The 72,089-nt window shown below is 47.5% G+C and overlaps 1 protein-coding gene across 6 annotated transcripts; it reads left to right on the forward strand.

The window, feature by feature from the left end:
- Window positions 1-6,122: 6,122 nt before the first annotated feature.
- LOC148513796 (pleckstrin homology domain-containing family S member 1-like) lies at window positions 6,123-59,076 on the forward strand. Of its 6 annotated transcripts, none has more exons than XM_088481346.1 (17): window positions 6,123-6,168; window positions 37,253-37,303; window positions 38,356-38,420; window positions 40,139-40,260; window positions 42,333-42,470; window positions 45,516-45,582; window positions 45,853-45,909; window positions 47,427-47,492; window positions 48,728-48,832; window positions 49,138-49,254; window positions 50,662-50,751; window positions 50,873-50,970; window positions 51,152-51,280; window positions 52,570-52,671; window positions 54,809-54,944; window positions 56,851-56,944; window positions 57,871-59,076. In XM_088481346.1, exons 2-16 carry the CDS (start codon window positions 37,273-37,275, stop codon window positions 56,932-56,934), a joined length of 1,407 nt encoding a protein of 468 aa, XP_088337472.1. In that variant the 5' UTR covers window positions 6,123-6,168; window positions 37,253-37,272; the 3' UTR covers window positions 56,935-56,944; window positions 57,871-59,076. The 6 variants fall into 6 exon arrangements, with proteins under 6 accessions (XP_088337472.1, XP_088337471.1, XP_088337470.1 ...); XM_088481345.1 differs by lacking the exon at window positions 6,123-6,168 and adding an exon at window positions 31,287-31,362; XM_088481344.1 differs by lacking the exon at window positions 6,123-6,168 and adding an exon at window positions 31,435-31,479 and having other exon boundaries at window positions 50,876-50,970.
- Window positions 59,077-72,089: the final 13,013 nt, after the last annotated feature.

A 72,089-nucleotide genomic window follows, 5' to 3' on the forward strand; every position in this document is an offset into this window, starting at 1 on the left:
AGGGTTAGGCACTAGTAGGGGGGTTAGGCTAAGGGCCGGTAGGGTTAGGCACTAGTAGGGGGGTTAGGCTGTGGGAGCGGAGGGTTAGGGCTAGGCACTAGTAGGGGGGTTAGGCTAAGGGCCGGTAGGGTTAGGCAGTAGTAGGGGGGTTAGGGTCAGGCTGCGGAATGGAAGGTTAGGCTATGGCAGGTGGGTGGTTAGTCACTAGTAGGGAGTTAGAGTTAGGCTATGGGACGGGGGAGAGGTTAGGCACTAGTAGGGGGATTAGGGTTAGGCTGCGAAAGAGGAGGGCTAGAGTTAGGCTGTAGGACAAGGGGGGGGCAGTCACTAGTATGGGGGTTAGGGTTAGGCTAGGAGCCAGGCAGGAGGGTTAGGCACCCGTGGTGGTGTTAGGGTTAGGTTGCGGGAGAGGAGGGCTAGAGGTAGGCTTTGCAATGGGGGACGGCAGTTACTAGTATTGGGGTTAGGGTTAGGCTAAGAGCCAGGAGGGTAATGCACTTGTAGGGGGGTTAGGGTTAGTCTATAGAATGGGAGGATTAGAGTTAGGCTGAGGGAAGGGGAAGGGAGGGCTAGGCACTAGTAGGGGGATTAGAGTTAGGTTGCGGGGGATGAGGGCTAGAGTTAGGCTTTGGGACGGGGAAGGCAGGCACTAGTATGGGGATAGGGTTAGGCTAAGAGCTGGGAGGGTTAGACATTAGTAGGGGTGTTAGGGTTAGGCTGCAGAACGGGAGGGTTAGAGTAAAGCTGGCCACACACTAGACCAACTTTCATCCAACTATCCAATTTGTTAATTGGTTGGAATGAAAATCTGGTACGGAATGAAAGCAAATGACAATCAGCAATTTGCTCTGAAATGCCGGAAAATGGACAAAAACTGTTGTTTGAACAAATTGTTTAGATCAAACATTTAATAAACTTGTCTGACGACCATTTTCATCTGTTTTCTGGCATTTAGGAGCAAATTGCTGATCATCATTTACTCCCATACCTTACCGGAGTTTCATTCCAACCAATCAACAAGTTGGATGGTTGGATGCAAGTTGGTCTAGTGTGTGGCCAGCTTTAGGCTATGGGATGGGGGAGGGAGGGCTAAGCACTAGTAGGTGGATTAGGGTTAGGTTGCGGGAGATGAGGGCTAGAGTTAGGCTTTGGGATGGGGAAGGCAGGCACTAGTATGTTGATTGGTTGGAATGAAAATCTGGTAAGGAATGAAAGCAAATCACAATCAGCAATTTGCTCCGAAATGCCGGAAAATGGACAAAAACTATTGTTTGAACAAATTGTTTAGATCAAACATTTAATAAACTTGTCTGACGGCCATTTTCATCTGTTTTCTGGCATTTAGGAGCAAATTGCTGATCATCATTTAGGAGCATTCCTTACCAGATTTTCATTCCAGCCAATCAACTAGTTGGATGGTTGGAAGAAAGTTGGTCTAGTGTGTTGCCAGCTTCAGGCTAGGAGCCAGGAGGGTTAGGCACTAGGGTTAGGCTGCGGGAGAGAAGGGTTAGAGTTAGGCATTGGGACAGGGGAGTGCAGTCACTAGCATGGGGGTTAGGGTTAGGCTAGGAGCCAGGAGGGTTAAGCACTAGGGTTAAGGTTAGGCTGCGGGAGAGGAGGGTTAGAGTTAGGCTTTGGGATGGGGGCGAGCAGTCACTAGCATGGGGGTTAGGGTTAGGCTAGGAGACAGGAGGGTTAGGCACTATTGGGTGGGTTAGGGTTAAGCTGCAGAAAGGGAGGGTTACAGTTAGGCTATGGGATTGAGTGGGGTGGCTAGGCACTTGTAGGGGGATATCAGGGTTAGGCTGTGGGAGAGCAGGGTTAGGGTTAAGCTACGGGAGGGGAGGGTTAGAGTTAAGAGTTATTTACCACCAAAACTGCTCCGTAACATCCGTAAGTCACAATCACCAGACCCAGAAGACACCGCCAGAGCCGCCGGAGATCCGCTACCAGGGAAGTTACGTCGCTGCACTAGGACACATTGTTTAGTCAACATTCTAATCATGTAGACATTTAATCAGTGTTGCCAAATGGAACATGTCGACATTGCGGCCATGTTGACATTATAAATGTTGAATATGATGAATGTCGACAAAACATACTTAACCCATCCAGAAGTAATCTTTCACGATTTCCATTCTGTATTAAACACCTTCAAGCTGCATGTAATAAAATAACACGATAAAGGTCATATTTTATCTTTACGAGGGCACCAAATACAGACACCCTTTCCTCTTCTATACTGTATTTAGTCCTCTATAGGAGACAATGGCCATGATTCAGAACCGGACGCTCTGACCAAAGCGCTCGCTCTGAATCAGGGCCCACCTCCATAAATATGGAGCGTCCTCCTGGACGCTCGTATAGCTATGGGTCACCACCCACAGCCTATACGAGCATGCAGGATGATGGTCGCGATGGTCTTGACCATCACGACCATCGCCAGTGCGACCAGAAGCCTGCGGTTGAGTTTCTCAACCGCAAGGCCAGGAGTGATTTTGGCTCTATCTAGTGATGTCAGTGGGGCCGGCTTCTGACGGTAGGCGTTCCCTTGGGAACGCCTCCGTCTGGCTGGCACGCCCCCGGCACGCCCACCAAAGGGGGCGTGCTGTCAATCAACATCGACAGCACGCCCCCTTTGATCAGACACAACGAGCGAAGGAAAGCCCTTCGCTCGTCGCGTCTCGCGCATGCGCACGACGGAGGTCCCTCCGTCGTGCGCATGCGCAGTGCACACCATCGACCCACTTGCGAGCGGACAGGTGCTCGCAAGTGGGTCTGAATCAGGACCAATGTACATATTCTACTATTAGCAAGCGGATATTACACATAGCGATGTACAGGAATAGCTGTCCATAAACTGGATGTTATTGCTCATTACAGGATTAGTTATTAATCAGAAAACCCTGTGAAGAGAAGAGTCTCATTGGCAGCAATGAGGAAGCATCACGGGAATGGAATGTATAGGACTTTGCAGTGTTGCGTCATTCGGCCGGACTTTCGCCCAGGTATCAGCACACACGTCCAGGCTGCTGGGAATATCAGCTCATGGGGTCACCAGCTCACATCTATTTGTATAAGTGTTTCCTCTGCTTCACACCACAGTAGTAGCATGGGGAGCTAGGGCCAGCACGGATGGCATAGTGGTCAGCATTAATGCCTCACAGCCCTGAGGTCATGGGTTCCATTCCTGATTAATGAATTATCAGTGTGGAGTTTGTATGTTCTGCCCATGTTTCAGTGGGTTTCTTCCAGGCACACAGGTTTCCGTCCACACCACAAAAAAAAATATATATGATGGTAGCTTAATTGGTTTCTGACAATAAATCCTGGGGGCATAACCAATTGAGTGCAGGATTTTGCCCGCAAAAAATGACATGGACCTGGCAAATAATTTTAGATTACTGCGGGTATGCGCACTCCCTATACCTACGTTATACAATAAAAAAAAATTGGTTGTGAGTTTTTTTGCAGGCAAAGTCACGTGGGGGAGGAAAATAAGAGATGCTGCATGGAACACCGGGCACTTATCAATGTATTCCGGCTGGGCTAGTGTAGGGGTGCAGGGTTAGCGGCAGTAATGTAGTATGTGCAGGATTAGGGGTAGTACCTGTCCTGTAACCATCACATCAAAAGAATTTGATGGTAAAAACTATTTAAATGACTGGTGGCAGGGGGCGGAATCCATTGTGAATGGGGGCGGAGCCATGCAACTCCCCGCCCACATCATTTTTGGGGCGTGCCCAGCACACTCTGAGATGCTAGGCTGAACCCGGGCTTCCCCATCACAGAGAACAGAGGCCCTGATTCAGACCCGGACGCTCTGACAGAGCGCTCGCTCTGAATCAGGGCCGGCCTTCTGATTTTTTAGAGCGGCCTCCTGGCTGCTCGCATAGCTGTGGGTGACCACCCACAGCTATAGCGAGCGGCCAAGAAGATGGTCGTGATCTTCAAGACCATCGGGCTTGCGACGAGACCCTTGTGGTAGGGTCTTGTTGCCCAAGCCCCAGAGTGCTTATGGCTCTAACAGAGCCAAAAGCACTCCCACTGACATCACTTGTGATATCAGTGGGGCCGGCCCCAGACGGTAGGCGTTCCCATGGGAACACCTCCATCTGGGCAGCCACGCCCCCGGCCCGCTACCAAAGGGGGCGTGCTGTAACTCGACATCGACAGCACGCCCCCTTTGTTGCGAACCCGGAGCGACGGTTTGCCTGTCGCTATCCAAGTCTCCGCATGCGCACGATGGAGCCGGCTCCGTCTTGCGCATGTGCACTGGGCCACCATCGACCTGCTTGCGAGCGCATAGCGCTCGCTAGCGGGTCTGAATCAGGCCCAGATGCCGTGTGTGCTTTACCCCCGTAGCCAGCCATCAGATGGGCATCGGAAAGCTGCATCCGATGGCTGGCAACCATCGATTTCCCGGTATTCAATGAAAAAAAAAATAGTTCCTCCACATCGGAAACATCGATGGTTGCTAACCATCAGTTCGGGATGTCCATCCCTAGATTGCATTACTATCCGTCCCTGAATTAAGGGCCTGATTCAGAGCTGAACGCTCTGACCAGAGCGCTCGCTCTGAATCAGGGCCCTCCTACCTGTTTTTAGAGCGTCCTCATGGACGCTCACATAGCTGTGGGTTACCACCCACAGCTTATGCGAGCGTCCTTGATGATGGTCGCGATGGTCAAAGACCATCGTGACCATCGGGCTTGCGACGAGACCCTGCGGTAGGGTCTCGCTGCCGCAAGCCCAGGAGTGATTTTGGCTCTATCAGAGCCAAAGTCACTCCCACTGACATCATTACTGATGTCAGTGGGGCCGGACTCAGACGGTAGGCGTTCCCGCCGTGGGAACGCCTCTGTCTGGCCGCCACGCCCCCAGCACGCCCATCCAAATGGGGCGTGCTGTCAGTCACCATCGACAGCACGCCCCCTTTGGTGCGAGACCCCGAGCGACGTATTTCTCGTCGCTCGCCGGGTCTCGCGCATGCGCACAACATCGACAAGCTAGCGAGCGAACTTTGCTCGCGAGCATGTATGAATGACCCCCTAAGTCCATTGTTCGTGTTAACATACCATACATATCCCAGAAGACCAGACCTTAGCCATCTTACTGGCATCTACAGTACACCTATAATTAGTCATACGGTTGTGGCTAATTGCCATTACAGGGATAAGAGGGAAACATTCGCACCTGTGAAGTTATATTATCAGGCGCATCTTCTGAGGTTTTGTTTTTTTCCCTCTGATTTATTACATCTAGTACTGTGAAGGAACTTACCCTGACAGACCCGTCTCTCTCAGCCCTGCTATGTATATTAAGGAAAAGAGTTACTCACATACCAAGTACCTCTTATGCTAGTATGCAAATGTTTACTGAAGTGCCCATTATGCCTATAATTCTTTACTGAGTACCCTCTTATGTGTGTAAATGTTTTCCCATATATTCCCTTACCCTCATGCCCGCAAATGGCTTCCAGGATTTCCTCTTATGTCTGTAAATGTTTAATAAATACCAATGTACATCTCTGCGTGCTTTATTAACACAAAGGGGCCCATTTATTAATGAACAGGCTTTAGGCACGATAATTTTAGGCACGATAATAATTTTCTTTACATTTTGCTTCTTGATCGCATCACAGACACAACGAAACACCACCCATGTGTACTAGAATCGCAGATGAAGAACACCAGGACTTATCGTGAGAAAAAGCCGTGGCCTCTGCATCTTAGCGCTTCGTATACAGATTCAGACTTAGTCGCACACAGATATACAAGTGTCGCATATCAAATTGATCAGTGCAAACAGGGACGGTTTTACAGATATACTGGATGCGCAGCGGAGGAGGGTGCCAAATACAGGAGGCCCGGCTGCAGTCAGTGAAATGTAAATCTATGCTCTGGCAGGCTGCGGGCGTGTGGGTGGCAGTCAGAGTGAGTCACTATGACCCAGCTGCCTGCACCGCGCCATTACAAGGGGTGATCTTGGCTCCTTTGGTTTGTAATGGGCTGGGCGAGTCATGACGTCATGTCGCAGTGCGCAGAGAAGGCTGGGGCTGCCCGCTGGCTTTACCCTGCGGCGGGTGTTGGAGTCCCGAGCCGGACCTGTGGAGACTGCTAGCCGCAGCGGGCGGCAGCCATCAGCATGCTCCGGACCATGAGAAAAGTAAGTTTTTCCTCTAAAAGAAAAAAAAAAAGCGGTCAGAGGCGCGATCCCTGTGTACGTCCATGAATTAGCCAGCCTTCTGCTACAGGTCAGCTTGTTCTGTTATATGTTTTAGTGTTGGATTTAATGCATACATGACGACTATCTGGCTGCCCCTTCCGGGAGGGAGCAGCCAGGTCGGCATTACTGGGGGGGCGTGGCCAGCAGACGGGGCGGGGCTGGCAAGATGAGAAGTTTTTGCGGGCGGGGGCGGAGCCACGCGAGCGCGTCATTTTGGCCCCGCCCCCGCTACACATGGCTGAGTCGTCCTGGGACTTGGCACACTAAGGGGGGGGCTGTTTGGCCCGACTGAAGCCACAGTCTATGACGGCACATCAGTAGCTGCCTCATTTCAGCCCTGCACAAATGTAATGCCACTGGCTGCCATCCTGCCCCTTTTTAACCACTTAACTAATGGATTATTTTTCAAAAAACGCTCAGAAATGTTAATTTTTTTTTTAATGATTGAATTAGGTCAAGAAAATCTTTTTAAAACTTTTCCAACACAATTTTTTTTGTTTTTAAATATTTTTTTAAACACCGTGGGCAGGATGCATGACGCATCGCACTCGCGATGCATTCCATTGGTCATCGCCTGCATGTCGGCATTGGTAGCGCTGGTATGTATGATGATCTCCGCAAAGGACCGCTCTGTCGGCAAGAGTGTCCCTTTGCGGTCGAGGGACTCTCGGATCTATGACCCAGAAACCCGTCCAGCATCCTTCTGCGCGAATGTGCTGCGCGGGGTGCTGGGAGGGATCCGTTTGGCTTCTTTGGGTAACGCGTTCAGGAAGATGGCGTTACCCACCGCAATGACGTCCCTGTGTCCCTGGTACTCCCCGCGAGAAAGGGGTGGACCAGGGACACAGCAGCAGGCAGCCGTGCTGGGAGCAGATGATGCAGTGCCAGCTGCCTGGGGGGGAACAGCGGGAGCCGTGGCTACCAGGAGCCACGGCTCCTGCTTACAACTACTAGGAAGGAGGGTCATGCTGACCACAGTGATCGGGATACACTGGAGCCTGCAGCCGCACCGGGAGTGGGGTGCCACCGGATGCCCCATCACTGTGGCCAACAGTGATCGGGACACGCTGGAGGGGAAGCCACGGTTGCAGCTGTGGGAAGATTAGTTTCCCGCAGCCGCCTAGGGGGGCACATCTGACCGGTTGCATCAGATGCGGCCATGTCAGGGAAAGCCTAGCCTGGTGTGGTCGCATCTGATGCGACCATGCCAGGCAAGTGGTTAATAGGGATGGACATGATTTGCCCCCTCTTCTGTAGCTGGGTCCAGGTAAGCTGCACCCCGGAGGTAATCATTTCAAATATAACCTCATTGTGCACAGTTGTATTACAGCCAATGCCAGCAGCCTGGAAGAGACACTGGCCGACTGCCAAGCTCAGCCACAGCGACCTGAGGAGAACCCAGTGCCAACAAGCTGGCAATCTTTATGACCATCAATAGAGATAACACAATGCTACATAATCATCATAATAAAATCATAACATGAAAATTGTTTTGGTAAATCTTCCTATAAGAATGTCAGACAAGCGACTTATAAAGTGGTGTCTGCGATGTTTGTACTCATAAAAAATCACTCGACATTCTGTATGAACATAGAAACCGAGGGGGTGATCCAGCTTAGGACGGAACTGCAAAGCGCGAATGCAGGCAGCTTCGCAATTCCGTCCTTGCTGATATGCAAATGCAAAAGGAGGTGTATGACACGACAGCTGCATTTGCGATCTCAGCAGTGCGACCAAGGTCGCAGGCTGGGATCACCATCATGACCATCGGTCGCGATGGAGGACGACGCCCCAGCCACCTGCCAGCTGAGTAATCATACGATGTCCGGAAACTGCGTCTGAGGATGCAGCCCCTGGCCTCTACACTCCTAGAAAACGGGGCCAACACACCCTGTTTCCGGGAATGCCGGTGTACACGCTCCCGCACTACTCCTTAATTACCTTTGCCTGTCAATCAGACAGACATAGGCCTGTCTGGATTTGTTGTTGGAAGCCCGGGCTTCCGATGTCCATCCCTACCGCCAAATGAATGTAGAGACTGGTTAGAAAATGAGAAGCCTCCGCCACCAGCACATCCTGCTACTCCTCCTCGCCGGACGTCACGCCTGTTCCCCTTACCCTTTATCACAGGCTGGTGACCAGCCACCCAGAGTCCGTGCAGAGCCACTGTATGGTTCCCCTTCAAGAGTTCCAGCAAGAGGAGCTGTATGGGGGGTGCCACCCTCCGCCTGACTATGTGGCCGCAAGTCACCACCTTGCCCGTAGCTGCAGACTTTGACACTATGCTGTGGGCAGCTGTGTTACATGGGGTGTGATTGCCCTCCCCCCTGGATCTGCCTCTGGAATGATGCTGAGTGGAGCATTTATTCCCATGCACGCAATGCGGCACCATATACAGACATACACATTTATTCCCATGCACGCAATGTGGCACCATATACAGACATACACATTTATTCCCATGCACGCAATGCGGCAGCATATACAGACATACGCATTTATTCCCATGCACGCAATGCGGCAGCATATACAGACATACAAATTTATTCCCATGCACGCAATGCGGCACCATATACAGACATACACATTTATTCCCATGCACGCAATGTGGCAGCATATACAGATATACACATTTATTCCCATGCACGCAATGCGGAAGCATATACTGACATATACATTTATTCCCATGCACGCAATGCGGCAGCATACACAGACATACGTATTTATAACCATGCACGCAATGCGGCAGCATATACAGACATACACATTTATTCCCATGCACGCAATGCGGCAGCATATACAGACATACACATTTATTCCCATGCACGCAATGCGGCAGCATATACAGACATACACATTTATTCCCATGCACGCAATGCGGCAGCATATACAGACATACACATTTATTCCCATGCACACAATGCGGCAGCATATACAGACATACACATTTATTCCCATGCATGCAATGCGGCAGCATATACAGACATACACATTTATTCCCATGCACGCAATGCGGCAGCATATACAGACATACACATTTATTCCCATGCACGCAATGCGGTACCATATACAGACATACACATTTATTCCCATGCACGCAATGCGGCACCATATACAGACATACACATTTATTCCCATGCACGCAATGCGGCACCATATACAGACATACACATTTATTCCCATGCACGCAATGCGGCACCATATACAGACATACACATTTATTCCCATGCACGCAATGCGGCAGCATATACAGACATACACATTTATTTCCATGCACGCAATGCGGCAGCATATACAGACATACACATTTATTCCCATGCACGCAATGCGGCAGCATATACAGACATACACATTTATTCCCATGCACGCAATGCGGTACCATATACAGACATACACATTTATTCCCATGCACGCAATGCGGCACCATATACAGACATACACATTTATTCCCATGCACGCAATGCGGCACCATATACAGACATACGCATTTATTCCCATGCACGCAATGCGGCAGCAAATACAGGCATATGCATTTATTCCCATGCACGCAATGCGGCAGCATATACAGACATATGCATTTATTCTAGGGGTGTGCACCGGCCACTTTTCGTGTTTTGTGTTTTGGTTTTGGATCTGGATCTTTCTTCGTGTTTTGGATCTGGATTGGTTTTGCCAAAACCACCCTTCCGTGTTTTGGGTTCTGGGTTTTGTGTTTTGGATCTGTATTTTTTTGAAAAAAAGCATAAAAACAGCTAAAATCACAGAATTTGTAGCTTTTTCTGCTCCTATGCTATTATTAACCTCAATAACCTTAATTTCCACTCATTTCCAGTCTATTCTGAATACCTCACACCTCATAATAGTGTTTTTATGTCCAAAAGGTTGCACCGAGGTAGCTGGATGACTATGCTAAGCGACACGAGTGGGCGGCACAACCACGTGACCCATCTAGGCGTGAAACTGCAGTGGCAGACAGGATGGCATTGAAAAACTAGGCCCCAAACTGTACATAATGCAAAGAAAAAAAAGAGGTGCAAGATGGAATTGTCCTTGGGCCCTCCCACCCACCCTTGTGTTGTATAAACAGGACATGCACACTTTAACAAACCAATCATTTCAGCGCCAGGGTCTGCCACACAACTGTGGCTGAAATGATTGCTTCGTTTGGGCCCCCACAAAACAAGCTGGCAATTAATCTGTCCCTGCACAAACTGGCTCTACGGAGGCAAGATGTCATCCTCATCCTCCTCATCCACCGATTCCTCACCCTCTTCAGTGTGTACATCCTCATCCTCACAGAGTATTAATTCGTCCCTGCTGGAACCACAGGTCCCTCTGTACGTTCTGGAGGCTGGTCTCCCTGGAAGAGTTGATAATTCATTTTATGAACATCATCTTCTCCACATTTTGTGGAAGCAACCTCCTACGCCTTTCGCTGACAAGGTTCCCGGCTGCACTAAACACTCTTTCGGAGTACACACTGGAGGGGGGGCAACTCAGGTAAAATAGAGCCAGTTTGTACAGGGACCTCCAAATTGCTTCTTTTTCCTGCCAGTACAGGTACGGACTGTCTGACATGCCTACTTGGATGCTGTCACCGATGTAATCCTTTAACAGACAGACGCACGCTTGTCGCTGCTGCTTTGAGGATTCAAGTGCGGCTACAGCCCACACAATTCACAAAGACAGAAAAAAGAAGAATATTTTTATTGTTTGTGTAGCACACTTTGAGGGTGTCACCACCCTTTAACAGACAGACGCACGCTTGTCGCTGCTGCTTTAAGGATGCAGGTGCGGCTACAGCCCACACAATTCACAAAGACAGAAAAAAGAAGAAGAATATTTTTATTGTTTGTGTAGCACACTTTGAGGGTGTCACCACCCTTTAACAGACAGACGCACGCTTGTCGCTGCTGCTTTGAGGATGCAAGTGCAGCTACAGCCCACACAATTCACAAAGACAGAAAAAAGAAGAATATTTTTATTGTTTGTGTAGCACACTTTGAGGGTGTCACCACCCTTTAACAGACAGACGCACGCTTGTCGCTGCTGCTTTGAGGATGCAAGTGTGGCTACATCGCACACAAGTCACAAACACATTAAAAAAATTTTTTTGATTTTTTGGAGCACTTTGAGAGTTACAACACCCTTTAACAGACAGACGCACGCTTGTCGCTGCTGCTTTGAGGATGCAAGTGCGGCTACAGCCCACACAATTCACAAAGACAGAAAAAAAAAGAACAATATTTTAATTGTTTGTGTAGCACACTTTGAGGGTGTCACCACCCTTTAACAGACAGACGCACGCTTGTCGCTGCTGCTTTAAGGATGCAGGTGCGGCTACAGCCCACACATTTCACAAAGACAGAAAAAAAAAGAACAATATTTTAATTGTTTGTGTAGCACACTTTGAGGGTGTCACCACCCTTTAACAGACAGACGCACGCTTGTCGCTGCTGCTTTGAGGATGCAAGTGTGGCTACATCGCACACAAGTCACAAACACATTAAAAAAATTTTTTTGATTTTTTGGAGCACTTTGAGTTACAACACCCTTTAACAGACAGACGCACGCTTGTCGCTGCTGCTTTGAGGATGCAAGTGCGGCTACAGCCCACACAATTCACAAAGACAGAAAAAAAAAGAACAATATTTTAATTGTTTGTGTAGCACACTTTGAGGGTGTCACCACCCTTTAACAGACAGACGCACGCTTGTCGCTGCTGCTTTAAGGATGCAGGTGCGGCTACAGCCCACACATTTCACAAAGACAGAAAAAAAAAGAACAATATTTTAATTGTTTGTGTAGCACACTTTGAGGGTGTCACCACCCTTTAACAGACAGACGCACGCTTGTCGCTGCTGCTTTGAGGATGCAAGTGTGGCTACATCGCACACAAGTCACAAACACATTAAAAAAAATGTTTTGATTTTTTGGAGCACTTTGAGAGTTACAACACCCTTTAACAGACAGACGCACGCTTGTCGCTGCTGCTTTGAGGATGCAAGTGCGGCTACAGCCCACACAATTCACAAAGACAGAAAAAAAAAGAACAATATTTTAATTGTTTGTGTAGCACACTTTGAGGGTGTCACCACCCTTTAACAGACAGACGCACGCTTGTCGCTGCTGCTTTGAGGATGCAGGTGGAATCTAGACGGGATTTGGAACCGAGGACACACTACCTCCATCAATTGTCTAAATCCCACTGCACTAATGTCGGATACCGGACGCACGTCTAACACCAACATAGCAGTCAAGGCCTCAGTTATACGTTTTGCTTCAGGATGACTGCTGTCGTACTTCATCCTCATCGCTAGGGACTGTTGGAGGGTCAATTGTTTAGTAAAAGTAGTGATGTTCCTACTTCCTCTCTGGGATGATGAACAACTCCCAGCAGCAGCAACAGCACTAGTAGGAAGTGGTTCTTGATCTTTCCCTATTTTATTTTTATCAGAGAAAGTTTGGTCCTCCATTTATGTTATATTGATATATATACGTGCGGCTAAAGCGCACACAAACACAGAAAATATTTTTTTATTTTTGCTGGAGAGTAGTACACTTTGTGGGTTACACCACCCTTTAAGAAATGAGCCAGCCGGCTCTTTACTTATGGGACACAGGCGCACGCTTGGCGCTGCTCCTTTGTTGATGCACGTGCAGCCACAGTGCACACAAGTCACAAACACAGAAAATATATATTTTATTGGTTTGGAGTGTACTTTGGGGGTTACAGAACCCTTTAACGGTCAAGCCAGCCGGCCCTTTACTTATGACACAGGCGCACGCTTGGCACTACTTTGTTGATGCATGTGCGGCTACTGCGCACACAATTCACAAACACAGAAAATAATTTTTTTTTTGGTTTGGACTGGAGTGTACTTTCGGGGGTTACAGCACCCTTAACGGTCAAGCCAGCCAGCCCTTTACTTATGACACAGGCGCACGCTTGGCACTACTTTGTTGATGCACATGCGGCTACTGCGCACACAATTCACAAACACAGAAAATAATTTTTTTTTTGGTTTGGACTGGAGTGTACTTTCGGGGGTTACAGCACCCTTAACGGTCAAGCCAGCCGGCCCTTTACTTATGACACAGGCGCACGCTTGGCACTACTTTGTTGATGCACGTGCGGCTACTGCGCACACAATTCACAAACACAGAAAATAATTTTTTTTTTGGTTTGGACTGGAGTGTACTTTCGGGGGTTACAGCACCCTTAACGGTCAAGCCAGCCGGCCCTTTACTTATGACACAGGCGCACGCTTGGCACTACTTTGTTGATGCACGTGCGGCTACTGCGCACACAATTCACAAACACAGAAAATAATTTTTTTTTTGGTTTGGACTGGAGTGTACTTTGGGGGTTACAGCACCCTTTAACGGTCAAGCCAGCCGGCCCTTTACTTATGACACAGGCGCACGCTTGGCACTACTTTGTTGATGCACGTGCGGCTACTGCGCACACAATTCACAAACACAGAAAATATATTATTTTTTTAGCACTTGGGGGGAGCACCCCTGATGGACAGAGCACCCCCTGGACAACACTACAGCACCTCTTTAGGACTGGGACACTGCACAGGACTTTGGAGTGGACACAGCCCCTATGGAGAACTGACTGCACAACACAGTCCAGCCAGCCCCTATGGACTTTGAAGTAGTGGACACAGCCCCTATTAACAACAGCAGCACAGCACAACACAGCCAGCCCCTATGGACTTTGAAGTAGTGGACAACAGCAGCACTACACTACACTACACTACACAGCCCTAACTCCCACCCTCCCTCTTCACTGTCCACAGCCGAGTGAGAAAATGGCGCCGACGTGGGTACCTTATATAGGATCCAAAACCCGCGAGACTCGGAAGGCGGGAAGATGACGTTTTGCCTCGATTTCAGAATCCGAGTCAGGCGGGAAAAGTCGAGCCTGACTCGGATCGGACTCGGATCGGGGGGGCTCGGGGGGGTTCGGATTTCAGAAATCCGAACCCGCTCACCCCTAATTTATTCCCATGCACGCGATGCGGCACCATATACAGACATACGCATTTATTCCCATGCATGCAATGCGGCAGCAAATACAGGCATATGCATTTATTCCCATGCACGCAATGCGGCAGCATATACAGACATATGCATTTATTCCCGTGCACCCAATGCGGCACCATATGCAGACATACACATTTATTCCCATGCACGCAATGCGGCAGCATATGCAGACATACACATTTATTCCCATGCATGCAATGCGGCAGCATATACAGACATACACATTTATTCCCATGCACGCAATGCGGCACCATATGCAGACATACACATTTATTCCCATGCACGCAATGCGGCACCATATACAGACATACACATTTATTCCCATGCATGCAATGCGGCAGCATATACAGACTAGGGGTGTGCACCGGCCACTTTTCGTGTTTTGTGTTTTGGTTTTGGATCTGGATCTTTCTTCGTGTTTTGGATCTGGATTGGTTTTGCCAAAACCACCCTTCCGTGTTTTGGGTTCTGGGTTTTGTGTTTTGGATCTGTATTTTTTTGAAAAAAAGCATAAAAACAGCTAAAATCACAGAATTTGTAGGTTTTTCTGCTCCTATGCTATTATTAACCTCAATAACCTTAATTTCCACTCATTTCCAGTCTATTCTGAATACCTCACACCTCACAATAGTGTTTTTATGTCCAAAAGGTTGCACCGAGGTAGCTGGATGACTATGCTAAGCGACACGAGTGGGCGGCACAAACACGTGACCCATCTAGGCGTGAAACTGCAGTGGCAGACAGGATGGCATTGAAAAACTAGGCCCCAAACTGTACATAATGCAAAGAAAAAAAAGAGGTGCAAGATGGAATTGTCCTTGGGCCCTCCCACCCACCCTTATGTTGTATAAACAGGACATGCACACTTTAACAAACCAATCATTTCAGCGCCAGGGTCTGCCACACAACTGTGGCTGAAATGATTGGTTCGTTTGGGCCCCCACAAAACAAGCTGGCAATTAATCTGTCCCTGCACAAACTGGCTCTACGGAGGCAAGAAGTCGTCCTCATCCTCCTCATCCACAGATTCCTCACCCTCTTCAGTGTTATGTACATCCTCATCCTCACAGAGTATTAATTCGTCCCTGCTGGAACCACAGGTCCCTCTGTACGTTCTGGAGGCTGGTCTCCCTGGAAGAGTTGATCATTCATTTTATGAACATCATCTTCTCCACATCTTGTGGAAGCAACCTCCTATGCCTTTCGCTAACAAGGTTCCCGGCTGCACTAAACACTCTTTCGGAGTACACACTGGAGGGGGGGCAACTCAGGTAAAATAGAGCCAGTTTGTACAGGGACCTCCAAATTGCTTCTTTTTCCTGCCAGTACAGGTACGGACTGTCTGACATGCCTACTTGGATGCTGTCACCGATGTAATCCTTTAACAGACAGACGCACGCTTGTCGCTGCTGCTTTGAGGATTCAAGTGCGGCTACAGCCCACACAATTCACAAAGACAGAAAAAAAAAAAGAATATTTTTATTGTTTGTGGAGCACACTTTGAGGGTTACACCACCCTCTAACAGACAGACGCACGCTTGTCGCTGCTGCTTTGAGGATGCAAGTGCGGCTACAGCCCACACAATTCACAAAGACAGAAAAAAGAAGAAGAATATTTTTATTCTTTGTGTAGCACACTTTGAGGGTGTCACCACCCTTTAACAGACAGACGCACGCTTGTCGCTGCTGCTTTAAGGATGCAGGTGCGGCTACAGCCCACACATTTCACAAAGACCGAAAAAAAAAGAACAATATTTTAATTGTTTGTGTAGCACACTTTGAGGGTGTCACCACCCTTTAACAGACAGACGCACGCTTGTCGCTGCTGCTTTAAGGATGCAGGTGCGGCTACAGCCCACACAATTCACAAAGACAGAAAAAAGAAGAATATTTTTATTGTTTGTGTAGCACACTTTGAGGGTGTCACCACCCTTTAACAGACAGACGCACGCTTGTCGCTGCTGCTTTGAGGATGCAAGTGCGGCTACATCGCACACAAGTCACAAACACATAAAAAAAATAGTTTTTTATTTTTTGGAGCACTTCGTGAGTTACACCACCCTTTAACAGACAGACGCACGCTTGTCGCTGCTGATTTAAGGATGCAGGTGCGGCTACAGCCCACACAATTCACAAAGACAGAAAAAAGAAGAAGAATATTTTTATTGTTTGTGTAGCACACTTTGAGGGTGTCACCACCCTTTAACAGACAGACGCACGCTTGTCGCTGCTGCTTTGAGGATGCAAGTGTGGCTACATCGCACACAAGTCACAAACACATTAAAAAAATTTTTTTGATTTTTTTGGAGCACTTTGAGAGTTACAACACCCTTTAACAGACAGACGCACGCTTGTCGCTGCTGCTTTGAGGATGCAAGTGCGGCTACAGCCCACACAATTCACAAAGACAGAAAAAAAAAGAACAATATTTTAATTGTTTGTGTAGCACACTTTGAGGGTGTCACCACCCTTTAACAGACAGACGCACGCTTGTCGCTGCTGCTTTAAGGATGCAGGTGCGGCTACAGCCCACACATTTCACAAAGACAGAAAAAAAAAGAACAATATTTTAATTGTTTGTGTAGCACACTTTGAGGGTGTCACCACCCTTTAACAGACAGACGCACGCTTGTCGCTGCTGCTTTGAGGATGCAGGTGGAATCTAGACGGGATTTGGAACCGAGGACACACTACCTCCATCAATTGTCTAAATCCCACTGCACTAATGTCGGATACCGGACGCACGTCTAACACCAACATAGCAGTCAAGGCCTCAGTTATACGTTTTGCTTCAGGATGACTGCTGTCGTACTTCATCCTCATCGCTAGGGACTGTTGGAGGGTCAATTGTTTAGTAAAAGTAGTGATGTTCCTACTTCCTCTCTGGGATGATGAACAACTCCCAGCAGCAGCAACAGCACTAGTAGGAAGTGGTTCTTGATCTTTCCCTATTTTATTTTTATCAGAGAAAGTTTGGTCCTCCATTTAAGTTATATTGATATATATACGTGCGGCTAAAGCGCACACAAACACAGAAAATATTTTTTTATTTTTGCTGGAGAGTAGTGCACTTTGTGGGTTACACCACCCTTTAAGAAATGAGCCAGCCGGCTCTTTACTTATGGGACACAGGCGCACGCTTGGCGCTGCTCCTTTGTTGATGCACGTGCAGCCACAGTGCACACAAGTCACAAACACAGAAAATATATATTTTTTTGGTTTGGAGTGTACTTTGGGGGTTACAGAACCCTTTAACGGTCAAGCCAGCTGGCCCTTTACTTATGACACAGGCGCACGCTTGGCACTACTTTGTTGATGCAGGTGCGGCTACTGCGCACACAATTCACAAACACAGAAAATAATTTTTTTTTTGGTTTGGACTGGAGTGTACTTTGGGGGTTACAGCACCCTTTAACGGTCAAGCCAGCCGGCCCTTTACTTATGACACAGGCGCACGCTTGGCACTACTTTGTTGATGCACGTGCGGCTACTGCGCACACAATTCACAAACACAGAAAATAATTTTTTTTTTGGTTTGGACTGGAGTGTACTTTGGGGGTTACAGCACCCTTTAACGGTCAAGCCAGCCGGCCCTTTACTTATGACACAGGCGCACGCTTGGCACTACTTTGTTGATGCACGTGCGGCTACTGCGCACACAATTCACAAACACAGAAAATAATTTTTTTTTTGGTTTGGACTGGAGTGTACTTTCGGGGGTTACAGCACCCTTTAACGGTCAAGCCAGCTGGCCCTTTACTTATGACACAGGCGCACGCTTGGCACTACTTTGTTGATGCACGTGCGGCTACTGCGCACACAATTCACAAACACAGAAAATAAATTTTTTTTTGGTTTGGACTGGAGTGTACTTTGGGGGTTACAGCACCCTTTAACGGTCAAGCCAGCCGGCCCTTTACTTATGACACAGGCGCACGCTTGGCACTACTTTGTTGATGCACGTGCGGCTACTGCGCACACAATTCACAAACACAGAAAATAAATTTTTTTTTGGTTTGGACTGGAGTGTACTTTGGGGGTTACAGCACCCTTTAACGGTCAAGCCAGCCGGCCCTTTACTTATGACACAGGCGCACGCTTGGCACTACTTTGTTGATGCACGTGCGGCTACTGCGCACACAATTCACAAACACAGAAAATAAATTTTTTTTTGGTTTGGACTGGAGTGTACTTTGGGGGTTACAGCACCCTTTAACGGTCAAGCCAGCCGGCCCTTTACTTATGACACAGGCGCACGCTTGGCACTACTTTGTTGATGCACGTGCGGCTACTGCGCACACAATTCACAAACACAGAAAATAATGTTTTTTTTGGTTTGGACTGGAGTGTACTTTCGGGGGTTACAGCACCCTTTAATGGTCAAGCCAGCCGGCCCTTTACTTATGACACAGGCGCACGCTTGGCACTACTTTGTTGATGCACGTGCGGCTACTGCGCACACAATTCACAAACACAGAAAATAAATTTTTTTTTGGTTTGGACTGGAGTGTACTTTGGGGGTTACAGCACCCTTTAACGGTCAAGCCAGCCGGCCCTTTACTTATGACACAGGCGCACGCTTGGCACTACTTTGTTGATGCACGTGCGGCTACTGCGCACACAATTCACAAACACAGAAAATAAATTTTTTTTTGGTTTGGACTGGAGTGTACTTTGGGGGTTACAGCACCCTTTAACGGTCAAGCCAGCCGGCCCTTTACTTATGACACAGGCGCACGCTTGGCACTACTTTGTTGATGCACGTGCGGCTACTGCGCACACAATTCACAAACACAGAAAATAATTTTTTTTTTGGTTTGGACTGGAGTGTACTTTCGGGGGTTACAGCACCCTTAACGGTCAAGCCAGCCGGCCCTTTACTTATGACACAGGCGCACGCTTGGCACTACTTTGTTGATGCACGTGCGGCTACTGCGCACACAATTCACAAACACAGAAAATAATTTTTTTTTTGGTTTGGACTGGAGTGTACTTTCGGGGGTTACAGCACCCTTAACGGTCAAGCCAGCCGGCCCTTTACTTATGACACAGGCGCACGCTTGGCACTACTTTGTTGATGCACGTGCGGCTACTGCGCACACAATTCACAAACACAGAAAATAATTTTTTTTTGGTTTGGACTGGAGTGTACTTTCGGGGGTTACAGCACCCTTTAATGGTCAAGCCAGCCGGCCCTTTACTTATGACACAGGCGCACGCTTGGCACTACTTTGTTGATGCACGTGCGGCTACTGCACACACAATTCACAAACAGAAAATATATTATTTTTTTAGCACTTGGGGGGAGCACCCCTGATGGACAGAGCACCCCCTGGACAACACTACAGCACCTCTTTAGGACTGGGACACTGCACAGGACTTTGGAGTGGACACAGCCCCTATGGAGAACTGACTGCACAACACAGTCCAGCCAGCCCCTATGGACTTTGAAGTAGTGGACACAGCCCCTATTAACAACAGCAGCACAGCACAACACAGCCAGCCCCTATGGACTTTGAAGTAGTGGACAACAGCAGCACTACACTACACTACACTACACAGCCCTAACTCCCACCCTCCCTCTTCACTGTCCACAGCCGAGTGAGAAAATGGCGCCGACGTGGGTACCTTATATAGGATCCAAAACCCGCGAGACTCGGAAGGCGGGAAGATGACGTTTTGCCTCGATTTCAGAATCCGAGTCAGGCGGGAAAAGTCGAGCCTGACTCGGATCGGACTCGGATCGGGGGGGCTCGGGGGGGTTCGGATTTCAGAAATCCGAACCCGCTCACCCCTAATACAGACATACACATTTATTCCCATGCACGCAATGCGGCAGCATATACAGACATACACATTTATTCCCATGCACGCAATGCGGCAGCATATACAGACATACACATTTATTCCCATGCACGCAATGCGGCAGCATATGCAGACATACACATTTATTCCCATGCATGCAATGCGGCAGCATATACAGACATACACATTTATTCCCATGCATGCAATGCGGCACCATATACAGACATACACATTTATTCCCATGCATGCAATGCAGCAGCATATACAGACATACACATTTATTCCCATGCACGCAATGCGGCAGCATATACAGACATACACATTTATTCCCATGCACGCAATGCGGCACCATATACAGACATACACATTTATTCCCATGCACGCAATGCGGTACCATATACAGACATACACATTTATTCCCATGCACGCAATGCGGCACCATATACAGACATACGCATTTATTCCCATGCACGCAATGCGGCACCATATACAGACATACACATTTATTCCCATGCACGCAATGCGGCAGCATATGCAGACATACACATTTATTCGTGTGTAGCGCTGACCGGACGGAGTTCTGTCAGCGCTACACTGACAAACACACAGCCGCCGGCTCCGGCAGCTGTGTGCTTGTTGTAAGCAGCAGCCAATGAGAGTCTGTCAGACTCTCATTAGCTGCTGCTGCGCCCACTGCTCCATCTTCCAGCTCCCGCAGTGGGCAATGGGAGAGACGTCATGATGTCATATGACGTCTCTCCCATAATGCAAAGCGGCCCGGCCTGGGAGGACAGACAGAGGAGTAGATGGTGGCGGGAGCGGGGATTCATGTAAGTGTTTTGTTTATTTTGTTTTTTATATTACGTGTGTCTACTGGGGGGGGGGGTGTCTGGCACTACTGGGGGCACTACAAAGTTGGGACTACTACTACTGGGGGCATTACAAGGGGGGTGGGGGACTACAACTACTGGGGGCACTACAAGGGGGGGACTACTACTGGTGGCACGACAAGTGGGGACTACTGCTGGGGGCACTACAAGGGGGAGGGGACTACTACTACTGGGAACTACTACTACTGGGGGCACTATAAGGGGACTACTACTACTGGGGGCACTACAAGGGGGGTGGGGGACTACTACTACTGGGGACACTACAAGGGGGGGACTACTACTACTGGGGACACTACAAGGGGGTTCTACTACTGGGGGCACTACAGGGGGGACTACTACTACTGGGGACACTACAAGGGGGGTTCTACTACTGGGGGCACTACAGGGGGGACTACTACTACTGGGGGCACTACAAGGTGGGGACTACTACTAATGGAGGCACTACAAAGGGGGGACCACTACTACTGGGGGCACTACAAAGGGGGGAACTACTACTACTGGGGGCACTACAAGGGGGGGACTACTACTGGGGGCACTACTGGAGGCCTGCATAAGGGTGTTCTCTCCTGTGGCACACGGGGGCACTGCATATGGGCACTACGACAGGGGGCTGCCCCTAATCTTTATTTTTACCTTACATTAATCCCATATGGACCCACCTCCTCCCTGGAACACTGGAGGGGGGGGGGGGCGCCGTAGCACGCATATTCTTCTTACACACACGCTACTCCTCTGCCAGGGCCGTCTGCATGCATTTGCCCCCCAGGCTAAAAGTTGCCAGCCAGCCCCTGGTTAGGGGGTAAAATTAGGTTAGGAAATACTTACCTAGGATGATCAGGATTTTCACCCCTGCCGGGCTCACGCTGTCGGGATTTGAACAGCCGGCCATGTGGTTGGCAGTAAATCGTATGTATTCCCTACTCTACACTAAATAGTGACTACTATGGCTACACCAAGACCACATTTATCCTGTTATGAGAAACACCACAGCTTTTATGTTTTTCCATGTTGTCATGTCCAGGAGTGTGGAAAACGTGTAGGGTATGGGTTCCCGGGAGTTGGGAATGCCAGCTGTCTGAATACGGACAGCGGCATCCCGACAGTGACAATCCTGACACCTTAAGGTAAGTTCCCTAACGCTAACCCTTACCCCCACCTCTCCCTCCTATCCCCGGTGCCTGAACCTAATCTCCCTCCTTAGTGCTAACCCTAACCGTCCCCCTAGTGCCTAACCCTAAACAACCCTCCCCTAAGCCCCAACACTTACCTTCGGGATGCCGGCAGTCAGGATTCTGGAGCCGGTTTTTTGACCGTCGGCATCTCGTGGAGAACAAGGCAGGTCTCATTTGCCAAGCCTGTACGTGGTGTCAGGGCCGCCATCAGGGGGGGACTGCCGGGCCCGGAGAGAGAGAGGGCCCGGTGGTCAGCACTAATGGAGAAGACGTGGCGCAGGCAGCATTCCAAATAAGTTGCTAGCCGTGAGCCAATTAGAGCTCGCGGAACAGCAGCCAATCAGGCTCCTGATTGGTTGTCCCGCGAGCAGCCAATCAGCATTGGCCGCTCCTGATTGGCTGCAAGTCCACGAGCTGTGATTGGCTCGCGGCCAGTGCCTTATTTGAAGTGCCACCGACGCTTTCTTGCAGGCTGCCGGTGCATAACGGCACTGCCGCGGCCCTGAAACCTGGGCCCCTGCTCTCTCCGGACCAGCTGAGGTAAGTACATAGGTCCTCCTAATGCAGGCAGCCTTTCACTGCGCGTCCGTCCCCCCCCAAGTCCAGACAGCCTCCTCTGCCCTGTGCCTCTCCCCTACTCCTAACAGCCCTCCCTCCCATGTGCATCCCCCTTCTCCGGCCTTTCCTAACCTGCCCCCCCATAAGGTTCAGCCTTTCCTGCCCTATGCTCTTCCCCAGGAGGGCCCTGCCTATTTTATTAGTACCGGGCCCCACAATTTCTGGTAGCAGCCCTGCCTGGTGTCTCCTGAAACAAGAAATCCATTCAAATAAGAGAACGTTATAGGAGCATTTCTGCAGCGTCCAATCACTACAACGATGCGGGCACAGGACTGTCTGGAAGAACACGTAGAAAACTCTAAAATGGATCTATTTTCTTTTGAATGGGATTCTATAATAGAAATCCTCTTACATGTCCATGGTAAAGATTTGGGAAATAATTATAATTATAACATGTAGAAAATAAAATAAAAATAAATAATTTCCTGAATGTGGTTTGGGTATACACTACAGTAACGGGTATATTTACTAAAGTGAGAGTTTTTAGAAGTGGAGATGTTGCCCATAGCAACCAATCAGATTCTAGCTATTATCTTCTAGAAGGTGCTAGTTAAAATAGAATCTGATTGGTTGCTATGGGCAACATCTCCACTTGTAAAAACTCTCACTTTAGTAAATATATACCTCTATGGGCCACATTCAATTTGAGGTGAAAAGTTCGTTTGCCGGACTTTTCGGCGTCATTGGAGGTTTTGGAAGTGAAAACTTATCGTGCTCGTCCCCGCGATTCCCCGTATTCAATTTCGTTTTGGCGAAAACGGGACCCGGCGAAAAGGAAATCGTCGAAAAGTCCTGTCATTTTAGGGGAAATCTGCTTGGCACCCCCAAAAGATGCTCTGACATGGGGAATCACTATGGGTACCCCCGAATAGCCCTGCTAAAGGTATGTGGGGTATTTAAACGATCTCAATAGTTGCTGTATAGCGTCTTTGGGAGAGTGGTGAAGAATAGCATTTAGCAACTGTTTTTAAAAAAAAATAAGGTGTCCCGTCAAGTTTGGGGTACATGAAAATGGGTACTAGCATATTTTAAAGTGGCTAATGTGAAGTTTTAAAAATCGTGAAAAATCCACCTGTCGCAACCACCTGTATTAAAAAAAAACACCTGCCGCATACTTGGGGACCCCCTAAGTTTATTTCACTAGTTTAGAAGTTTGACCCCCAGTTTTTTTTTGCCCCCAAAATGAAAGTACCTTTTTAGGGTGTCCTGTGGTCCTTTTTGAATTTTTTTTGACACACAATAGCTTTGGGGGACTGTCCAAGGGGTGCAGGGTGGTTTTTGAAAGTCTGCACTCCAAAAACCCAATTCTGTACTTGTTCTCGCCACCTATTCAATGGTGATACTTTTTCGCAGGTCCCAATGCATAGACTTTCTGCTCCGGCGAAAAGTCGGGAAAATTGAATACGGGGATAAGTCAAACCTGCGATAATGATGTAATCGGCGATAAAGTATCACCGATAATGGATTTTCACAGCCTAATTGGATACGGCCCTAAGTGTGTATTCCTGTAGGTGGAGGGTTTCTGAAGTACTGTATTCACCTTCTACTTATAGTGTACACAGACTTCAATTATACAGGAATTTACCACATTCCAATATGTACATTATTATTGGCATAGATTATATTTTTGTCTCTCTGTCTATAGTATGTGTCATATTTGTGCATTAGGCGTGTATTATACCAGCACTTTGGCACCACTTTTGAGTTTACTTAATGGCAATTATTTTGATGATCGCGGCTGCTTGTGTACTGACCTCTACATTGGGGTCGGTGCTGTATTAAGTTGCGGCCATCTGTTTTGCATACTTGCTGACTCTCCCTCAATGGCCGGGAGGCTCCCGGAGCTCCTGGCCACTCGCAAGAGAGGGCAAGTCTCCCAGAAAAGTCTCCACGCACCGCCCCATTTCCTCCCACTTACCAGGCGAAAGTGGGAAATACGGAGGGGACCGATGAAACGATTCCCGCTGAATCCCTTCATCGTAGCCCCGCCTCCTGCTTTACAATGCCAGAAATCACTGCATTGTATGGTGGGTGGTGGGGACGTGATGAGGCTATAGCGCTGCCTCATGCCCGCAACACCCACATATGCGCCACCACGCCCCTTACAACACTCTCCTGGCTATCCTCATTTGCATTTGTTCATTGTCATTTCCATTTGGACTACTACAGTAAGGAAGATTGCTGCCATCGGATTTATAAAGGGGCACACGACGCATCAATAACACTGTGAAAACACTGGGCCTGATTCAGACCCGCTCGCAAGCGCTGAGCACTCGCAAGCGGATCGATGGTGGCCCAGTGCGCATGCGTACGACGGAGCCGGCTCCGTCGTGCGCACTCGCGAGACCCGGATAGCGACAGCCAAGCCGTTGCTCCGGGTCTCGTACCAAAGGGGGCGTGCTGTCGATGTTGAGTGACAGCACGCCCCCTTTGGTGGGCGGGCCGGGGGTGTGGCTGCCCAGACGGAGGCATTCCCATGTGAACGCCTCCATTTGGGGCCGGCCCCACTGACATCACAAGTGATGTCAGTGGGAGAGATTCCGGCTCTGTTTGAGCCAAAAGCACTCCAGGGATTGCGGGCAACGAGACCCTACCACAATGGTCCCGTCGCAAGCCCGATGGTCGTGATGGTTTTGACCATCGCTGCCATCTTCCTGGCCGCTCGCTATAGCTGTGGGTGGTCACTCACAGCTATGCGAGCGGCCAGGAGGCCGCTCTAAAATAACAGAGGGCCGGCCCTGATTCAGAGCGAGCGCTCTGTCAGAGCGTCCGGCTCTGAATCAGGCCCACTGTTCCCTCTTGTTCATTACATTATATTATCCAGGGCCGGCTCTAGGGTGCGGTCGCAAAGGGGCGCCACCTGTAAAGGGCGTACCACACCCCAGCATCCCGATTTCAGCGGGACACTACTGTCCCGATGTTCCACCCGTGGGCCAAAGTGGCCTGCGGGTGGTCAATCGGAAGGTTGGGGCCCCCCTGCCACAGGTGAGCGGCGGTGCCGGACCCATGGAGTGTGAATGGATGCAACGCATGCGCGTGACACCCATTCACTGACGGCAGCGGGCTGGGGGAAGCCCAGCCAGTGATGGAGGGCTGGGCTTTACCCCCAGCCTGACGTTATTTGGTGGCGTGCCATGCGGGCACACCTCCAAATAACGTCACATAGGGCCGTAGCCTATGGTAATTAGGCCACGGCCCCAATTTTGGTCGCGCACGGCTTCGCGATTTAAGGGCGCCTTGGTCTGGGGCGGCACAGGGTGCTCCGACCCCTGGAGCCAGCCCTGATAATATCGTATACCTTTACCATATACAATAGAGTAACACCACTTTAGCTTTGGCTGCTAACACTGTCACACCCACTTGCGTGTGCTGTGCATCGCCTTAGCAGTGCACCCAGGGAAATCTCTCAGTGGGTAATAAGGGGTGTGTCCAGCGCCACCTATGGGTGTGTGTAGCACATGTCATCAATCCCCCCTCTCATCATCATGTCCCCCCAAACTCCACCCCTATTATGTGCCACCCAATCTCACCATATCCACCATCAATCCTCTCTGACTCCGTCATCTATCACCATATTGTCTCACAGTAGTGCCCCCTACTCATATTATGCCAAATAGAACTGGATGCGCAAAGTAGAGGTGAGGGCGCAGCAGCGCTGCTACACCCTGTGAGTCATTGAGTGACACTATGGGAATAGGGCGTGCCTGGGCCCTATGTGAGCCCCACTATCGTCATGCCACATCTCTACACTGCCGTTAGGCATAGGTACAGGACCGGCCCTAGCCCAAATTTTTTGGTAAGCGAGTATATTTTTTTGGGCCCCCAGGCATATAGTTGCGCGTGCCCAAACAACTGAAGGGGCCGTGATCTCATGGAAAAAGCCATAACCATGCCCCTTTCTCGTCACTCTGGGAACAGTGCTCTCCATTCCATATGCACCATAATGCAGTCCCCCCAATAGTGACCCTTATACAGTACCCCCAGCATGCAATGCCCCCAGTAGTGGTCCCTTTTATGCAGGCCCCCAGTAGTGCCCCTTATACAGTACCCCAGTATGCAATGCCCCCCAGTAGTGGTCCCTCTTATGCAGGGCCCAGTAGTGCTCCTTATACATTGCCCCCAGTAGTGATCCCCCCTATGCAGTGTCCATAATACAGTGCCCCCAGTAGTTGTCCCCCCAGTGCAGTACTCCTTGTGCCCCAGGAGTGGTCCCCCTTATGCAGTCCTCCAGTAGTGCCCCTTATAGTTGTCCCCCCTGTGCAGTGCCCCTTGTGCCCCTAGTAGTAAGCCCCTTTTATAGTGCCCCCAGTAGTAGTCCTCCTATGCAGTGCCCTCAGTAGTGGTACCCCCTATGCAGTGCCCCTAGTAGTAGTCCTCCCTTGTAGTTCCCCTGTAGTAGTCCCCCCCTTGTAGTGCCCCCAGTGGAGGTCCCCCACCATGCAGTGCCCCTAGTGGTAGCCCCCCTTGTTGTGCCCCCTGTCCCCCCCACCTCCCCAGTAGACACACGTAATAAAAATAAAAAAAACTTACCTGAATCCCCGCTCCGGCTCCTGCTCCCACTGCTGCCATCCGCTCCTCCGTCCGTCCTCCCGTGCCGGCCCGCTCTGCATTATGGGAGAGACGTCATGACGTCTCTCCCATTACCCACTGCGGGTCCCGGAAGATGGAGCTCATAAGTGAGCTCCAGCCCGGCTCTGGCAGTGGGCGCAGCAGGCAATGAGAGTGTGACAGACAGACACCAGCGCTGCGCCCGACTGGGGGATTCCCATATATCACCCATCCGGGATTATGTGCCAGGATGGGTGGTGAACCTATCGGCTCCCTACTAGAGTAACTCTGTTCGGTTTCACAGTCCGTTCCCCGCTAAAAACAGCCCTGTGGATAAAATGTAACACACTTACAGATGTGGGCAGCTACATCGTTGCTGCGTACGCAGCAAATCGCGCCACGCTTTAGGCAAGGCGTGCGCCCACGAGCGGATATGCGCACTGTGTTTGCGCCCGTGTCTCCATAGGATTGCATAGTGCAATTGCAGGGCACGCCATAGCGTACCGTAGCATATGCTGCTGCGGGTAATCACATGGTGCGATGCGTGCGAACGTTTGTAGCGTGAGCAGTAAAGATGTAGGGTCCGACTTGGCAGTTCTATTGCATACTACTTACCGGAGGATCACAATAACCATTTAAGGTGTCTGAAGGGGATGTAGTTAGCATCCCATGAGTGAGCTCCAGCCTGGCTCCAGCAGTGGGCGCAGCAGCCAATGAGTGTCTGTCTGACTCTCATTGGCTGCTAAAACAAACACACCGCCGCTGGGTAGTATGAGAGTACTACCCGTCGCCTGCGGCGGTGTGCTCGTTACTGTGCAGTGCGGGCCGCACTCACTGCAGCCCGCACTGCACTTACTGAATGGCGGGCAGGGAAGGGGGGGTCTCTGGGTACTCAGAAACCCCCCTGTGTGCACATATGCAAAGTGTTACAATGAAGTGTTTGCGGGTTTTTCTGACGCCAAATTCCGTTGTAATTCATCTGCGACTTTGTACGTGTGTAAAGCAAATTCCTGTGCGGTTAAAGTTGCAGCCCGGCATGCGGTGTACGATGAGACACCGAGCTGCTGCTCCTCCGCGCTATGGGCGGTGCTTTGCTGCATCTGCAAAGCAAATAAGATGCACAATTTAAAGAAAATGGCGATACGCTGCACCTCTCAGAGCCACTCAGTCCAGGCCAGCGTCTTGTACCATACGGCGTATAGACGCTAGGTGTACCAGGTACTAATGATGATAGCTTTGTACATAAGAACAGTAGGCGGGATAGTCTTCCAAAGGCGCCTACTCACAGGAGCATGGCATAGCACCCAGCAGCTGGGATTAAAGCAGTCACTACTGTATTAGGATGGCGGGACAGTCCCATAATATATGCAGTTTTATCTGGATGTATTTAAATGTAACACACAATAATTAAAGTGCTACTACTTTATTTTGTACATCTCTCATGTAAATAACACAATCAAAATCTATTTTCTGTCATAGAGATAGATGTATGAAGGACTTAATTTTGACATAACATCAGGTCATCTTATACACACACATTCCGCAGCTTATATCCTAACCCACTGCTCCATGCTACTTCCTCACTATCTACCCATCTGTGTCACCCCTGTCTGTCTGCCCCTCCCCTTTAGATTGTAAGATCTCACGAGCAGGGCCCTCGTCCCTCATTTGCTTCTCTGTATAGTATAATTTACTCCTAACTCCCCACGACAGCACCTAACACTTGGTTGCTTATGTCCTGCTGCTTGTGTTATGCAGCTATGTGTATAAACCCTGTCCTTGTCCTGCATTGTATTGTACGGCTAATAACTGTTTTTCTTGTGTGCTCATTTATGTGCTGTGTAAGGCAGTCACACACAATGTGTAATATACAGAGGCGGATTCTCGCATTAGCAGAACCAGGCCCATGGAAAGTAATCTGAAGCTGGGAGATCAGGGGAGCTGCTAAGGAGGACAGTGCACAAGATGGGGGGTAGAGTGACATTCGCAATCTTTAAGCGAAACGCGTTGACATTGAGTATCTTGGAGCCTCCTGGATTACTCTGCCCCAGAAAATCTGCTAATTCTCTTGGATGGAGGAATAAGGGTACAATAATGCAAATAGCATTCTATCAGCCCATTTGGCTGTTGTTGCGCTATTCACATCAGCATACATAAGGGCTGCGTGGCGTGCCCGGAAGTAAATGTTGATCTCCGGATGCGTCCACAGTTAGCTGTTTCTAGAGAAAATAGCTGTCATTACAATCAGTGCACACACACTGACCTTGCTGCAAGAGATCTGCCTGAACTGAAGCTGTGTACCAGGGGCGTTTCTAGAGAGGAGGGGGCCCGTGTGTAGTCTCCGACATGGGCACCCTCCTCTCTCCCCGTGGGCCGGCAGCGCACTGAGCTGTGTGCGGCCAGCTCTAGAGCCCAGAGTTATAGACTCTGGGCACTAGAGTGCGCCCAGGGTCTATAGTGTATGCACAGGTCACTGGGAAAATGGCCGTGGTGGCCATTTTCCCTGTACTGCGCATGTGCAAACGACGGGTAAATGGCCACCGCGGCCATTCTCCAGTCATTTTGCAGCGCCGGACGCCCGCGCCGACGTGGGACTCCGGAGAGGTAAGTATTATTATGGGTGCAGGGAGTGCGGTGCGGGGCCTGTGTTCCCTGCACACCTTGCACCCATTATAGATACGCCCCTGCTGGGTACACACTAAACGATGTGCGTGTACCCAGCGATATCGGCAGCGGTGGGACCCCATGGGGGTGCCGGCATCGGTAAGTGCATATGCACTTGCCGATGCCGGCAATGATGAACAACGGCTGGGGGGTGTTGAATTCGGCAGCATGGCATCGCTAATGATATCCCCGGATTGTGCTGCAAATACAGACGACTGGGGATATTGTTGACAACCCACTGGAGCGCGCATCATTAACGATCTAGTGTGTACACACTAGACAATTAAACAAGATTGTCGTAGCGATGTGTCGTTATCTGCAATTTCTTTTAAAAAATCATCTAGTGTGCACCTTTAGGCGGATATCTGCTTACGCTCACCTCTCAATAGGCTACAATACCGTCTACAACACCCACTAATCCTACATGCGACTGCCCAGTTGATGTATACCCACACCAACTTAGCTGCTAATGGAGTTGTACCTAGAGTTGCTCAGAGTTGCATAAGCAGGCTCCGCAGATGCTAAAAAGTTCAATATCTGTGGGCAGAGCAGACTTGCATGAACTGTAACTGTAATCAGCCACACAGAGAGAATAGCTCAAATAAGATCAGGGTCGGACAGGCCCACAGGTGTACAGGGGATATTCCCTGTAGGTTACTCAGATGTCCAATGGTCGTGCAGTTGATCAACCCCTCTGTCTACACCACTTTTCTGTGCAGTCTATTTTACAAGTGCACCCCAATATTTTTCATGATATATAGCAGAGGGTGAAGCCTAAAATCTCCCAATGTCAGAACAAGTTTGTTTACTAAGAAAAACAACCAGTGGTTGCTCTGTGCATGATGCCTTATATCAATTACATTCCATCCCACAAGTCACTGACCTGCAGGATTCTTCTTTAAAGTGCACTTATACACAGGAACGGGGGGTTATGTTGTGAACCAATATTCAGCCTATTGATTCGGCTGTTTTTCCAAGTCATCCAATTTGGGGGGGAAATGTTGGCTGGGGTAAAAAAAGTGGTTTTAGGCCTTATAGCCCCTGCAGCCAGTGTCATAAACAGCAGCCTCTCGTACTGAGAGGGTGAGAGTAACTAAATACCTGATCTCAAGGAAGTGGACGATATAAGTCTTTTGCATTGTTCTGTTTTATTTTGTCATTCACCCAAAGAAATAGAGCTGCAGTCTTGGTTTTTCCCTGGCTGCTAGAAGTTGAAGCAGAATTCCCCTACCTGATTAATATATGCTATACAGGGAAATTCCTAGCAGATCAGATTTCAGCCTCACTACGTACATATACCTCCTGCAAGAGCATTAGCTGTCATTAGTCACTAGGAGTGCGCTTGACAAGCTGCAATCTCTGCCTACCAGCCAACCTTACCTGTAAGTACTGTAGCTTCTTCCTACATGACAGAAGTGGATCTATAACTGCGAGAACAGGTGCAGGCTTTAGTGACAGGTAACAGGTTACCTGCACTTTACCCCACATGAGGACATCAGGTAATTATTTTGTGTTAGTGAAAGTAGCCTGACATTGCATTACTAGGTAGGCAGATGGTCAGCAAAGACCCCCTTACAAGGTGAGTGCACTGACTGTGCCAGGACGCTCATTGTTGGTTAGTCCACACTGTGTAACTATTAATATTTAATGTATGTTTTGTCATTAAAGCCGATATTCTGGGTTGGCTGACCTGTATCTAACACCGACATATTACAGTGCACTTGTGCGGTATTCAACCAGGAAATAATCTTATAAAAAATAGGCACTTATCTATTGCAGACTGTTTTTTATTTTGCAACGTTGCATTTTGTTCTGCTAAGTATTTTATGGATCTAGAGCTCTCAGTGATAACAGTGCAAAAACTAAAAATGAATAACTTGTATTAACAGGTGCTGGTTTTCAGAAGTGGTTCTAGCTACAGTATTATCTATTAGAAGGTGCTAGATAAATGATATATAGAATCTGACTGGTTGCTATGGGCAACTCCACTTCTAAGAACCCGTACTTTAGTAAATATACCTCTTAAGGTGCATACACACACACAACGATTTAGTAAATCAACGATTTTAGTAAACAATTTTCAATCATTTTTTCAAGGGAAAAATGAATGAAAATCATTTACTAAAATCATTCATTTACTAAATGTAATTAACGTTTTTTTTTTTTAACTACAAACTAAATTTGCATATTTACTTAATAAAAATCATTGAGTTGGCCAGTCTGACTGAACTACAAATTACAAACTACAAAGGTGAACGCGCATAAATGATAATCGTTCATCGTTTTAACTCAGAAAGTGAACGATTTTTTCAACGATTGAACGATAAACGATATCGTTATCGATAATCGTTCACAAAATCAATGTGTGTGTATGCACCTTTAGTATCTATTTGCACTTTTTATTGGTCACATAAGTAATAAGTAGATCTTTGTATCTTTTTTTTCTCACTAACCTGAGAGGCATTAAATGCCTTCTATGGTATTATTATACATTGTTGTGTCATTTTTAAATCACAACATACGAACGTATTGATAGTTACAATCATGTACAGTGGTCAGGACATGTTGGGGGTGTAGTGTCCTATGTTTGTATAGGGTGTAATAGATGTGTATTATTGTCATGTACAGTGGTCAGGTAATGTTGGGCATGTAGTGTCTTATGTTTGTATAGGGTGTAATAGATGTGTATTATTGTCATGTACAGTGGTCAGGTCATGTTGGGGGTGTAGTGTCTTATGTTTGTACAGGGTGTAATAGATGTGTATTATTGTCATGTACAGTGGTCAGGTCATGTTGGGGGTGTAGTGTCTTATGTTTGTATAGGGTGTAATAGATGTGTATTATTGTCATGTACAGTGGTCAGGTCATGTTGGGGGTGTAGTGTCTTATGTTTGTACAGGGTGTAATAGATGTGTATTATTGTCATGTACAGTGGTCAGGTCATGTTGGGCATGTAGTGTCTTATGTCTGTATAGAGTGTAATAGATGTGTATTATTGTCATGTACAGTGGTCAGGTCATGTTGGGCATGTAGTGTCTTATGTCTGTATAGAGTGTAATAGATGTGTATTATGATCATGTACAGTGGTCAGGTCATGTTGGGGGTGTAGTGTCCTATGTCTGTATACAGTGTAATAGATGTGTATTATTGTCATGTACAGTGGTCAGGACATGTTGGGGGTGTAGTGTCCTATGTCTGTATACAGTGTAATAGATGTGTATTATTGTCATGTACAGTGGTCAGGACATGTTGGAGGTGTAGTGTCCTATGTCTGTATACAGTGTAATAGATGTGTATTATTGTCATGTACAGTGGTCAGGTCATGTTGGGCATGTAGTGTCCTATGTTTGTACAGGGTGTAATAGATGTGTATTATTGTCATGTGGTTGTGCGATTATTAATCACATGGCAGAGATGGGGGAGGGTGAGACTGCTATAGTAATAACTGTGTCAATGATTAAATACTGGGAGCACCGCGCGTAAGAGGAAGAAAAAAGAAAGAAATGTAATTTATCTGCTCCCAGAAAAGATAGCGTTTGTGCTGTATGTGTGACTAAATACAATGTATCTGTAGCAAAATGTCACAATTATGTATAAGGAAATAAGCAACTTATTCTGCCTTAACCTGAAATAAAATATATTCCCCCATCTGACCTCTATATGGGCAGTAAAGCAATCTATTTATTTTGTGCACATTATTTCTCGTCAGTGGGAGCCGTCATTTTTATGTTTGTGCAAAAACATAAATAAATAAGATTGCCTATAGCAACGGCTAAACCACACGGGTCATTGCGTCTACGGTCAGGACATTTATTCTACATCTCTTGGTCTTTTGTATGACAGTAACATGTCTGACAATGATACTCACACCTTTTTTGGGGGGTACAGACAGATTTCCCCATTATCACCTATACTTAGAATTCTGTGCGAACGCCACACCGATACTTTTGGAATTGGATTGCGTGTAAAACAGGTGCGCACATAGACGCAATGAGCGAAATTCACACGTGAACAGTGCAAATACTTTTATCACATTATCGGGGCTCATTGCTTTCCCCCCTAGAGCTGCTAATAAACTAATAATGTAATATTTAGATCCATCTCTCTGTTACGCCTAAGGAGGGATAACTACATCACAAGGGTCTCAAACAGATGAAGAAGAAAAAAGAAATAAGGATTGTTGGGTATTAGGATCACATGTCGGAAACTCATGTTGTCTGAATACTACGCCAGCTAGTGCGTGATCTTGCGCATGCCCAGAACATTGCTACACGCGTGTGCGCCCGTGCAGGTCTGTGTGATTCTGGCACTACCGCCAGCTGTCTTCTGGATTTTCACGATGGGAGAACTCTAACGTTGGCAGTATATTGGGGTCTATTTACTAAGCCTTGGAGGGAGATAAAGTCACAGCTAATCAGCTCCTGTCACTTTAAAGGCTGTGTTTGAAAAGCGACTGTTAGGAGCTGATTGGTTGGTACTTTATCCCCATCCATTATATGTCTCTCTCTCCAAGGCTTAGTCCATAGGCCCAGTAGTAATGGTGCATTTGCATTTGTGCTAGAGAAAGCTGTATCATTTGCGGCTAGCCAGGTACCTAGAGCAGATAATAATAATGACGGATCCCTCCACTTCTGGAATTGGATTGCGTGTAAAACAGGTGCGCACATAGACGCAATATGCGAAATTCGCACGTGAACAGTGCAAATACTTTTATCCCATTATCGTGGCTCATTGATTTCCCCCCTAGAGCTGCTAATAAAACTCCTAATGTAACATTTAGCTTGTGATTGGCTGTCTATGAATGCTCCCCTGGCACTGATTGGTGGTTTCTTTCTGGCTTGCACATGAATGATACTTCTGTGAGAGTGTTTTTCTTTTGTATGTGAGGTGGGGATTTGTTCCTGGTGCATTACAGAGGTCTCAGCAGGTGTAGTGATGCCCAGTAGCTAATGCCTTTGTTGCTAATAAAATAAATGGTTGAAATCATGGGTACAAGTGTTTGTGAGGTATTGCCAGGCGCATATGCTGTTTCTGACTGGCACACATCGTAACATAGTTGCAGCTTTGCCTATGGTCGCAATTGTGGCTTTCTGAACTAGCGCAAATTGCGCCTGTGATTTGGGGAACAGTTGTGCCCACCTCTGCATCAGACCGAGAATGCAGGGTCGTAACTAGACTTTTTGGTGCCCTGTGCCAGAAAGAGCATTGGCGCCCCCCCACCCCCTATTTTTTTAAATAAGGACATAAGATGTGCACCCGAAAAAATGCCGTGGCCTCATGGGGAAGGGCCAGGGAAGAGATAGGGGAGGCCAGGAGATGCTGGGGATAAATAGGGACATAATATAGTGCACCTGAGAGAGGGCTATGGCCTCTATGGGGAAGAGCCAGGGAAGAGATAGGGGAGGCCAGGAGATGCTGGGAATAAATAGGGACATAATATAGTGCACCTGAAAGAGGGCCATGGCCCCATGGGGAAGGGCCAGGGAAGAGATGGGGGAGGCTAGGAGATGCTGGGGATAAATAGGGACATAATATAGTACACCTGAGAGAGGGCCATGGCCCCATGGGGAAGGGCCAGGGAAGAGATAGGGGAGGCCAAGAGATGCTGGGGATAAATAGGGACATAATATAGTGCACCTGAGAGAGGGCCATGGCCTCATGGGGAAGGGCCAGGGAAGAGATAGGGGAGACCAGGAAATGCTGGGGATAAATAGGGACATAATATAGTGCACCTGAGAGAGGGCCATGGCCTCATGGGGAAGGGCTAGGGGATAGGAGAGGCCAGGAGATGCTGGGGATAAATAGGGACATAATATAGTGCAGCTGAGAGAGGGCCATGGCCCCATGGGGAAGAGATAGGGAAGGCCAGGAGATGCTGGGGATAAATAGGGACATAATATAGTGCACCTGAGAGAGGGCCATGACCCCATGGGGAAGGGCCAGGGAAGAGATAGGAGAGGCCAGGAGATGGTGGGGATAAATAGGGACATAATATAGTGCACCTGAGAGAGGGCCATGGCCTCATGGGGAAGGGCCAGGGAAGAGATAGGGGAGGCCAGGAGATGCTGGGGATAAATAGGGACATAATATAGTGCAGCTGGGAGAGGGCCATGACCTCATGGGGAAGGGTCAGGGAAGAGATAGGGGAGGCCAGGAGATGCTGGGGATAAATAGGGACATAATATAGTGCACCTGAGAGAGGGCCATGACCCCATGGGGAAGGGCCAGGGAAGAGATAGGAGAGGCTAGGAGATGCTGGGGATAAATAGGGACATAATATAGTGCACCTGAGAGAGGGCCATGGCCCCATGGGGAAGGCCAGGGAAAAGATAGGGGAGGCCAGGAGATGCTGGGGATAAATAGGGACATAATATAGTTCACCTGAGAGAGGGCCATGGCCTCATGGGGAAGGGCTAGGGAAGAGATAGGAGAGGCCAGGAGATGCTGGGGATAAATAGGGACATAATATAGTGCACCTGAGAGAGGGCCATGGCCTCATGGGGAAGGGCCAGGGAAGAGATAGGGGAGGCCAGGAGATGCTGGGGATAAATAGGGACATAAGATAGTGCACCTGAGAGAGGGCCATGGCCTCATGGGGAAGGGCCAGGGAAGATATAGGGGAGGCCAGGAGATGCTGGGGATAAAAAAAGAGGAAGCTACAAGTAAGAATGATATAAACAGAATATTGACAGGCCCAAACAGTGCCCCCTGCCCTGCGGTACCCTATGCCATGGTACTGGTCGCACCACCCTAGTTACGGCCCTGCCAGAATGTCTAAATTAAATGAATGCACAAGATTTACTGATCAGCCCCCAGTATATATGGGCAGTATGTCCAATCCTAAGGGCATCGGAGAGCCTTAGATCCTAGCACGCTGAGAACGGGCCAAGGAAATTTATTGCAGTGATTATTATGTAACAAAGTCCCAATATCTGTGTAACTGATACTTCATCGTGCACAACATGTAACAGACTCCAGCTTGATGTGATTTAATGGTTAACCATTAAATAGCCGTCCGGCTGTAATCACGTCACCTTACTGCAGAGTCGTACAGGGTTAGAAAGTTATTGTCCTGTGATGCAAAACTGATGAAAGATGTTTGGGCATAAAACTGGTTTGTTAAGCTTATCTATTGTCTCAGGTATAAAAACCAGATACAATCTCTGCCCTGCTCTAATTCAACAACCCTGCCAATGTCAAAACTGGTGAAACAACTCAGTAGTGTACATAGAACACTGTTACAGCTTTCACCGCTTATTATTTTCTTTATAGGAAGAAAGAGCTGGTTTAACATGGCCCCGAAAAGACGAAGTTCAGAAGCAGGTAACTAAAAGTTCGTTATCAGCAAATTACATGTACAGTACGACGCATTTCATCGGTTTCTCATCGAGAGCGATGTTTACCTAAACTGTGCATAGTACATTGCAAACTTTTTTTTTTTTAAATGGCCACGGTCAGTATCTTGATATATTAGCCCCCAAACTGGTAATTTATATTTTATTTATTGATTAACTTTCATTTATATAGCGCCAGAATATTCCTTTTTGCTTTTATTTTATATGGTTTGCATGCCAACCCTCCACCGGGAGTCATTTCCCACAAGTCTAAAGCTGGGTACACATTAGCCGATGTGTACCCAGCGCGATATCGCCAGCGACGTCATTGGGGCTGCGGCAAGTGCATACACACTTGTCGAATGCCGGATGGGACAGGGGATAGGGCATTCTGCAGCATGACCTTTAGCGACATCCCCCGGTCCTCGGCCCTGCAGTAGGCCAGATGGGCCATGTCGCTAACGACCTGCAGGAGTGAGCATATCATGGGTACTCGCTAGATGATGTACCCGATATGTCCGTCAAACCTCAGAGCTAATGGTGCGTACACACTGGGCGATTAAAGTGGACGACTGAACGATAACGATATCGTTCAGTCGTCCACTTTATCGTCCATTTTTAACACAAAAAAGATGAACGATGACGACGACGCGCGTTCCCGCGGGTCGTTCGTCATCCTCGTTCATCGGGCTGACATGCAGGCCAACCTGACGACCTCGTCAGGTTGCTGCATGTCAGGGAATGGGTGAGAGAGCCCGGCGCTGAACGATATCGCTAATGATATCGTTCAGCGGCTGTGCTCAATGTCATGAACGACATTGAGCACAGCCTGCCGGGGACACACTAGACGATATCGCTCAGGGAGCATATCGTCTAGTGTGTATGCACCTTAAGAGTTTACTCAAAAAAGAAAATATTTTTATTTAATACAAATAAATAAATAAATATTGGGAGCTGTTCTAGTCTGACTGTTGTCCAGATGTTTATCAAGAACTAATGATACTGTATAAAGTAACATTATAAATCGACTTTTCTTTCCAGATCAACAAGTGATTAAGCGAGGATGTCTGCTCAAGTCTCCACCTTCCTACTTATTTACTAATCGGGTAACATATACTACAATAAAAAATAAATAAAGCTATACTGATTACATTGTATAGAGTCCTAATAGCTCTGCCTTAAGCTGGGTACACACCTAAACGACTGGCCATCGTGCCAATGTTCAGGGCGATTTGCCTTCACCCTGGACATCGCATGATTGCCGGTACACACTTAAAAGATTTAATGAAAGATGGAACGACCACTGGTCCGTCCCTCATTAATATGTACAGCTTCACATGCGGTATCGTGTGATTGGCCGTGCAGCATGGCTAATCTCTTGATATCGCATGCGACCGCGGAAATTGGGCATAAACACTGCACGATATGCCCGATTTGTCACTCTGATTTGGCCAAATCGGTCATATCGTGCCGATATCGTCCTGGTGTGTATCCACTGTACAATTTTCAGTTTTCAATCAGGAACACAGCTCAATGAACATAAGAATATCTTGGGTATGTACATGGGTGCAGGTCATGACGAACAGAGGTTTTGGGGCCACTTCATCATTATCTATTTGCGGCATATTCACTGAAACAACCCTTTTTGGGGGGCTAACCGCAAATAGAGGGAGATGTACTAAGCCTTGGATAGAGACAAATTGTAGTGATATAAAGTAGCAACCAATTAGCTCCTGTCAGCTTGCAGGCTGTGTTTTAAAAATGAAAGTTAGATGCCAATTGGTTGGCACTTTATTTCTCTCCAAGGGGTAAATTTACTAAAGTGAGAGTTTTTAGAAGTGAGTTTTAAAAGTGATGTTGCCCATAGCAACCAATCAGATTCTAGCTATTATCTTCTAGAAGGTGCTAGTTAAATGTTAAATAGAATCTCATTGGTTGCTATGGGCAACATCACTTTTAAAACTCACTTCTAAAAACTCCCACTTTAGTAAATTTCCCCCCAAGACTTCGTACATCTCTCCCATAATTAGTACCCCCCTGATGTATTATATTTCCGACAATCTGCTGCCGTTCCAACATTTCCGGCAGCAGCCACAACCCCCATAAGTTTCTATGGGGGAAGCGATGCTGTCGGATTTACCAAGCTCCGGGATGCGTGTGCTTATTCATACAATGGCCCGATATGATCGCTTTCTGCAATGCGATCATGGGAGCTAATATTGCGCCAAGATTGCATCGCAAAAGTGATCATTGATAAATGGGCCCCTTTGTCTGATGAAAGAAGTCAGCACATAGATTTATATATTATAGCATTCAACAGATTCATGATGGATTAGACAGTTCAAGAGCACTAAATGATATTATGGTCAGCAGTCTCCCAAACAAGAACTTGTGTTGTAAAGTTTGTCCACCAAATTCCTATTCTTGTGACGGACCTGAAGGCAGTTTGTACCATATAAGGCAGCTGGGCAGAATGTTACCATCGTCTTAATGGAGTATGCCTCCCATTCTCTTACATTGCGCTGTGCTCCAGTTTTCTCAAGTTAAGCTCAGTCCTGTTGTCAGTGTACGTTTCTTATAGTCCACAGTTCTGCTGCTAATGTTGGGCAATAAAATAAAGAGATTACATAGTGGAGGAGGTAGCTGAGAGCCAGTCAGGGGTGTTAGTTATTATGGAGAAAGGGTGACGATTTGGGTATCAGGTGACAGGGGCAGTTTATGGGTTATGGTAGAAATGCTCCCTGTAACTCAGGGTGTAACTATTATAGCCTTGTTATATATAATGATGCATCCTCTGTGCTGATAGGACACTTTCATATTTCAGAACTCATGGAAAAGACGATTATTCAAACTCTACAAATCTCTCACCGACTTCTCCTACATCATCAGTTACTATGAATATGACGGAATGACTGAGAACTTGAAAAAGGAGATTAATGTCAGCAGGTATGTGCCCACTGTAACAAGAATCAAACGTGTCATTAAAGACAAATATACTGCAACAGAGTGTGTGTGTGTATGTGTATGTTTGTGGGCTCCATCTGTTGCAGCGGGTGGGAGAGTTCGTCCCCTGTTGCATCGGGTGGGGAGTGCTCTCTATTGCAGAGGATAGGATAGTGCTCCCCCTATTGCAGAGGATAGAATAGTGCCCCCCCCCCCTGTTGCAGGGGTTGGTAGAGTGCTCCACTTATGGCAGTGTTTTGTAGAGTGCTCCCCCTGTTGCAGTGTTTGGTAGAGTGCTCCCCCTGTTGCAGTGGTTGGTAGAGTGCTCCCCTGTTGCAGTGGTTGGTAGAGTGCTCCCCTGATGCAGTGGTTGGTAGAGGGCTTTTCCTGATGCAGGGGTTGGTAGAGTGCTCCCCCTGTGGCAGTGGTTGGTAGAGTTCTCCCTTGTTGCAGGGGCTGGTAGAGTGCTCCCCCTATGGCAGTGGTTGGTAGAGTGCTCCCCTGTTGCAGAGGTTGGGAGAGGGCTTCTGAGCTGTGGGTGAGATTTCTCTCATACCAGAGAGTGACAGTGCCCCCCCCCCCCTATAGATTAGGGTGGTAGTGTAACGCCTAAAACAGAGAGCTTTGTAGACCCCCCCAAGTAGATGTGTTGCCTCCCCCTCCCTAATAGTACTGTAGGAGGAATATCTATCATTAAACAGCCAGTTACTCAGGGGTATATTTACTAAAGTGCGGGTTTTTAGAAGTGGAGATGTTGCCCATAGCAACCAATCAGATTCTAGCTACAATCTAGAAAAGAGGTTCTTAAACTCAGGTCATCAGGACCCCACACAGGTCACGTTTTCCAGGTCACCCAGCAGCTGCACAGGTGTAGTCATTACTCACTACCACATTTAAAAAGTTCCACAGGTGGTGCTAATTATGGAAAACATGCACTGTTTGGGGCCCTGAGGACCGAGTTTGAGGACCTGTATTCTAGAAGATGCTAGATTAATGTTAGAAGTAGAATCTGATTGGTTGCTATGGGCAACATCTCCACTTCTAAAAACCTGCACTTTAGTAATTATACCCCTCACATAGACAAACGCAGGGGGGTTTCCATCTGCCTGGAAACCCCCCTCCCCAGCCCACACCATGACCACAATAGAAATAGTAATGTAATAGAATTTTACTAGTCCTGTATGTTCTTCACAGTATCACAAATGAAATAATTAGCACAACCTGTGGATCTTTTAACTTGTATCAGTCTGTAATAAATAACCTGTGCACCAACTAGGAAATCTGGAAAACATTCACTGTTAGGGATGCACTGCTATAGAGCCCAATATGTACATATATGTCCAGGGCAGTGCTAGGTTATTCTGCTGCTCCCCCAGACTCCCGGACTTGCTCTAATGCTCTGGAATGGTGCCCACATCTAAAATAAAACATTCTGCTCAGAAAGGATGGACCTACTGCTGTATCTAAGGGCTCACTGTGATCGCTGGTCCTGTATATGCTGGAATTATGACACACAATACACTATGTATGACACATATAATGGGTTACTGTGATCGCTGGTCCTGTATATGCTGGAATTATGACACACAATACACTATGTATGACACATATAATGGGTTACTGTGATCACTGGTCCTGTATATGCTGGAATTATGACACACAATACACTATATATGACACATATAATGGGTTACTGTAATTGCTGGTCCTGTATATGCTGGAATTATCATACACAATATACTTTGTATAACGCATATTATAGCTGGTTAAGTGCTAATTCTACCCTCTTCATGGACTGGCCACACTCACTCTAAAATCAAGAATTTGGAAACCCCCCTCTAGAAATCCTGCATTTGCCCCGCCTCAGTGTTCATACATGATACTGATCTACATGTATCTGATTTTACACCTTTTATTACACATTTATCCAGTACTGGTGATAAAATAAATAAAAAAAAACATTTGTATTTTTTATGAACAAAAGAACTGTATCTGCACAGATACCTATAGAATAGTTTTCAAAAATGTCCCCCCATAATTTGGGGTAATGTGACACTTTTCCATTCTCTTTTCAGTATAAAAGCTGTAGAACTAGGAACAAATACGACGGACAAGAACGTGGCCACCATCCTGAAGCTTTTCGGCACATCTGCCGAAAACATCCTGTGCATCAAGACCGAGTGTCGTAATTACTATCTGCTGGATGACTCTGCGTAAGTTCCCTGGAAGTCTGTACACACTACAACACTATTAGGGGGGAGTGGTGTATTGTCCCATAGCAACCAATCAGCTGCTAGTTCTTATTTCATAGAATGTACTAGATCAGTGGTCGGGGGCTAAAAATGAAATTCCTGGGGGTAATGGACGGACAGCCGGGCATGCATATAATATAGAATGATTCATATGCATGCCCGGCAGTGCTGCAGGGAGGCTCTAAGCCGGATGCCCGCTGAGATGTTATTACCAGCGGGAGCCCGGCTCCTTCCCTGCAGCGCCGCGTTAGTCGGAGGCTGGAGTTCTCTTCTGAACTCCAGCTTCCACCTCTCTCCATGCGCACTATGGGAGAGACGTCATGACGTCTCTCCCATAGTTCCGAGGAGCAGCCGGGTGGACAGGACGGCGGCGGATGCAGGAGCGGGATTTTCTGGGGGGTTTTCTTTTGTACAAGCGGCACTACAGGGGCACTATATGGGGGCATTACTACAGGGGCATAACTATGGGGGCACTACTACAGGGGCATTATATGGGGGCACTACTACAGGGGCATTATATGGGGACACTACTACAGGGGCATTATATGGGGACACTATATGGGGGCACTACTACAGGGGCATATGGGGGCACAACTACAGGGGCACTACTACAGGGGCACTACTACAGGGGCATTATATGGGGGCACTACTACAGGGGCATTATATGGGGACACTACTACAGGGGCATTATATGGGGACACTACTACAGGGGCATTATATGGGGGCACTACTACAGGAGCATCATATGGGGGCACTACAGGGGAATTATATGGGGGCACTACTACAGGGACATTATATGGGGGCACTACTACAGGGGCATTATATGGGAGCACTATATGGGGGCACTACTACAGGGGCATATGGGGGCACTACTACAGGGGCACTACTACAGCGGCATTATATGGGGCCACTACTACAGGGTCATTATATGGGGACACTATATGGGGGCACTACTACAGGGGCACTACTTCAGGGGCATTATATGGGGACACTATATGGGGACTACTACAGGGGCATATGGGGGCACTACTACAGGGGCATTATATGGGGACACTACTATAGGGGCATTATATGGGGGCACTACTACAGGGGCACTACTACAGGGGCATTATATGGGGGCACTACTACAGGGGCATAACTATGGGGGCACTACTACAGGGGCATTATATGGGGGCACTACTACAGGGGCACTATATGGGGGCACTACTACAGGGGCATTATATGGGGGCACTATATGGGGGCACTACAACAGGGGAATTATATGGGGGCACTACTACAGGGGCATAACTATGGGGGCACTACTACAGGGGTATTATATGGGAACACTACAGGGGAATTATATGGGGGCACTACTACAGGGACATTATATGGGGCACTACTACAGGGGAATTATATGGGGGCACTACTACAGGGGCATTATATGGGAGCATTATATGGGGGCACTACTACAGGGGCATATGGGGGCACTACTACAGGGGCACTACTTCATGGGCATTATATGGGGAGACTATATGGGGACTACTACAGGGGCATATGGGGGCACTACTACAGGGGCATTATATGGGGACACAATTACAGGGGCATTATATGGGGGCACTACTACAGGGGCATTATATATGGGCATTATATGGGGGCACTACTACAGGGGCATAACAATGGGGGCACTACTACAGGGGCATTATATGGGGGCACTACTACAGGGGCACTACTACAGGGGCACTATATGGGGGCACTACAACAGGGGAATTATATGGGGGCACTACTACAGGGGCATAACTATGGGGGCACTACTACAGGGGTATTATATGGGGGCACTACTACAGGGGCATTATATGGGGGCACTACTACAGGGGCATTATATGGGGGCACTACTACAGGGGCATAACTATGAGAGCACTACTAAAGGGGCATTATATGGGGGCACTACTATATGATTTCCTTCCTTTCAATTCAAGGGGGTAACGTCGGCGTATCTAAATATATTTTGGGGTAAAAGGTAAAAAAGTTCCCTGACCCCTATACTAGATGATATCTAGAATCTCATTGGTCACTCTTGTGCAACAAATCCCTATCCTGTATCTCAGTAGCTTCATTCTATGAGCGGAAGACTGTATTATTTGTTACATTCTGTCATTGTTATTATGTGAAACAACAGTGTTATTATAGTAACTGACAGCAGCACACACGTTACTAGTCAGACATGAGTTATAACAATGATATTGTATTGAACCCACTTAGCTGACAATAAAAACAACTGTGTGTACAGAACAATGATACAAACATTCTGTTCAGTTTCAATGTTTAGATGGGAGAAAGAGGCAGAACTTGTTGCTGGGTATGGCCGGCGTGTCAGTCACTCGTTACTTCTAGGAAGAAACCCACCATTAAATCTCTCCTATAAACAAAGTCTTAGGGGTATAATTACTAAAGTGCGGGTTTTTAGAAGTGGAGATGTTGCCCATAGTAACCAATCAGATTCTACTTAACATGTAACTAGCACCTTCTAGAAGATAATAGCTGGATAATAGCTGTGAGGATATGAATGCCTCACAAAAATAACAGCCGATGAGGGGACATGGGGGACATGGGGGAGATGTACTAAGCTCTGAAAAGTGATAAAGTGGAGAGTGATAAACCACCAGCTACAAAGCTCCTAACTGTCATGTTACAGGTTGTCTTTGAAAAATGACAGTTAGGAGCTGAGTGTCTGGTGGTTTATCAGTCTCCACTTTATCACTTTTCAGAGCTTAGTACATCTGAATGATAAGATATCACTTTTTAATAATGAAAATCTGTCGCCTATACACAGTGATGGCTTAATATAGTTTATCAACTAAATAGGAGGTGGGAGGGATCATCACTTTGTGCCTCGTGCCTCAGCAATGTCACTAACTGAATATTTGTTCTGAGGTCAAAAAGTGTCTGCCTCCCCTGTGCAGGTGATGGGGACAAACTCTTTATGTCTCAATGTTATCCTAATGGTTTGCGTCTTGTCGCCTTACACAGAGACACCATCGCAGACTGGCAAAGGAGTATCACAGACGTGTGGGTGCAAAGTAACCGAGCATCTCCGGTAAGAGAGGTTATATACGCTGCCGCTCACCGCACAATGCTCTATGGGGGAGGTGTGTCAAACCTTCTACAGAGGACAGGGGAAGAAGTTACCCAAGGCAGCCAACCGGCTACTAGCTGTCATTTTATAGACGGTGCTAGGTAAATGGTAGCTAAAAGCTGACTGGATGATATGAGCAACTTGTCCAATTTTGCTCTTTAGAACGTTTGATACATCTCCCCCAAAGTTCTGATTTTTGTGACACTGACAAGATTTATTTATTTTTTTAAGGTGTCCGGACCCCGAATTACACATAATGTCCCACTCCACCAACCAAGGGCATATCAGGTTAGACACCCTTTGTTAGAGATTCTAGACAATAGGCTGAATGAATGAGAGACAATGTTATACTAAGGGAAGACGCCCTGGTACATGTAATGGCTATATACATTTCCATATTCCCGTATAAGTTCTGCTTTGATGAAACCCTTGCCGAAACGGAACCTCAATTCCTTCAAAATGCAACGTTCCTTACCTTGTACGTTCCTAGGCTGCCAATGGACACGCCCAGATAGGTCTAGATAAGTCCACTATATTGGTGACATTTGCATGGTGGCACAGTGGCTAACATTGCTGACTCACACAGCTGTGGTCATAGGTTCTGTTCTGACCAGGACCTCATCTGTGTGGGGTTTATATGTTCTCATTGTTGTTGTTTTTTGTGGTTGTGGTCCAGCTTACTCCCACCCTATTGTGTGTGTGAGTGGGCTCGCTAACATATACTGTAAGTTACGATGGGGCAGTGGCTGCTATGGATGACTAATTTAAGTACAGTGCTATGTAGTATGACTGGTGCCACATAAGTATTATTAATATCAACAATATCTATTTATAATGGAGCCATAAGTGGCCAGCAGCGCCTTATAGAAATACATAACAAAACACAGCATCAAAATAGTGCAAAAAACACTTGGGGGCCCATTTACTGTATCATTGATTATTTGAGGGGCTTACCTCAAATAATAAGTATCCCCCTGATGTATTAAGATGGAACCGCAGCAGGTATCTCCGATACCTCCATTCCCACAGGCAGTCGCATCCCCCATAGGTTTCTGAAGATGGCGTTAGCCGCTGTAGCCTATGGGCTAACACCGCATAAATAGCCGGCGCAGGGTTTCTCCAGAACTCTCCCCCGGTAATGGCCGCCAGTCACCAGGACAGCATATGCGCAGCAGCCCCGGCACTGGCCGGCAGCTCTCCGGAGATATCGCAGGGACGGGATCCTTTCGAAGCCCCTTTCCCTGCATGTCCCAGATGATACATCCAGCTGTTATGATCACAGTTTGCAATGCGATCATGGGCGGTACTGACATGCCCTCATCGCATTGCAAAAGCGATCATTGATAAATGGGCCCCTTAGAGGTATAATTACTACAGTGCGGGTTTATAGAAGTGGAGATGTTGCCCATAGCAACCAATCAGATTCAAGCTATTATCTACCTGAAGGTGCGAGATAAATAAGTAGAATCTGATTGGCTGCTATTGGCAACACAATCACTTCTCTAAACCAGCACTTTAGGAAATATACCCCTTACAGTACAAAACATTGTAGTACATAACACAATATTTTATAACTTGTATGCTATGTATTTGTTTGATTAATGGGTCTAATGTCCCCTCTCTCAAAACACCGCCTTGTTTCTGCAACATTGGCCAACAAAGATGGGAATTTCTGATTGTAGTGATTATTACTTGTGATTTACTTAAAGAATATCAGTTTAAAATCTGTAGAACAGCGTTAGTTATATGCACTGACATGTCTAACCCTGCATCTGTGCTGACACTCTGCAACTTTGTTATTACAGGCAGAAGGGGCAAGACCCAAATCGTGTCCTGACGACCGTTCCGGCACCAGACCGTCATCAGCTGAGGTGAGAAGCCCAATATTGTGGCTCTTGTCTGATATTCCTGAGTTTGACCTTTCATTATACCACGGAACTTATGACTTGCAAAGGGCGTGACATTTTACTGCCCCCCTTATAGATTATGGTCAGACTCTTGTGTGTCCGTGAAACACTATTATGCAAATATTCACCCATTGTATCTCAATGTTCAGAATTGGGGAAGGGTTTTTAAAGGGACACGAACCTCAAACTCAAAGACTCAGAGTCTGCTAAATAAATCAGCTGGAAACTTAAAGTGAATGTCCAACCAGCTACATAAGACTGTGGGGGAGATGTATCAAATGTTCCAAAGAGGACAAGGAGGGGTGTTGCCCCAAATCAACCAATTATCTTCTAGCTCTCATTTTGTAGAATGTTCTAAATGATAGCGAGAATCTGATTGGTTTATGTGGCTGACACCTCCATTTGCCCTCTATAAAAGGTTTGAAAGCCATAGACAGAATATATCTATGGCTGCAGACCGATTAGCTCCCTTTTTAGGCTGTAAATTCCCAAGACTAGGGCCCTCTTCCCTTATGTGCTCCCCACCCTCACTTATACCATAATCTAATCCCAACTGCCAACAACGGCTCCAAACCTTGAGACTCAGCTGATTTCGTGGGAATTACGACCGCATAGACAGCAATGTGTATTTAGCTTGTATCCCATGCTCTGCAGTGTTTTATACTGTAAGCCTTTTGCACTTTTTTCTTGTTTTGTGTGCAAGGTTTCTGCTTATGTACTTTGCAAGGAGCTGCGGAACCTTTGTTGCGCTACGTAAAGTATAATAATGACATATAATAAAAACAATAAAACACCTCTCTTACGTGCGCGGACGCAGTTGTGTGGTTTGCCGGTTGCACAAATACCGCTACAAAACCTTTCCCTGGTGTACATCCTTGCTTCAGAATGTGCAAGTACTGAGGTGCCCATTCTCAAAGTACTTTTCCATGCGTGTGTCTACAACTCTGGGCCTGATTCAGACCCGGTCGCAAGCGCTGAGCGCTCGCAACCGGGTCGATGGTGGCCCAGAGCGCACAACTACTTCCCACATGGACGGAGCGTGCAGCTGAGATTGTTCTGCGGTTATTAGAATTTAGGCCCTTTATGAGAGGAAGGAGAGAGATTCAGAAAACATTACAAAAGTCGGTCACTGTCGGTGTCATTGTGGCTTTATGCGACTAGTGTAATGCATGTATAATATATGGGATGCTTGTTTGCAGCAGATACGGGAGAGATCGGTCACAGACCCAGGCACATGCAAAGGAAATCAGGCCAACATTGAAGCTTTCAATAATCTGCATCTCCAGAATGTTACACAACAGAAAGTGAGTATTACAGACCATATATATTCACACAAATTCTTTTCCTTTTTTTTTTAAGTTTTGAGATTATTTCTCAGTCAGAAATCTGATTAAAATAGAGTAAGTATAGTAAAATAAATAAAGAACATGCTATGACTTCTGTGACTGGCAGACCACTGTTACATAAGATGAGACATTGTATACTAGTTATAGATGTAATTAAATTATTTCACTGCAATGCATCTTGAGATTTGAAGCTCTCAGGTCACATACATTGATATGGCGGAGAAATGCTGTTGTAGTAAATATTGTGTCCTTTGTTACTGCAGAACACAGCGAGCCAGGAGTCAGACAGAAAGAGATCCCTCACACACTCAGACTGTTTATCAGACCGGACTCCCATTGGCATAGCGATAAGAAGAGTCTCTGATGCATACTCGGACCAGGTAAGGTGACTCATCCACCAACCCACATCCCTGCCCATCTGCCTGGCCATATTAACAAATGGGAAGTATCCTTGTAATAATTCACTTCCTTATTATTTAAGTACGGTATCTTACAGTGTTTCAGTAACTGTTCCGTACTTGGAGGTACATAGAATATTTGATGTGGAAACTCATTATCCAGAAAGTTCCCCCCTAAAAAAACAGAAAGATAAAAATTTAAAAAAATTTTAGTTTGGTGATAATGTCAGGTAAGTAGATATGATTACTTAGCTCCACCTTGTACAGTCACTGTGAGGAGCTCTGCTACACAAGATAATGAGGGGAACGTCACATACAGTCATGATTACTAGGCTCCTCTTCTGACTGTCACTGTGAGGAGCTCTGCTACACAAGATAATGAGGGGAACGTCATATACAGTCATGATTACTAAGCTCCTCCGTCACATACAGTCATGATTACTAAGCTCCTCCTCTGACTGTCACTGTGAGGAGCTCTGCTACACAAGATAATGAGGGGAACGTCACATACAGTCATGATTACTAAGCTACTCCGTCACATACAGTCATGATTACTAAGCTCCTCCTCTGACTGTCACTGTGAGGAGCTCTGCTACAGAAGATAATGAGGGGAACGTCACATACAGTCATGATTACTAAGCTCCTGCTCTGACAGTCACTGGAAGGAGCTCTGCTACACAAGATAATGAGGGGAACGTCACATACAGTCATGATTACTAAGCTCCTCCTCTGACTGTCACTGTGAGGAGCTCTGCTACACAAGATAATGAGTTGAACGTCACATACAGTCATGATTACTAAGCTCCTGCTCTGACAGTCACTGTGAGGAGCTCTGCTACACAAGATAATGAGGGGAACGTCACATACAGTCATGATTACTAAGCTCCTGCTCTGACAGTCACTGTGAGGAGCTCTGCTACACAAGATAATGAGGGGAACGTCACATACAGTCATGATTACTAAGCTCCTGCTCTGACAGTCACTGTGAGGAGCTCTGCTACACAAGATAATGAGGGGAATGTCATATACACAGACATGATTACTAAGCTCCTCCTCCTACTGTCACTGTAAGGAGCTCTGTTATACAAGATAATGATGGGAACGTCATATACACAGACATGATAGCCAAGCTCCTCCTATGACTGTCAATGTGAGGAGCGTTGTCACACTATGTAATTTGCTCATACAGTAAGGATCATGTGTATAAATGGGTGTTACATGAGCAGCAGTTTAGATAAAGAAATATATGTAATTATTTGAGGGCTGGCTTTATAAGTACACAGGACTTTGAAATAAAATTTTTACCAAAGGAGACCTAGTACTCTAGTCCACGCCATCTGTAAACTTGTCATCAAAGCCATCCCTTCACTTTCTGGATCTACATTACAGGGCTACTCGGCGAGCTACAGAATAAGTGGCAACACTACGGATGGTACCGATGACAGCGATTCAAAGCACATCTATGACACACCACGACCTGTACGTACGGTAATATAGTCTATCTCATCTTCCTGCGTGCCTACACTGCTAAGTCACTCGTAGGTTCTGATATCAGACGGTGGATTGTGCATAGTGGTGAAATGTACTTTATATTTATCAGCAGAGCAAACGTGAGTCGGAGAGCTCTGCTGACCAGGAGGAAACCAGCGGCTTCGATTCATCAGGCGACGAAAATGTCTACGAGCCTATGGTCCCAGTGTAAGTATGAAATACATCTGGGCCATTGGCTAGAGGGTGAGCCAGCTGGGCAATCCTATCATTGTCTCCGTTTGTCAGAGCTCGGTGGTTTATGTGGACGTTCTCAGCTATCATTCAGCCCATCATTAAATTGCTGTCCAGCTGTCCACTACCAGTATAATTACACTTATTCCTTACTCAGGTTTGCCAAAGAGACTATCGACTGTCCACCAACGCCAACATGGGAGACCTCCAAACTCACAGACCCACACAGGTACTGCAAAACCAAGGGAAGCAGACTGAAGAGAGCTTACATTCTAAAACTGATGTAGTAAGTGCATCTGAGTAGGTATACTATAAGTGACATACTGCTATAAGGGAGGACACGCAATATTTTGAGTATTAAATTAAATATTGCTTCAAGCCGCATAGTGACTGCGTTTCCTATGAAGGGTACACTTTCATCATTCTTTTTTTAAGCTGCTAGTTAGGGTTCTTAAATAAAAAATTGAATAAATAATTACATTAAAAGAAAAAGAGGGATGAGATATATGCAGTGCTATTTTTCAACAGGAACTCAGGGCCTGATTCAGACCCGCTCGCTAGGATGCGTTCGCACGCAGCCAGCCAATTTTAGCAATCTCCGCATGCGCAAACCAGTGCGAGCGATCAGGAAGCGTTCGCGCGCTGCGCACAGACTGCCCGGCTGAATGAGTGACGGGAGGAGCCATTTGTGGACGGTGACAGGGGCCTGGCCGCTCGAAACGGGGGAGTGGAGGTGCAAATGCAGGCGTGCCCGAGCATCTTTACGCCGTTTCAGAGGCGTGCATAAATAAGAGGCAGCGTCATAGTACACGTCACCTGGCTGGTTTTTACACTGAAGTGCTCGCAGTGCTTGCGGTAGGGTATGGTCAGCCACAAGTGCTGCGTATGCGTCCGATGGTTCTCAATGTTACTGATGGTTGCATACAGTTCCTGGAGATGACGTGCGCAAGTGGGCGCCTTAAGACAGGCTGGTGGGCATCTGCATGCACAAAGCGATTGCACGCCAAGACATAGTGGGCGTGCTAATGCCTTGCCGTGCAATCGCCTGTCTTGGAGAATTTGCATTTTTAGCAAGATTTTAAAGTCCCTTTTGAGTACCTTCTTTTCTAAATTCTATATATATATGTGCATATATAATATATATATGTGTATATAATATATATATAAAATAGTTTTTCTATAGCTCCACCCACAGCTCCTGAACCTATTTTTCTAGAACGATAGCCCTGTATATATGTGTATATATCTCTATGGCTCCCTGAATTTCTGCAGACCTTGTGGGAAGTTTTCTATTAAAGGAACAGCGTGGATATACTTAGCAGATGGGGCAGGGAAGTGTGCAGCTCCTCAGTCTCTATTATCTGCTGCAGGGAAATAATATATCATAGACCTTATCTGTCGTAACAATACACATGTATGCGATTGCAGATGTAGGAGAATAATAGGCACCTTTTTTTGGTTTGTTAATAGAGGCGTTCATCCATACAGGACCATATAACACACCAAAAGGTGGTTTCCCGGGATCCAAAAGTGGGCCATTAAACTAATCGGGATTTGTCATATTTGTACTTTCAGTGAACAAGGGAACCAATCTGACTTGGAAAAGATAAATATTACGATACCAACGGAACATTTCAGGAAGTACCTGGCACTGGATGAAGCTGGAGAACGATTGTTGTAAGTATCATGTGATATTATGCCCTCCCTTAGTAAGCAATGAGCAGCAAAATAAATTCACCAAGAAGCTGCATTGCCGTGCACCTCGTCTCATCCAAAATATAATACACCTTTTATTTAATTTCATTCCTTGGTAGCAGAACAGCCAGATTTTGTCATGGCGACCCACATGGGTTACACGGGGGCGTGAAAGGGTTAATCAGCACAAAACCACCTGATTTTACTGAATGTGACCATGTGCCCCCCCCCCTCGCCATACCCAAAATTTAACTCACAGTTAAATGCAAAGTCCTGACACTACTGAGGTGTAACAGCTGACACTTAGGGGTAAATTTACTAAGATCCGAGATTGTCCCGATTTTCAAAGTGATTTATCTTGCTGGTACTTGCCAAAACTCGGGTGATTTAATCTTTAACCAAATTTACCAACAGGCGATTTGAGGCTAAACGAGTTTGCCGATGGTGAAGCAGAACGAGATATCTCGCCCAAGTATCTCGTTTTGCAAGAGATTACTCACCCGAGATTGCAGTGTTTTCTCTCTGCAAATCTCTCCCGAGCTAGCAGCCTGCACATATCAGTGAGATATGTGTTGGCTGCTTGTGTGTTAAGACGTGTAAAATAGGGTTAAATGTTTTTTTTTTTTAAATGACGTGAGGTCCCCCCCCAAACGATTAACCAGCCCCGGGTTTGCCAACCTGTCCTGGTTCTTAAATTTACAGGGGAAAAAATGTGTAGGGTTCCACTGTAAATTTAAGAACCAGCACCAGGCAGCAGAGACAGAGCTGTTTTTAAATATACGGAGAAAAAAAGTGGCGTGAGGTTCCCCGTATATATTTATAACCAGCCCTGTACCCTTTCTAGCGGGGGACTGATGCCAGAGCCAGGGGAACCCTTTCACCGGGCCCCCCAGCCACAGCATCAGCCCTGACCGCTAGTCAGCCCAGGCCAGGGATCCCTGGGGAGTTGAGTACCCCTCCAATAAAGGGGTACCCCTCTCCAGGGCACCCCTGGCCTAGGCTGATATCCCTGGCACCCTAGGGCGGTGGGTGCCGGGTTGATAGTGTATTAGTAATGTATAGCAAATGGTTAAATATTGTGTTTAGTTGTGGAACACGTCCTAGCAAGCCTCCCCCGCATGCTGGTATTTGGAGAACCAATACCAGCATGCGGGCATTACGGGCCCACTGGCACTTGTAGTTCCACAACCAAAGCAACACGTAAAAAACACAACATACACCGTGTCACACATACTCACCTACTAACCAAAGTAATCCATAGGGGTACCTATAAAAAAATCCATACTCACCTCTCCTATGCATAGTTCATGTCCTCTTCTCCAACTAGGCATCCAAAGGGTTAAAACAAAAAAGCGGGTGTTCCCGAATCCAAACGGACTGAGCAAAGCTACTTGTTTCCACATAGCTTTACTCCGCACGAATGACTGGGGTACACGTCATTGAAGGTGCCTCCAGCCAATAAGCGGGCATCTCCGTCGGAGCAGCTCGCTAATTGGCTGTGTGCAGTCAGCGTGTCTCCCCATAGACTTCTATGGGGAGAATTCTCCATTGAAGTCTATGCTGGGAACCGCGACATTGTATCTATTGCTGTAACCACAAGGTTAATTGAGGTCACCCCTTATAGTGTAGAGGGCACTTGTGTTATGTCTCCAGCCCCTCTGTGTCACAACTGTATACAATCAGTCTAAACTACATCCCTGAACCAACCAAACACACCTTCGTTCCACCATCGTACATCCTCCATCCACTAAACCACATTGTTCACTGTCAAACCTGGACCGCCCTACAGAAAACAGGACTGGTGGAAGGGTACGTCCATAGGGTAATGACTACAAGGCCATATATATATATATATATATATATATATATTTATATATATATATACAGTATATACTCTAACAATAAGTTTAAATGGTAAATCATGGCATGTGACTCATTGCCCTTCACTCATGCTGTGATATCATATATATATATATATATATATATATAGATAAATATATATATATATATATAGATAGTTAGAGATATATATATATTATATATATATATTACACACACAGTAGTAGCTTTACGTTAAGCAATATGAGAGCTGGGAATAAGATCTCCCTCTTTGTCACAGTGTCTGTAAGTGGAAGGGACCAATGGAAATCGGCTGCATGTTTCATTACGGGGATCATATTGACACCTTCAATGATATCCGACCAGAAGGCAAACAGATGTTCGACAACATGTTAAATAACTGCATTTCGGAGAAGGTAAGTGCCGGTATTTACAGACATCTTTACTGTATTTATGTAAACCCCAGAGCTTGGATTTACACCATTAGAATGTGTCACTGTGAACTGGACGTGGCAACTGGTGCTCTCACCACATTTGTGTTGGGTCTGTAAAGGTCAGATAGCTCTCAGGCTCAGGCCCGATTCTATCCAGTCTGATTGGTGGGGCTTATTCCTGATAGCACTTCCAAAGTTGCAAACTACTATGTGCTGACACTCCTCCCTTCCCTCCCACTATGTGCTGACACTCCTCCCTTCCCTTCCACTATGTGCTGACACTCCTCCCTTCCCTCCCACTATGTGCTGACATTCCTCCCTTCCCTCCCACTATGTGCTAACACTCCTCCCTTCCCTCCCACTATGTGCTGACACTCCTCCCTTCCCTCCCACTATGTGCTGACACTCCTCCCTTCCCTCCCACTATGTGCTGACATTCCTCCCTTCCCTCCCACTATGTGCTAACACTCCTCCCTTCCCTCCCACTATGTGCTGACACTCCTCCCTTCCCTCCCACTATGTGCTGACACTCCTCCCTTCCCTCCCACTATGTGCTGACATTCCTCCCTTCCCTCCCACTATGTGCTAACACTCCTCCCTTCCCTCCCACTATCTGCTGACACTCCTCCCTTCCCTCCCACTATGTGCTGACACTCCTCCCTTCCCTCCCACTATGTGCTGACACTCCTCCCTTCCCTCCCACTATGTGCTGACACTCCTCCCTTCCCTCCCACTATGTGCTAACACTCATCCCTTCCCTCCCACTATGTGCTGACACTCCTCCCTTCCCTCCCACTATGTGCTGACACTCCTCCCTTCCCTCCCACTATGTGCTAACACTCCTCCCTTCCCTCCCACTATGTGCTAACACTCCTCCCTTCCCTCCCACTATCTGCTGACACTCCTCCCTTCCCTCCCACTATGTGCTGACACTCCTCCCTTCCCTCCCACTATGTGCTGACACTCCTCCCTTCCCTCCCACTATGTGCTGACACTCATCCTTCCCTCCCACTATGTGCTGACATTCCTCCCTTCCCTCCCACTATGTGCTGACACTCCTCCCTTCCCTCCCACTATGTGCTGACACTCCTCCCTTCCCTCCCACTATCTGCTGTCACTCCTCCCTTCCCTCCCTCTATGTGCTGACACTCCTCCCTTCCCTCCCATTATGTGCTGACACTCCTCCCTTCCCTCCCACTATGTGCTGACACTCCTCCCTTCCCTCCCACTATGTGCTGACATTCCTCCCTTCCCTCCCACTATGTGCTGACACTCCTCCCTTCCCTCCCACTATGTGCTGACACTCCTCCCTTCCCTCCCACTATCTGCTGTCACTCCTCCCTTCCCTCCCACTATGTGCTGACACTCCTCCCTTCCCTCCCACTATCTGCTGACACTCCTCCCTTCCCTCCCACTATCTGCTGACACTCCTCCCTTCCCTCCCACTATGTGCTGACACTCCTCCCTTCCCTCCCACTATCTGCTGACACTCCTCCCTTCCCTCCCACTATCTGCTGACACTCCTCCCTTCCCTCCCACTATCTGCTGACACTCCTCCCTTCCCTCCCACTATGTGCTGACACTCCTCCCTTCCCTCCCACTATGTGCTGACACTCCTCCCTTCCCTCCCACTATGTGCTGACACTCCTCCCTTCCCTCCCACTATGTGCTGACACTCCTCCCTTCCCTCCCACTATGTGCTGACACTCCTCCCTTCCCTCCCACTATGTGCTTATGGCCACCCTAGAGGGGAAAAAAAAAAGAGTTTAATGAATAAAGTTGGTAGATGAGGTTAGAAATGATTTGTATAACAATGTAAAATAGAAAGTGCTGTTTATTACTCGCATCAATGTAAATAAAGGTCTTCGCTTGTTTTTTTTACCCTTAGGTTAATCTTGTGGTGTTCCGGAATATGAAAGCGGATATTTTCCATGTGGACGGATGCAACTGCAATATAGACAGCGCCTTATAGTGGAAGAAAGGTAAGCACACTTTTTTTGCCAATTGCTCATACGCTAAAAAACTTATTTATTTTATATAAAGTTAACTACCCCGAGATTCTCAAATCAAACCCTAACATATAACAAGATATTCATATCTGTGGTCCACATAAGTTACCCCCATTAAATAGAATGTAACGCCTAGAACTGACAACACACCTATAGCAGCACAAATGACTTGGAGGACCAGTTTGGTCACTTCACACCAAATTTGTCCTAAATTACTGTCTGGGCGCAAAACATCCTCCAATCACTATCAGATGCAGGTCCATTATCGCTATATACTATGGGCTTAATTCAATAGTGCACTGCTGAACGCAGATTCCCGATCATTGGGAATCTGCGTGTGCGCAGGACCCATTCTGCGCATGTGCAGACTGGGTCCTGTGTGATCGCACGCAGGCCCCCATATGCCTCTGACAGATTGACAGGCAGATGCGTTTACGGGGCGGTCTGCGTTACTGAAATGGGGGCAAGTCACCCCTATTTTCATTGGATCTGCATCCATGGAGGCCGATTCCTGGCCTTGCATGCCGGCTGGCCTACATAAGCTGAAGCTTACTCAGCTGGTCGGCGCTGTCCATGGTTGCTATCCGGTGTTCCCAGGCTGCGACCTCGGTCACAACGCTGGGACTGCAGATGCACCAGGAGGTGTCAAACAACTCTGCCGCATTTGCATTTTAGCAAGGACGGAATAGAAAAGCTGCTTGTTTGCGACTTTGCAATTCTGTCCTCTGCTGAATCAGCCCCTATATCATGTCCATCGGCTGACAGCACGAATTGTATATCTCATTACAGAGGACACAGATTGGCTGCTTGTGATCAGGCCTATGAAAGGAAAGAGTAAATCAAATGAATGTGCACCAATATATATTAAATGTTTATATATTTATATTTTTTCTTTTAAGGAATTTGAGGAGTTTACACAGAATGAGAATCGGATAATCGTTATGTGCAAAACGCTGCCAGAGACTGTGAAGTACATTTTCTCCTGGACATTTCTACACTCTGAGCCAAGAACGTCACCTATGTATATACATTATAGTATAAATATACTGTGAGATGTGACCGAGGCAGTGACTGCTTTATGTAAGGTCAATTGTACTGGCCAATACTTACAGCTATTTGTTAGTCTTCTAAGATACATGATTAACGCAGACATGGATTCATCTGCTGGTACATACTTATGTATGTTCTATATATGTGTGTGTGTGTGTAAGCGGTTTTGTTACATGCATAGTGACATTATATGTAGTTCAGTCCGGTTCTCCATCACATTATAGTCACAGTGACGGGGTAAGGCGGCGACTACAGTTCTATAAATATGGGGAGTTTGTCCAGTTCTGTGCGCAGAACCACGGGGGCGTGAGAAAGTCCGTTATACTAACAATCATCATTATACAAGAAGCATTATTATTATTTATTGTTAAACTAATCAGATCATCAGCTGTCCCAACCAGGGGATAATCCGACGGCGGCAAGGGTTCTATGGGCAAAACGTACGGTGCTAGCCCTGACTGACGAACCAGAACATTACCCCCTTATAGGGCAACATAGTCTATAGTAAGAATTGATTGCTCAATCTGATCTACTAAAGTCACCAAATTTGTGACTTTACACTATTGTGAATTAACCCAATGATAAATCCAGACAACACACATAAAAACAACCTAAGGTCGGTGTCTGAGAATTTGGTAATATGGACAATTTAAAGAGCGGATGCGTTCAGTCAGTGTAAGAATTAAGAGATCTGGAAACGCTGCATGCAGCACTCTGACGGATGAATTGTTACATTGTGACAACAAAATGCATCATCCATTCACCTAAGTGTTGTAGTCACTGAGCGCAGCCTCACTTTATATCAAGGCGGATTCAGGATCAGAAAAACCTGACTGACCGCCATAAACCCCAAATTCCCTTGAAAAACTATGGGGTCTCAACCTAAGTAATCCTGTTCCAATAGAGACATTTTTAGCACTTATTAATGGGCTGCAATTAATGACTAGGCTAGATGGTATATACTGTAGCATGCACTTTAAACAACCCAAAATGTGTGACTGTACATAGTTTAAATGTTGTATTATACTGTGTATTTACTGTATAAATATATGTATTATATCTTTAAAAATAAAAGAAAGTTTAAAAATGAAATGTGAGCATCGTTCCACTAGATGGCAGTCTGCACTCTATTATAGGCATATACTAGACTAGTTTATAATTCAGATAGCTGTAGGGAAAAAAAACAACAGCAAAACAAGATACAGCTGGTGGTCAATCATGGTCAGTCGGGATGACTGCTGTGGAAATGCCAACAGTGGCATCCCAATGCTCGGTACCCTGACGGGTCGGGTAAGTATACTAACCCTTCCCCCTTCTCCCACTAACCCTCCCTTCTTGCACCCTAACCCTCCCTACCCCACACCGTAACCCTGCCCGTTAGTGTCTAAACCTAACTGTCCCTCCTTGGTGCCTAAACCTAACCGTCCCCCCTTGGTGCCTAACCCCCAACTCCCAAAGTGTTGCCTAACTCTAACCCCCCAGTATGCCTAACCCTAACCCCCCAAGCATAACCATACCCCCCACGTGATGCCTAAACCTATCCCTCCCCCACAGCTAACAGCTAAGACGTCCTGGTGTTCCTTCAGGCGTCGGAATTTCTACGCCTATTTTCTACGCCTATCCTTAATCCTGGGTCGGGCTTCCAACGCTGAGATTTCAATAGCTGGCATCCCGTCCGCCGGCATACTAACTGCATTCCGAAGCGAAACGCCAACCCTGTATAAGATGCACAAATAAATAGAAGCGCTGAGTGTCAGAAAATAGATTAACACAAAAAAAAATTATTTTATTTATATAAAATGGAATAAAAAAATTATAAATATAAATAATTCACCAGCCGGCAGTTAAGGTTAGAACATTTAAAAAAAGCATATACAGTATAACTATATCACCATATAAATATATATGTATCCATATTGTCATACTTGTTATATGATGATATAGTTATTTATGCTATTTTAGTGTCCTAACCTTATTTGACAGCCAGTGTATTATTTTTATTCAATTTTATATAAAGAATATTTTGGTTACTATATTTCCTGACACTCAGCTCTTCTATTTACTGGTGCATCTTAATCTATAATATAAAACAAATACTGAAGTTAGAGGCAACACATAGATACACAACAAAAATGACAAACCCTAATCCACAATCATTTCTGTCTCCAACAACCCATTGTGTCACCACAGCGAGGGTCTCTCGTGCACCCCCCCACCAGGCGCTCACACTAGTGTCCTCTGAGCAGGGCTGAGGGTTTCTCAGAGAGAGTATTATTGGCTCAGCTCATTTGTAGGGGACTAGTCAGGGAATACAGCACCCCTCAGTCCCACTGTGACCATCTCTTGATTTGAGTAGGGGGCTCTCTCGGGCAATGGTGTATATGGACATCTACTGTATTTATTACCAGTGCATAGGACTCTGGGCCTGATTCAGACCCGCTCGATGGTGGCCCAGTCGATGGTGGCGGGTCGATGTGTAGAGGGGGATAGTTTTGAACGTTCAGCAACGTGAGTGCAGAGAGAGGGTTCCCTTCCCTGCCTCAGCTGAAATAACAGAAGGGCTAGTTTTCTGACAGCCGGTGCGGAAGAAGGCTCGGGCTGTCGGTGTGTGTGTGTGCAGGGGGGGTTTCTAGGTACTCAGAAACCCCCCCTGCGTGCGCTACTGGTGCATGTTTTCCACATGTCATAGTTGGTGCACAGGTATATTTATTACTAGCTGACACATTTTAAAATATCCACAGGTGGTGCTAATTATTTCATTTGTGATACTGAGAAGAACATGCAGCGCTAGTAACATTCTATTATATTACTATTTCTATTGTGGTCATGGTGTGTGCTGGGGAGGGGGGTTTCCAGGCAGATGGAAACCCCCCCTGCATTTGCCTATGCTGTATTTGTCTGTTACTTGTAGAAAACAGGGACAAATTACTCTGGAAGGAAAAAATAATATTTCCTTTTATTTTATAGGCGATGCACTTGAAATTCTTAACTTGGCTAATTAATACATATCTTTACCATCATGCACAAATGCCTTAGCTTAATTTATTTCTGTAACATACTTTAGAATCAATGTTAAGTACACATACATGTTGTTCTTATTTATACTATTATATCAATCCTCATGGGTATTTATTTAACCTTCAACTATTGTACATAAGTTACTTCTTTATTTCAAAAACTTTATACTGCATTTACATAGTCACCCATCTCCTGATAACTGTTTTTATTGCCTTTAAAAATATGTGTGGCTTCAACTTAATGTTTATGTTGTTCATCAGTCTGATCTGGGACAAAAAGGGAGAAGAGAAAAAAACAGTACTCTCTTCCGGTACTCTCTTCCGATACTCTCTTCTTATGTACATATCAATATAGGTGGAGTTAAAATATAACTTTTGATTGAAAATACTTTAAAAAAGACACTAGCACTATAAGACTAAAAGGAACACAAATAATAGAAATATGGGAATCGGTATGACATACCGCCGGACCTAAGCTCGGCGGATGAAATACCGACGCTGGAAGCCTAGAAGATGAAGATCCCGAAGGGGGCCTGGTAAGTATCCTTACCCTCCCCTCTCCCCCCCAACCCTAACCCTCCCTTAGGGGTGCCTAAATCTAACCTGCTCCCAGGAGTGCCTAAACCTAAACCCCCCTCCCCGCACCCTAAACCTAACCGTCGCGGGGGGGTGCCTAACCCTAACCTTCCCCCGGCGGTGTCTAACCCTAATCCCCTTTTCTCCTCGCCTAAGCTGAACCCTCCTGGGGGGGTGCCTAACCCTAAGTCCCCCCAGGTGTCCCTAAACCTAACCCTCCCCCCCACGGCTAACAGCTCCCGACGCCCGTCTTACCTACGTTTGGTATGCCGGGCGTAGGGCTGATCATAGGCGTCAGTATTTAGACGCCTATCATTAGTACTATGCCGGGATTTCACAGTCGGGAAGCCGGTGGTCGGCATTTTAACGCCCGGCTTCCTGACTACATACCAGATATATGCTGTGAAAATAATTTACATGAATAATGTCTAGTTTGTCCACCTGTAAAATGATTTTTTTTAAATCAAGGTGCTAAGTGAGGAATGTATAGAATGTGAAACAAGAGTCTCCTCACAATAAAGAGGGAAATGACTTCGGCCAAATATGAAGGAAAATTAGATAGTAAAAAACACTTTTTTTTAATTATGGAACCACTAACAATGTCTTAGTAATTTATGCACAGATGCAATTGATTAGACTCTATTCACAGGTATAAGTAATTCTCTCTGAGCAACTTTGCATGTATACAGTAATGATATCAAACATACTCGCTAGAATAAACAGAAACAATTGTAGCCTGCTAGGTTCTACACAGTCTGCTAGGTGCTACACAGTCTGCTAGGTGTTACATAGTCTGCTAGGTGTTACATAGTCTGCTAGGTGCTACACAGTCTGCTAAGTACTACACAGTCTGCTAGGTGCTACACAGTCTGCTAGGTACTACACAGTCTGCTAAGTGCTACACAGCCTGCTAGGTGCTACACAGTCTGCTAAGTACTACACAGTCTGCTAGGTGCTACACAGTCTGCTAAGTGCTACACAGCCTGCTAGGTACTACACAGTCTGCTAAGTGCTACACAGCCTGCTAGGTACTACACAGTCTGCTAAGTACTACACAGTCTGCTAGGTACTACACAGTCTGCTAAGTGCTACACAGCCTGCTAGGTGCTACACAGTCTGCTAAGTGCTACACAGCCTGCTAGGTGCTACACAGTCTGCTAAGTGCTACACAGCCTGCTAAGTGCTACACAGTCTGCTAAGTGCTACACAGCCTGCTAGCTACTACACAGTCTGCTAAGTGCTACACAGCCTGCTAGCTACTACACAGTCTGCTAGGTGCTACACAGTCTGCTAAGTGCTACACAGCCTGCTAGGTTCTACACAGTCTGCTAGGTGCTACACAGTCTGCTAAATGCTACACAGCCTGCTAGGTGCTACACAGCCTGCTAGGTACTACACAGTCTGCTAAGTGCTGCACAGTCTGCTAGGTGCTACACAATCTGCTAGGTGCTACACAGCCTGCTAAGTGCTACACAGCCTGCTAGGTGCTACACAGTCTGCTAAGTACTACACAGTCTGCCAGGTGCTACACAGTCTGCTAGGTGCTACACAGTCTGCTAAGTGCTACACAGCCTGCTAAGTACTACACAGTCTGCTAGGTACTACACAGTCTGCTAAGTGCTACACAGCCTGCTAGGTGCTACATAGTCTGCTAAGTGCTACACAGCCTGCTAGCTACTACACAGTCTGCTAGGTGCTACACAGTCTGCTAAGTGCTACACAGCCTGCTAGGTTCTACAGTCTGCTAGGTGCTACACAGTCTGCTAAATGCTACACAGCCTGCTAGGTGCTACACAGTCTGCTAAGTGCTGCACAGTCTGCTAGGTGCTACACAGTCTGCTAAGTACTACACAGTCTGCTAAGTGCTACACAGTCTGCTAGGTACTACACAGTCTCCTAAGTGCTACACGTAGGGGCACTGCATAGGGGGGAGGGGACTACTACTAGGGGCACTACATAGAGGGAGGGGACTACCACTGGGGCACTGCATCGAGGGACCACTGCTAGGGGCTCTATGTAAAGGGCAATACTGGGGGTACTGCATAGGGGGGAGACTACAACTGGAGCCACTATTTAAGGGGCATTGCATAAGGGTTACCCCTATTGGGGGCACTGCATGGGGGGTGGACTGCTACTGGGGGCACTATATAAGGGGCACTGCATAGGGGGGATCACTACTGGGGGCACTACAGGAGGCCTGCATAAGGGTGTTCTCTCCTGTGGCACACGGGGGCACTGCATATGGGCACTACGACTGGGGGCTGCCCGAATCTTTATTTTTACCTTACATTAATCCCATATGGACCCGCCTTCTCCATGGAACACTTGAGGGGGGGGGGGGCGCCGTAGCACGCATATTCTTCGGGCACCCTGGCTACACGCTACTCCTCTGCCAGGGCCACCTGCATGCATTTGCCCCCCAGGCTAAAAGTTGCCAGCCAGCCCCTGCTACACAGTCTGCTAAGTACTACACAGTCTGCTAGGTGCTACACAGTCTGCTAGGTGCTACACAGTCTGCCAGGTTCTACACAGTCTGCTAACTGCTACACAGTCTGCTAGGTGCTACACCGTCTGCTAAGTACTACACCGTCTGCTAGGTGCTACACAGTCTGCTAGGTGCTACACAGTCTGCTAACTGCTACACAGTCTGCCAGGTACTACACAGTCTGCTAGGTGCTACACAGTCTGCTAGGTGCTACACAGTCTGCTAACTGCTACACAGTCTGCCAGGTACTACACGCCTGCTAGGTGCTACACAGTCTGCTAGGTGCTACACCGTCTGCTAAGTGCTACACCGTCTGCTAGGTGCTACACAGTCTGCTAGGTGCTACACAGTCTGCTAAGTGCTACACAGTCTGCCAGGTACTACACGTCTGCTAGGTGCTACACAGTCTGCTAAGTACTACACCGTCTGCCAGGTGCTACACAGTCTGCTAGGTACTACACAGTCTGCTAGGTTCTACACAGTCTGCTAGGTACTACACAGCCTGCTAAGTTCTACACAGCCTGCTAAGTTCTACACAGCTTGCTAAGTGCTACACAGCCTGCTAGCTACTACACAGTCTGCTAGGTACTACACAGTCTGCTAAGTGCTACACAGCCTGCTAGGTTCTACACAGTCTGCTAGGTGCTACACAATCTGCTAAGTACTACACAGCCTGCTAGGTGCTACACAGCCTGCTAGGTACTACACAGTCTGCTAAGTGCTGCACAGTCTACTAGGTGCTACACAGTCTCCTAAGTGCTACACGTAGGGGCACTGCATAGGGGGGAGGGGACTACTACTAGGGGCACTACATAGGGGGAGGGGACTACCACTGGGGCACTGCATCAAGGGACCACTGCTAGGGGCTCTATGTAAAGGGCAATACTGGGGGTACTGCATAGGGGGGAGACTACAACTGGGGCCACTATTTAAGGGGCATTGCATAAGGGTTACCCCTATTGGGGGCACTGCATGGGGGTGGACTGCTATTGTGGGCACTATATAAGGGGCACTGCATAGGGGGGATCACTACTGGGGGTACAACTGGAGGCCTGCATAAGGGTGTTCTCTCCTGTGGCACACGGGGCCACTGCATATGGGCACTACGACTGGGGGCTGCCCTAATCTTTATTTTTACCTTACATTAATCCCATATGGACCCACCTCCTCCATGGAACACTTGAGGGGGGGGGGTGCCGTAGCAAGCACATTCTTCGGGCACCCTGGCTACACACTACTCCTCTGCCAGGGCCACCTGCATGCATTTGCCCCCCAGGCTAAAAGTTGCCAGCCAGCCCCTGCTACACAGTCTGCTAAGTACTACACAGTCTGCCAGGTGCTACACAGTCTGCTAGGTGCTTCACGGTCTGCCAGGTGCTACACAGTCTGCTAGGTGCTACACAGTCTGCTAACTGCTACACAGTCTGCCAGGTACTACACGTCTGCTAGGTGCTACACAGTCTGCTAGGTCCTACATCGTCTGCTAAGTACTACACCGTCTGCTAGGTGCTACACAGTCTGCTAGGTGCTACACAGTCTGCTAACTGCTACACAGTCTGCCAGGTACTATACGTCTGCTAGGTGCTACACAGTCTGCCAGGTGCTACACCGTCTGCCATGTGCAACACAGTCTGCTAGGTACTACACAGTCTGCTAGGGGCTTCACAGTCTGCTAGGTGCTACACAGTCTGCTAACTGCTACACAGTCTGCCAGGTACTACACGTCTGCTAGGTGCTACACCGTCTGCTAGGTGCTACACCGTCTGCTAAGTACTACACTGTCTGCTAGGTGCTACACAGTCTGCTAGGTGATACACAGTCTGCTAACTGCTACACAGTCTGCCAGGTTCTACACATCTGCTAGGTGCTACACAGTCTGCTAGGTGCTACACAGTCTGCTAAGTACTACACCGTCTGCTAGGTGCTACATAGTCTGCTAGGTGCTACACAGTCTGCTCACTGCTACGCAGTCTGCCAGGTGCTACACAGTCTGCTAGGTACTACACAGTCTGCTAGGTGCTACACAGTCTGCTAGGTTCTACACAGTCTGCTAGGTACTACACAGCCTGCTAAGTTCTACACAGCCTGCTAGGTGCTACACAGTCTGCTAAGTGATACACAGCCTGCTAGGTGCTACACAGTCTGCTAAATGCTGCACAGCCTGCTAAGTACTACAGTCTGCTAGGTACTACACAGTCTGCTAAGTGCTACACAGCCTGCTAGCTGCTACACTGTCTGCTAAGTGCTACACAGCCTGCTAGGTACTACACAGTCTGCTAAGTGCTACACAGCCTGCTAGGTTCTACACAGTCTGCTAGGTGCTACACAGTCTGCTAAATGCTACACAGCTTGCTAGGTGCTAAACAGCCTGCTAGGTACTGCACAGTCTGCTAAGTGCTGCACAGTCTGCTAGGTGCTACACAGTCTGCTAAGTGCTACACAGTCTGCTAGGTACTACACAGTCTCCTAAGTGCTACACGTAGGGGCACTGCATAGGGGGAAGGGATAACTACTAAGGCACTACATAGGGGAAGGGGACTACCACTGGGGGCACTGCATTGAGGGACCACTGCTAGGGGCTCTATGTAAAGGGCAATACTGGGGGTACTGCATAGGGGGGAGACTACAACTGGGGCCACTATTTAAGGGACATTGCATAAGGGTTACCCCTATTGGGGGCACTGCATGGGGGGTGGACTGCTACTGGGGGCACTATATAAGGGGCACTGCATAGGGGGGATCACTACTGGGGGCACTACTGGAGGCCTGCATAAGGGTGTTCTCTCCTGTGGAACACGGGGGCACTGCATATGGGCACTACGACTGGGGGCTGCCCTAATCTTTTTTTTTACCTTACATTAATCCCATATGGACCCGCCTCCTCCATGGAACACTTGAGGGGGGGGGCGCCGTAGCACGCATAATCTTCGGGCACCCTGGCTACACGCTACTCCTCTGCCAGGGCTGCCTGCATGCATTTGCCCCCCAGGCTAAAAGTTGCCAGCCAGCCCCTGCTACACTGTCTGCTAAGTACTACACAGTCTGCCAGGTGCTACACAGTCTGCCAGGTGCTACACAGTCTGCTAGGTGCTACACAGTCTGCTAACTGCTACACAGTCTGCCAGGTACTACATGTCTGCTAGGTGCTACACAGTCTGCTAGGTGCTACATCGTCTGCTTAGTACTACACCGTCTGCTAGGTGCTACACAGTCTGCTAACTGCTACACAGTCTGCCAGATACTACACAGTCTGCCAGGTGCTACACAGTCTGCTAGGTACTACACAGTCTGCTAGGAGCTTCACAGTCTGCTAAGTACTACACAGTCTGCTAGGTACTACACAGTCTACAAGGTGCTAAACCGTCTGCTAAGTGCTGCACAGTCTGCTAGGCGCTACACCGTCTACTAGGTGCTACACCGTCTGCCAGGTGCTACACAGTCTGCTAGGTACTACACAGTCTGCTAGGTACTACACAGTATGCTAAGTACTAGACCGTCTGCCAGGTGCTACACAGTCTGCCAGGTGCTACACAGTCTGCTAGGTACTACACAGTCTGCCAGGTGCTACACAGTCTGCCAGGTACAACACAGTCTGCTAAGTGCTACACAGTCTGCTAGGTACTACACAGTCTGCTAAGTACTACACCGTCTGCTAGGTGCTGCACAGTCTGCTAGGTGCTACACAGTCTGCTAACCGCTACACAGTCAGCCAGGTACTACAGTCTGCTAGGTGCTACACAGTCTGCTAAGTACTACACCGTCTGTCAGGTGCTACACAGTCTGCTAGGTAGTACACAGTCTGCTAAGTGCTACACAGCCTGCTAGGTGCTACATAGTCTGCTAAGTGCTACACAGCCTACTAAGTACTACACCGTCTGTTAGTTACTACACAGTCTGCTAACTGCTACACAGTCTGCCAGGTACTACACGTCTGCTAGGTGCTACACAGTCTGCCAGGTGCTACACAGTCTGCTAGGTACTACACAGTCTGCTAGGAGCTTCACAGTCTGCTAAGTACTACACAGTCTGCTAGGTGCTACACAGTCTACAAGGTACTAAACCGTCTGCTAAGTGCTGCACAGTCTGCTAGGCGCTACACCGTCTACTAGGTACCACACCGTCTGCCAGTTGCTAAACAGTCTGCTAAGTACTACACAGTCTGCTAGGTACTACACAGTATGCTAAGTACTAGACCGTCTGCCAGGTGCTACACAGTCTGCTAGGTACTACACATTCTGCCAGGTACTACACAGTCTGCCAGGTACAACACAGTCTGCTAAGTGCTACACAGTCTGCTAGGTACTACACTGTCTGCTAAGTACTACACCGTCTGCTAGGTGCTGCACAGTCTGCTAGGTGCTACACAGTCTGCTAACCGCTACCCAGTCTGCCAGGTACTACAGTCTGCTAGGTGCTACACAGTCTGCTAAGTACTACACCGTCTGTCAGGTGCTACACAGTCTGCTAGGTAGTACACAGTCTGCTAAGTGCTACACAGCCTGCTAGGTGCTACATAGTCTGCTAAGTGCTACACAGCCTACTAAGTACTACACCGTCTGTTAGTTACTACACAGTCTGCTAAGTGCTACACAGCCTGCTAGGTGCTACACCGTCTGCTAAGTGCTACACAGCCTGCTACCTACTACACAGTCTGCTAGGTACTACACAGTATGCTAAGTACTACACCGTCTGCCAGGTGCTACACAGTCTGCTAGGTGCTACACAGTCTGCTAAGTGCTACACAGTCTGCTAGGTACTACACAGTCTGCTAGGTACTACACAGTCTGCTAAGTACTACACCGTCTGCCAGGTGCTACACAGTCTGCCAGGTACTACACAGTCTGCTAGGAGCTACACAGTCTGCCAGGTACTACACAGTCTGCTAGGTACTACACCGTCTGCTAAGTACTACACCGTGTGCCAGGTGCCACACAGTCTGCCAGGTGCTACACAGTCTACCAGGTACTACACAGTCTGCCAGGAGCTACACAGTCGGCCAGGTAGTACACAGTCTGCTAAGTACTACACAGTCTGCCAGGTACTACACAGTCTGCTAGGTGCTACACAGTCTGCTAGGTGCTACACAGTCTGCCAGGTACTACACGTCTGCTAGGTGCTACATCATCTGCTAAGTACTACACCGTCTGCTAGGTGCTACACAGTCTGCTAACTGCTACACAGACTGACAGGTACTACACGTCTGCTAGGAGCTTCACAGTCTGGTAAGTACTACACAGTCTGCTAGGTGCTACACAGTCTACTAGGTACTACACCATCTGCTAAGTGCTGCACAGTCTGCTAGGCGCTACACCGTCTACTAGGTACTACACCGTCTGCCAGGTGCTACACTGTCTGCTAAGTACTACACAGTCTGCTAGGTACTACACAGTATGCTAAGTACTAGACCGTCTGCCAGGTGCTACACAGTCTGCCAGGTGCTACACAGCCTGCTAAGTGCTAAACAGTCTGCTAGGTACTACACAGTATGCTAAGTACTAGACCGTCTGCCAGGTGCTACACAGTCTGCCAGGTGCTACACAGCCTGCTAAGTGCTACACAGTCTGCCAGGTACTACACAGTCTGCCAGGTGCTACACAGTCTGCCAGGTACTACACAGTTTGCTAGGTGCTACACAGTCTGCTAGGTGCTACACAGTCTGCCAGGTACAACACAGTCTGCCAGGTGCTACACAGTCTGCCAGGTACTACACAGTCTGCTAGGTGCTACACAGTCTGCCAGATACTACACGTCTGCTAGGTGCTACACAGTCTGCTAGGTGCTACATCATCTGCTAAGTACTACACCGTCTGCTAGGTGCTACACAGTCTGCTAACTGCTACACAGTCTGACAGGTACTACACGTCTGCTAGGTGCAACACAGTCTGCCAGGTGCTACACAGTCTGCTAGGTACTACACAGTCTGCTAGGAGCTTCACAGTCTGGTAAGTACTACACAGTCTGCTAGGTGCTACACAGTCTACTAGGTACTACACCATCTGCTAAGTGCTGCACAGTCTGCTAGGCGCTACACCGTCTACTAGGTACTACACCGTCTGCCAGGTGCTACACTGTCTGCTAAGTACTACACAGTCTGCTAGGTACTACACAGTATGCTAAGTACTAGACCTTCTGCCAGGTGCTACACAGTCTGCCAGGTGCTACACAGCCTGCTAAGTGCTAAACAGTCTGCTAGGTACTACACAGTATGCTAAGTACTAGACCGTCTGCCAGGTGCTACACAGTCTGCCAGGTGCTACACAGCCTGCTAAGTGCTACACAGTCTGCCAGGTACTACACAGTCTGCCAGGTGCTACACAGTCTGCCAGGTACTACACAGTTTGCTAGGTGCTACACAGTCTGCTAGGTACTACACAGTCTGCTAAGTACTACACCGTCTGCTAGGTGCTACACAGTCTGCTAGGTGCTACACAGTCTGCTAACTGCTACACAGTTTGCCAGGTACTACACGTCTGCTAGGTGCTACACAGTCTGCTAAGTACTACACCGTCTGTCAGGTGCTACAGAGTCTGTTAGGTACTACACAGTCTGCTAAGTGCTACACAGCCTGCTAGGTGCTACACCGTCTGCTAAGTGCTACACAGCCTGTTAACTACTACACAGTCTGCTAGGTACTACACAGTATGCTAAGTACTACACCGTCTGCCAGGTGCTACACAGTCTGCTAGGTACTACACAGTCTGCTAACTGCTACACAGTCTGCCAGGTACTACACGTCTGCTAGGTGCTACACAGTCTGCCAGGTGCTACACAGTCTGCTAACTGCTACACAGTATGCCAGGTACTACACGTCTGCTAGGTGCTACACAGTCTGCTAGGTGCTACACCGTCTGCTAAGTACTACACCGTTTGCTAGGTGCTACACAGTCTGCTAGGTGCTACACAGTCTGCTAAGTGCTACACAGTCTGCCAGGTACTACACGTCTGCTAGGTGCTACACAGTCTGCTAAGTACTACACCGTCTGCCAGGTGCTACACAGTCTGCTAGGTACTACACAGTCTGCTAGGTTCTACACAGTCTGCTAGGTACTACACAGCCTGCTAAGTTCTACACAGCCTGCTAAGTTCTACACAGCTTGCTAAGTGCTACACAGCCTGCTAGCTACTACACAGTCTGCTAGGTACTACACCATCTGCTAAGTGCTACACAGCCTGCTAGGTTCTACACAGTCTGCTAGGTGCTACACAATCTGCTAAGTACTACACAGCCTGCTAGGTGCTACACAGCCTGCTAGGTACTACACAGTCTGCTAAGTGCTACACAGTCTCCTAAGTGCTACACGTAGGGGCACTGCATAGGGGGGAGGGGACTACTACTAGGGGCACTACATAGGGGGAGGGGACTACCACTGGGGCACTGCATCAAGGGACCACTGCTAGGGGCTCTATGTAAAGGGCAATACTGGGGGTACTGCATAGGGGGGAGACTACAACTGGGGCCACTATTTAAGGGGCATTGCATAAGGGTTACCCCTATTGGGGGCACTGCATGGGGGTGGACTGCTATTGTGGGCACTATATAAGGGGAACTGCATAGGGGGGATCACTACTGGGGGTACTACTGGAGGCCTGCATAAGGGTGTTCTCTCCTGTGGCACACGGGGCCACTGCATATGGGCACTACGACTGGGGGCTGCCCTAATCTTTATTTTTTACCTTACATTAATCCCATATGGACCCACCTCCTCCATGGAACACTTGAGGGGGGGGTGCCATAGCAAGCACATTCTTCGGGCACCCTGGCTACACGCTACTCCTCTGCCAGGGCCACCTGCATGCATTTGCCCCCCAGGCTAAAAGTTGCCAGCCAGCCCCTGCTACACAGTCTGCTAAGTACTACACAGTCTGCCAGGTGCTACACAGTCTGCTAGGTGCTTCACGGTCTGCCAGGTGCTACACAGTCTGCTAGGTGCTACACAGTCTGCTAACTGCTACACAGTCTGCCAGGTACTACACGTCTGCTAGGTGCTAC

This window comes from Taudactylus pleione, unplaced genomic scaffold (genome assembly GCF_031769625.1).
Source record: "Taudactylus pleione unplaced genomic scaffold, aTauple2 ptg000269l, whole genome shotgun sequence".
Lineage (NCBI taxonomy): Eukaryota > Metazoa > Chordata > Amphibia > Anura > Myobatrachidae > Taudactylus > Taudactylus pleione.

Bases quoted from the DNA above. Each gene is read 5' to 3' on its own strand.
- LOC148513796 (XM_088481342.1), top strand. The intron at 49,255-50,661 runs GTAAGGTGACTC...TCTACATTACAG, and splicing joins CTGATGCATACTCGGACCAG to GGCTACTCGGCGAGCTACAG. The intron at 51,281-52,569 runs GTAAGTGCATCT...TTGTACTTTCAG, and splicing joins TACATTCTAAAACTGATGTA to TGAACAAGGGAACCAATCTG.